General features: G+C 43.8%; 2 protein-coding genes across 2 annotated transcripts; both read left to right on the top strand.

Annotated features, from left to right (window-relative positions):
• Positions 1-23,111: 23,111 nt before the first annotated feature.
• Positions 23,112-25,128, top strand: BCL2A1 (BCL2 related protein A1; the record flags this gene model as incomplete). The annotated part of the gene is made up of 2 exons (XM_082005114.1): positions 23,112-23,531; positions 25,024-25,128. 2 exons carry the CDS (start codon positions 23,112-23,114, stop codon positions 25,126-25,128), a joined length of 525 nt encoding a protein of 174 aa, XP_081861240.1.
• A 3,134-nt stretch (positions 25,129-28,262) lies between these two features.
• On the top strand, positions 28,263-51,197 carry LOC309408972 (5-formyltetrahydrofolate cyclo-ligase-like; the record flags this gene model as incomplete). Its single annotated transcript, XM_082005006.1, has 3 exons — positions 28,263-28,403; positions 31,695-31,959; positions 50,974-51,197. 3 exons carry the CDS (start codon positions 28,263-28,265, stop codon positions 51,195-51,197), a joined length of 630 nt encoding a protein of 209 aa, XP_081861132.1.
• Positions 51,198-72,089: the final 20,892 nt, after the last annotated feature.

Below are 72,089 nucleotides of genomic sequence, written 5' to 3'. Positions count from 1 at the left end.
GTACAAAAAGTTCAATACCCTGCTTTTATTTTCTGTGTACTGGTTTCCCAGAGAAATGAGTCCATCCCTAAAATAACTTAATGTTTTTTGGCCTCTCAAGGGGTGGAAAAAGAGAAGATCATCTGGGGAAAGATGAGTGATCACAAAGTACAACAGGTAAAAACACAGGCGGAGGTTGAGAATGAGTGGGTCCAAACTGTAAAAGCAGGTAAGCGGGATGCCAGGCAGAGCGCGTCGGACAATGCCCGCTGCTGCTGCCCGAGAGCATCCGTGTAGCCAGGTCAGTGCTGCCCAGCCCGTGGTCATGGCACCAGCTGCAGAGCCAGCAGCTCATGGATACTCCTGGAGCCACGAAAGGGACCTGGGAACAAACTAGCTGCCCGGTGTCTTTCGTGAGCCGGGAGCCGCGCAGGACGGAGGTCCTCCACAGAGCAGAGCTCCAGCCTGGTTCTGCTCAGCGCTCCTGGGCTGCTCAGCATCTTTCACAAGGAGGCAGATGGTTTTGCCATGCAGTTACAAATCTGGGAGCTTCCGTCTAGATAGCCTTGTTTAGAAATCTGGGCTGGGGTTTTTAAAAGCCCTAACAACTCCCTACTTAAGCTTTTAATATCCATATTAAATAGTTCATTGAGCGTGGCCTGGTATTCAGAACAGTGTGCCATTGTTGACTGATGAGTAACTTCAGGCAAAGAAGTTATTTTGTACCTCTGTGCTTTTTCTTCTCCTGCATCTGCTTCGTCTATATAGATAGTAAAGTCTTTCAGGGAAGGAGCGGCTCACGCTATGCGCGTCTAGTCATTAACACAGCCAACTCCAGCCTGACTGAGAGCCTCTGTGCTCCTCCATCCTGCCCTGACAGCAGCATCTGAACACACGTCGGCCTCTGTGTCTGCCTGCCTTTCACCCTACTGTTAAAACAGGTTTTTATTATTAAATACGATTTAAAACTAAAATCCAGAGTCCTAAATTCCGTAACATTAAGGTATCCCTATACCATGCTTGCGTAAACCCTTGCACAAATAGGTCACTGCACAGAAAGCCCAGAGGCTACCAGCTGCTAAACTGGGAGTGTAAAGGGACCAGAGATGCCCTAGCAGGACAGCAGAATTCCTTCAGCCACTGCAAAGTCTCCAAGAACACAAGAAGGCTGGTCCTATCTGCCTCTGCTCTAGTCCTTGCAATTTAAGGGGAGCAAAGATCCTGTCAGCAGGGCAGCGCTGCGCGGTGATCCCTCAAAAGCAGCGCTCCTCCCAAGGCCTCTGAAAGCCAGCAGAATTTAGTGCATCCCCAAGGCTGCACTGGGCCAATTTTTGCTTTTGCAACTTTCGGTTGCCTCCGGAGAGAGGAGCAGATCTCTCGGCTCACACTGTGCCGCTGGATGCTTGGATTTAGAGACGGAGAAACCGCTGGTCTGTTCTGCATAAAGAGTCTTGGTGCCTGGGCACATCCCGGTGTCTAGAAAGCAAACCGTATGCTCGAAGCGTCTGTCACGGATCTAGATACAAACGTTCCAAATGACAAAAATGTCTGTTCATCCATCTACCTGCCTGCTTAAGAATGCCGAGAGCACCGGACTGCTACGGGTTTGACGCTCTTGTTTGTTCTGTTACTGTCTGTCTGACCTTGCTATTTCGGATGGGCCATTTGTCAATGCCAGAGAAATCTGCTGCAACAGAGGGAATATCTGGTGTCAGTATTCTCCAGCTCCTTGAGGGAACTACCTCATTAGAGAAGCTAAAACATCGCTTTGATTGCTTAGCAGCAAGCCATTCGTTTTGCAAAAATCTCCAAGCAGTTACTCACTTCTTGTAAAATTATAATGCCTGGAGTCTTTTTCTAAAGCAGCCTTGGGTACTGGAATGACTTGAAATTTGCAGCCAGTAAAAAGTTTTACAGCAAAGCAGATCTGATCAGTGTTTCCTTAAGTGAGACAATTAATCTTCTCTGTCAAAATGTCATCAGATTTTGCTGGATTTAAAAATAATAAAATGTTTTACTGGAGAAAGTAATAAAACAGGACATTTCTATAGCTTCACAAATGTTCATAATGCATTTGAGATTTTGTGTTTTCTTTAGGAAATTTGGAGCTGAGACTTTTAATATATCTAGAACACGTATTTTTGTCCCATAACATCCAAGTATTTTGTCACGACCAGCTTTGAGCTTTCTCATAAACTTTGGCAGGGGACATCAAGCTGAAATGGGATGACAGCTGTCTTGGTATTGTACCTTAGGAAATAAGCCTGTTGGAAGATTGATAGCTGTGGCTGCTTTTGGGTAGTACCTTTCATTCAAGGATTCTAAAGCAATCACAGAAATCCTGAAGTCTTTCTAGACATAAATATGACACAGCCATCCTGCTTTTCTGAATTGTACTTAACTTGTCGTATCGCATCAGGAGGGACAGAGTCTATCCATCTCTCACCTTCACGCTGGCAGTTTCCCAGGGAATTGCTAGCGAGCGCAGGTTACAGACCACAGCAGAGAGGTATCGTATTCCCGTTCTGCAACAGAGAAATCCCTTGAGTGCCATCACATGCGAGCAGCTCCAGCCTATGTGAGGACCACAATGACACAGAGATCGGAGAACAGCAGAGGCCTGTCCAGCCTCATTCCCACACTGGGGCTGCTGCGTTTTGTAAAACCAGATCTGGTCCAGCTCACACACAGTTTAGTTTAATTTAATATGAAGAAAGCCTGGTGCCCGATTCCCTATACTATCTTTGACCATCTCGTGCACTATACAGGACGTGACAAAAACATATTCCAGCAACTTAGCAGAGTTACACACAGTAAATGCCCGATGGACTTCCGGAACAAGAGTACATGCAGAACAAGGTTGAGGACTTGCATTGTTGGCGGGTCTATGGTTGAAGAGAAGTTTTGTCTTAACATCACACTCACAGGCACATTTGTGATCCTGCTGTAAATGGCTTAGCTAATGTTTCTTAATGCACATCAGTTGACTTGGAACTTCAGAGGTCTCCGATTCCTCCTTTCTTCCCCACCTTTCCCCTCTTCATCTTTCTCCCTCTCTGCTCTTCACATTCCTCTCTTCTGCTGCCCTATGAAGTACTTGGTACTAAGTGGGGGGATTATGACATAGTTGATAAACTGGGAGATTATGACATCAGAGCAATAAATCAACGTCCCTCCCAGCTTTCTTCTCCCTGCTTCTTTCTTCTTTTTCTACCTCTCCTCACCTGAAAGAACGAGGAAAATCGTGACATTTCATCTCTCTGCTCCCAATGAGTCCTCTTGGAGGGTGTTATTTTATCCCTTTGTTTAAACATCTCTAGAACTTGTGGTAATAAATTTATGCCCCCTCAGTCTTCAATCTTCAAAACGAATGCATGATAGAGTCTTTTATTTTCACAGTAAGAGCCATGTGACAATATTCCGACTTCTTACAGGCTTGCAAAATTTTCCCTCCTTTGGGAAATTGCTAATTATCAGAGTTGCCACAATAAACAACAAGTTCTGCAGAAAGAGAGCAACACACCACAGTACACAGCGCCAGACTGCAGTTGATTTTTTTTTCTTTTGCTTAGCAAAATCTTGATTTCTGAAAGTCACACCTCCTAGAATATAGTGTCCCACATGTGAAGATATAATGGGTTCCTGTGCAATTCAGCCATGAGAAAGTTGGGGTGTGTAAATAATTCAAGTTCTTCGTAAACACTGCCTTATAAAAATCTACTTTACACTGTGCTTTGCTTTTTCATGTAGCGTTCTCCAGAATCTGCTTGGGAATATTCATTTTACCCGATTTCTTGTCCTTACTGGTACAAAACAATATTTACACACCCCACACCAAGCTCACTAGCTCTCGCAAAGAATAGTGCTCAATAATACTGCTGTTAATTTGTTGACATACCTAGTTATATAGTTGACTATGTCAACATTAAGTTATGTCTACATGACAGGCATTGCTGTGGCTGTTATGTAATACAGATGTACTCAAAGCACCTTAAAACGAAGCTCAGACACTGCTACCAGCATAACCATTGCTGAAACACACAGACTGCAAAACCAGTTAGAATGACTCAATAAATATTAGAGTCACTAGCCAGTGCCAAACTCTGGTTTTAACAACTGGAATACCACTGGTAATCAAGCCAGCTCATGAAGACCTTGCCCCGTGTGTCTACTTACACAGCAGTGACCACAGCCTTGAGTCATGGCTCTGGCAGATAAGCACTGGTGGGCTTAGCTGCAGAAGGTTCAGGTTTCATCATCCCCCTCTGTCTCCATCTTTCTTCTCCATGAGAAGTTTCCACCTTCATGGAGGGGATGGGAGAAAGTGATGGTAGACCAGCTTATAATGCACCTGGCCCAGCTCACAGCTGAAAGCGGTGGTGGAGATGCGTTGGTGCTGAGATGCTGGACTATGAACTGTGGTATAGACACACAGCCTTTTGTGCTCCTTTTATGCTGGTGTCAATAATATCCAGCAGAAAATACTGGGAGAAGCACTGATCATTTACAACACTACTGCTAAATGTGCAGGAGCTGATCTGCCAGAGTCCTTGCTCTTGGAAGAGAGGAATTGGGAGAAATATAAACCATCAACCAGACGGTTATCTACTAACAGAACATCCCAGTGTAGTTCAAAATCAATATTAAGTCTTGAGTAAATCAGAGAAAGTAAAGCAAAGACAATCATAAACATTGAAGACCTAGGTATTAGTCTGTATCTAACACAAGAAGTTACTTCTCCAGGGTTTTTTTTTCCTCCAATGCTACAACAGATTTTCGCCATGACCTTAGGCAAGATGCATAATTTCCCTCTGCCATAGTGCTAGATAATACTTCCCTACCTTATAATAGCTTGTGTTGAGAGTTGCTGAGTATCAAAGAGTACTCATTAGATAGGCCTATATCGGGTCCTGAAGAAGGGAGAGGGCCTGCAAAAATGGGATGACTTCAGTTGTCCTTGGAGTCAGTGGGAGCTAAGGGCATGGCCGATGCTCAGGCATTCTCAAGCTCAGCCTCTTCATAAGGAAGCCTTTCCCTAACCCCAGCATATGGGGAGCAGGTTTAGTGTAGGAGCAAGTATTTAAACACTGAATACTCAGCAGACAAATTGATTAATTGTAAAAAAAAAAAGTGTTGTTTGATTTTTCATTGGCATCATCTGTAGAAAATATTTCAGTGGAGACAGGACTGATTCTTCTCCTGAGGAATGAGTTCCTGGTAAGGTCTTGGGAAACAGTTGAGTAAAATTTCTAATGGGTCAGGTCCTGTGAACGATGGGGTGACAGAACAATCCTGCACAAGCCTTGCTTGTTCAGCAGAGTAGTTACTAGATGTGCAGGGGCTGCACCAGCATCGCAGCCCTTGGTGGTGAAGGGTCTAAGTGCATAGTGACGAAGATGGAAGAAGAAAGGGGTGAGCATTGGCAGATGGCCAGGCACGCTACTCCTTACAGTGTTATGTATATTAAATTGAATAAGGCACAATGGGAAACACTGGCGAGTGCCAGCACTTGGGAAGACAGCAGTACTCTGACTTTGTTTGATAGCGAAGTGACTTTTTTAATGAATGGTTTTATACCCTTGAAGATTATTTCCACCCATTAGCAGGGTAATAACTACAGACAGATCAGAACACCACCACTGACCATTTCTGTGCACAGACAAGAATCTTCCACCTGCAGTTCAGTTCTCTTCCCTGACTGTTACCTTTATTGCCTTATGTATACCAGAGAATCAACACTTCAGCCTTGCAGCATTCTTCGTCATGTCCAGGTAATTAAAAGAATGCCACTGCACCTGGCAGAACTATAAAAATGTCCTTATAAAAGCCTCAGCAGCATTTAATATTTTATTCATTGCTATGTTGTTGTGTCTTGTCTGCCATAAAATAGCCTCATGGAAGTGAGGCACTACCACTGAGGGCTAACAAACATTCTCCATTCAACACGTTACTTTAGCTCAGTGGCTTTTTTATCCTCCCTGTTTTGGATCCTTGTTTTTAAACAATCTTTCTGCTTTCAAGAAAGAAGAAAAACAACCCACCTTTCTTTTGCTTGAAGCAGGGAGCCAGAACAGGCAGTGTTTAAGGTTTCATCCCTTTTCCACATGAGGGAAAGACTGTCTGAAAACTTTATTTCCCAGGGAAATATAGTCCATGTTTTAATCTTGTAATGCCTGAACAATTGCCTTGTGTATAATATTATCTCTCCTGTTAGTGATTCAGGACCTAGAAGGAAAAATAAAACAAAGTTTAACATACACAAAATAACATTGGTAGTTTTATTACAGAAAGTGTAGGAAGCCAAACTGCACAAGCAGAGACATAGCTATTAAAGGAAAATTACAAAGTTGCCAACAAAAGCTGTTCAGAAATAAATTTTCAGGTCCCCCAAAGCCACATGATTGTCTTACAGACTTTCAGTTTTCAAAATACAGGTTTGGTGTGTTGTTACATGTCTTTACTTTTTGATATACTGGGGAATCACATGAAACCAGCTTTATTTTACAAATAGAGAGTCTGAAAGTTTAATAGATATTCTTGAGTGATAACATGACTCCGGAATTGAGAGATTTCAGAAAATCACCACCAAGGCCGCATGGCCAGCAGTAACATTGTCATATTTAGCATCATTAGTATATCTAATTCTAGCAAACTAACTGATATTCCCATACATGTAGTCCCCTGTAGGCATGCTATGTTTTTCCATCCAGCAACCTCACCTCAGGGAAAAAGGACTCTGTCTAGGATTTATAGACATCTTGTTGCACAAAGGGAAGCAAAAGCAAGCTGGGACATCATGAAATTCCCATTATGTTCTGTGTATGCTCAGATCACCCATAAGTACATATGCAGTATGTCTGACTCATCCCCAAATCCTGGATGTGAGTGTAGGAGCCCCAGGTGGAGACTGTGCCAACAGCGCACTAAGCAACATGACTAAGGTCTATCATATGTAGTTTGTTTTCTTGTTTGGTTTTTGTTTTTTGGTTTCCCCCCTGCCTCAAGGGAAGGGCCGCATGTCTTGGCAGGTGCTATTAGTGCTTTCTTTGTATCCAAGAACACAAGCTCTAGGAATTTCATCTAGCACAGGAAGCAGAAGGCATTGATGTTTGTGATGGCCATGAATCCCTGAGGGAATTCATTACTTACTCCGGGATGAGGCCTGTCCCCTGCCCAGACAAGCCACACTGTCATTTTGCAGAATCCCATTTATGCGAGGGACACGGCTGCCAGCTAGGTGTTTAGTCTGATGGCCTGGAAGATGGCGTATGCCAAGTCCAGCCATTGAGCATCTTGCTATAACACTCAAAATTTATGTTGAGAAAAGGAAAAAGGAGAGAAGGCTTGGAAGAAGAAAATTCAGGATGATACTCAGTCTAACTGTATCTAGCTGTGTGAAGATGAAGAGATGAAATGAATATGGCAAGCCCAAGCCAAATTGGTGGCAGTCAGTCCTAGGCTGAAGGTGACTTTCACCCAACACTAACCCATTGATACAACTTTTAAAAAGTCTCAGCAAAAAGCAATCTATGCTTTCTCAAGTAGTTTGACATATCCAAACAACAAGTCATTGTGCTGATGTGAAAAGCAAAACCCTCATTCTAGATTGAAAAGCTAAAAAAAGATCACTCATTTAGTTTCACTAAGCACATTCAGTGACAGCACCAGTGTTTCCAGTTATGGCCATTAGGTCTTACAGTATCCCTAATTTTTCTGAAAACAAGAAATTATGTGTAGCTCATGACAAAAAAATGCCCTGAATTTCTAGCCTTAATGGTTGCAAAGAGCTTGAAGACCTGGAATGGGTGTGTCTCAACCTTAGAAAACCCAAAGACAACTTGAAAATATGCATTTTCTTGTTTTTGATCATCCTTGTGATTTTAAGTCATGCATGCCTTTTCTTGGAGGCCTGACTCACAGCTTTTAAATGTTCGTATGGGGCTGCAGTGTCCCACAAAGAATGAAATGCAACTGTAAGAGCTGTACCCAGGTGACAGGTATTGGGCAACCAAGCAAACATGAAGCATTTTGTATTTGCCAGAAACCTTTGTTTCATGTTGGCAAACACAAGGAGTCTGACACTCCTGGTGTTTTATGGGAGCAGAGAAAGCTGATGAAGAGCAAGGTGAGGGGAGGAAGGATTCCTGCCTAACTCAAAAATAGGTGAAAGTTGAGCCTGAGGAAAAAAAATAGCTGAATCTAACTGCTACCGCTGTGTTAATGAACAGTTAGGAAGACAACGAGGGAAGGCATGTGTTTATATCGCAGAGTTGGTAATAAGGGATTTTTGTTCTCAACCTGATTCTGCCACTGACTCATCCAGCGGGGTTAGGCCTACTTCAGTTCTCACTTCAGAGCAGATTAGACTTAACTATAGGCCCAGCTGCTGCCACATTCACTCATGTTGAGTAACACTTTCTTCCCTGGTGACACTATTTGTGAAGGAAGAAACTCCATAGTTGACAGAAGGTAAATGACTGAGCCCCACTGTAGAAACAAAAAAGATAAGAAGCATCTGCAGCAGAGGTGCTGTAAGGCTTAGCTAATTAGGTCTATGCCTAATGCATCTCTCAGTTGAGCCATATGTAGATACCAGGATCAGTTACTGATCTGCTTCTCTCCAGGCTTTCCTTTGGGAACAAGCGAGCAGGAGCTGCGGAAGGTTTTGAAGCAGAGATTTGCTCAGTTGGCAAGCCCACCAACTCGTCCCAAGTAGCTGGCAAGGTGATGCAGGACCATCTAGCCCCTCTTCCATGCTTAACTCTGGGTCAGCAACAGAGAGGGTGAAGAATTCACAATACCTTTATGGAAATGCTTCTAAAAATCCTTGTACTTAAGTCTAAGACGCGCTGCTCCAGAACTGAGCTGAGTTTGGAGCCCAGTATAAAGCCCCTGTTTGTAGGAGTTCTGCCAGCCTTGAGCGCACACAGTGTACCGACACTCAACCTCACCAGCAGTCATGGACAGCACGAGAGCACTTATTCAGTAAACCCTTCCAGGGAGTTTTTTCATGTGTAAGCAAATGTTTGATTGAAAAATGAAGTTTTAAAATTCAATCAGTTGCATAGATCCCTGAACATCATTTATTCAGGCAATTATTTCATACTGATAATTATGAATATTAATTATCAACTTTTTTATATATAAATATATATATTATTTAGAGGTGCCAATTAATAAGCTTTATCTGCTTTTGTCAAGGCCAGCATTGTGCCATGCCTCCATTCTCCCTTTGAAGCATCCTTTGTAGAATGGCTGCAGGTCTGTTAATAGGCACTAGATTAGAAACTGTATCTCATAGAAACTACATCTTTTATAACTTTATATTCAAACAACATAGCCACAATAATAAGTGAGATTTTCTCTTGATACCGCCTCAGATTTCAAATAAACTACATGTGGAATGAATTGAGGCCCATGCCTCAATCGTGCTCTTATGGAAGCCCTTACATTTTTACTTTTGATTAGAAACATTTTGCATTGTCTTCCTTTGCCGAGTGATCTCAGAGAAAATACTGCCTTCCTAGACTTCCCAATTCCTAAACTGTCTAGTTCACATTCACTGTCATTATTCCAGGACACAAAAATCAGGCTGGGCAGCTAAAGATCATCTGCTATTAAACACACACTTCAGAACTTATAGCTGCCATAAACCCCTCACCTTTATGCTTGCTGGCTCAAGAACTTCACGTCCCCCTTTTATTACATATCCATAACTTACAGCAACATAAAAACACATCATTGTTTTTCCTGATAATTTTGCTATCCTGCTATTTTATGAGCCAGTCGGTTGGTCTGCCAGTACATGCACCAGGTACTGTATCTTGACGAAGGGATTGGATTATTGCCAAATAAAACAGTCAGACTATTATTATGGCTAATATGCTAGAAGTGTTTGCAATGGGTTTTTAAATAATCCTCTACATTTATATTGCACCATTCATCCTGAAGGGAACCAAGGTGCTGTGGGGGCTGATAATGGGTCTTTTTGCTCATTGCTAAAATATAACTGCTGCTAAGCTGGAGAAATAGTGACCATCCTGCAGTGTTACACGAGTGTAGTAGGTAATGAAGCAAACAATAATATTGCCACTTGAAATTGCAAGCTAATTACTTGATTTGGAATTTGATGAGGACATAAGAGCTGATAGGCCGCTGCTTGTAAAAATATGCCCCAAAGTATTTTTGGGTCATTTCATCACTTGTGAGTCTTGGCACTTCTACCAGTGTTAGGTTCCCCATCATCATACTTGGCACACTGTTTCCAACTGAGCTCAGGGACAAGACTGTGACCTGAGCAGTGAAAGCTTCATTTCCAGCAGCACACGAGCTTCTCTAAAATATTTCCAAAGCAGTCTGGTGACTTGTGAAGCACAGCTCCTTTTGGCTTAGAAGAACTTGAGCGCACACAGCTTTACTTGCTACAGACCAAACACATGATATGTGTGGGAAGGTGCACGACAGGCACTTTATATGAATGGAACTGTACTGAAAAGGAAGATGACTGATCAGACCTTCCCTTTAGAAATTATTGCCAAAGCAGATGGGAAGTACCAAACCAGCATATACCAAAGCTGAAATCTCACTTTCAGGGAAGAGATGGAAAAAATTCACTATAGAAGTAGTGGTTTGTGTCCAAATTGGATCCAATGCCAAATTCTTTACAAATTAGAGATTACCTAGACCCTACAGTGGAGTGTCATTTTCAAAGCCAGGAGCCCAACTCAGTCAAGAGTTACCCAACTGGACTCTTGATACCTAGGGTAACAAAGGTGCATTCCCAGCAGCAGGATGAAAGCTGGATTCATTATACAGGCTTTGGATCCGTTGCAGTGAGCACTGATGTCCCAGGACATCTTTATCTTAACACCAGTCTCCTCCCCTCACTTACAGTACTGGGAACCGAGGTATTCGCATTGCACTGCTATGTTTTCTCCCTGGCTCCCATGCATCAAGCATAGTATGTCAAACAAAGTTTCAGATGGTGCTTGTTTTCTGTGCTTAACCAAAATCAATAGGCAAATTATTTAGCAGGGTGCACAGGGATTTAGCAGTAGGACTCCCATTAATATGGCCAGACATGCATGTCTAAATCTCTGCACTAAAATTTCCCTGCACAATATTGTCTTAATTTTTTTAACTTCAATAGTTTGTTCTGTCTATATAGAGATGCTATAGACAACCTGAATGTAAAGCTACCCAGACTTTAATCACTCAAAAGTCAATATTCCCTCTCTTCAGGTTCCTCAAGGCAGAAGAAACCCTGTGATGTTGCATGACAAAAGGACAATGTGCCAAATTAAAAGCACTGTAATAGCTGAAACCAATTGCTATTGATTGGTCTTTTGTAGGCTGATAATTCAACTGCTCTCTGGAAATAGATTTCTACAAATTCCTTAGGAGTCCACACTGACTGATGAAATCATTTACCCACAATAACAAGGGATAGCCTATGCTGACTCAGCATTCTTCCTAATTTCCCCAAATCCCAAACTTTATTAAAGGTGGGGTGGGGACTAGAGACATCAACATTAGTTAGTGCAGCATTAAAGATGACCGAATACCTTGTCACCATATCCTAACTCACGTAAGTACAGGCACATGTAGCAACATGGTCAGAAAGATGCCACCAGTGAAGGTATTTAGCGTTAACAGTGAAGATCTTATCTATCATTTTGGTTATTTAACAACTGAACCTGCTGCAAAACATACCGGTGGTACAGAACAAACTTTCACTGAATACCAAACAGGTACCTCAGGGTAGAAAGGTGGCTTACAACATGACCGCACCACCATCCAGATAGCTCCAGTCACATGCAAGAATCATCTACTGAAGGCTCTGATGGACAAGTGGGACCGATGTGCAGCAAGAGAGACTTGCCTCTGGCATGGGGATGGCTCAGCTCTGACAGCACAGCTACGGCACCGCTCCAAACTGAGACCCAGGGTACTCAGGACAACTGAAACTGGTGTTTGTCCACCTTGATCTGCTGAGCTCCAGGCTGCAGCAGTTCAGATTCTGCTCGACGAATAGTCGAGCTGCCTGTGCAGGAGGGACAGAGCCGGGGCGGGGGAATGACTTCTGGGGGAAGGAACCACAGCAGTTGTTGCAAGGCAAGTCATCAGCACGGGTGAATCAGAGCACCCACTCTGGGTTGTTAAATCTCTGCAAAACCATTAAAAGGAATGAAAGGATAAAGCCGTGGGGAATTCGTTTAGCTAGCAGAGCCTGTCTTAGCTCGCAGTTATGAGCTACGCACAAGAAGGTACTAATTGAAATTCTATGGTTTGTGTTAGAGGGCAGACTAGATGATCTGATTCAAACACCCATACATTTCTCAGAAGGAACGAACCTATTTTGACCTTATTCGCATCCAGTTGCGACCCAGCTAGTGTAAATATAAAGCAGAGGTAAAACACTACCAAGTCATGACTGCAAGACCTACCTGGGGAAATGGCTACATGGGCTATAGGACAACCAACCTAGAGCATAACCCCTTTTTATGGCTGGTGGCTGAGAAATAAATATTGTATTTTTGCTTGTAAACTGAGTACATTGGGTCTGGACTCAGTGAGAGTCAAAAATCCTGCAGCTTGCAAGTGACTTTTTTACTGAGTCACTTTTCACAGCAGAACACCACTTTCAGCATTTGCTATCCAGCCCTGCTTCCTCAGAAGATGGTAGCAGTGTCCGTAACTCGTTCTCATTGAGATGGTAGCTTTACAGGCTGGATCCTGCAGCTGCATGCCACATCCCTCCACGCAGGAGGATGCGCCGTCAGTAAGACATGAGCGTGTGAGGCTACGGGGCAGGGCTTGAAACCTGCAGAAAGGAGGGAAGAGGAGGGGACTGCACAGATGTTTTAGGATGAAAACAACGTCTCAAAGAGACACAACAGCTAGAGATCCCCAATGCACCTAAACCGCCTCCCGATTTCACAAGAGGCCATGGTTAATGTAGAGAGCGTTGTTTGGCAAGGAATTACTACAATAAGAGCCCAGTTATTTTCTTTGTTGATTAGCCAGCTGGACACCATGAACAGAAAACCTGACTACATCATGCAAGTGTGTTGTGCTTTTACCTTCTAAGGGACATTAGCTGCCATCAGATTACAAGTTAATTAACTATAAATGTAGTTTATTGCTATTACAATTATTTCCAATTTTCCATTTACAAAACATTACATACTGACAAAACTATTTCTTTATTTTAAAATGAGATTTTTACCCTTTTATGAAATCTATCATTTCAAACTATTTTGGAGAGCTACACAACTAATTAATTTAGTACACTAAACACTACAGAATCTGACCGTGACTGAATAGGAATCCACTCACACATTGACTATCCAGAAAAAGGGATTAGCAAATAACAAAGAATAAACTACAAAAGAAATGCTTTTATACACCAATTTCCAGATTATACAAAATTAGTTTCTAAGTGGTTAAAAAGGAAAAAATGTTTTCAGGAGCAAGTACCTTGGATCAAAGATCAATGCACAAGAAAACAAATTGCCTCAGAGTGTGGCAACACAGTTTAACAGAACAATTTTAAAACTAGCAAGCCTCACTGTGAAAGAAAAGTGATTTGAAAAGATGAACTTGATAGAACTGTCTTCCAGATTGCCTCACACGCACTCAATCTTTGGTGACTTAACCAAAACATTCTCCAAAGAATTATAAGTTCTACATCTTTGGCATCTCTAAGGCAGACCTGCCTGCTAGCTACAGCATCACACAGGAGAAAAATGGGATCCAAGAGATGCACACAAACACACACATATATATAAATGCCAAAACCAGCATCTCATCCTATAGCATGCTACATTAGGCTATGTATTAAAACTAGCACCAAGGCCTGGCTGAGATCAAGGTCACAGCATGCTGGCTGCTGGACAAATAAACAGCTCCACTGCCCTCCAACAAAGGGGAAAAGAAAACAAATATTAGGGCCCTGACTCACACACTGACTGGAGTGATGCACCTTTGAGTCAGCTCTTACCTGCTTCAGCTCTGTTTGGCTTCTGGCCACAGACCTGTTGCCATCAATACCCGAGGCTAAGCCATCCCAGCATGACCTGGACCACACACATAAACCCCACTCCACACACCTCCTCGGAAAGGCTGCTAAATATAGGCAAAAGACACACACCTGAATGTAATTCTCTAATTTCCTCTATTTTAGAAGTGGGGAACTGAGTCACAGAGAGACCAGTAGTTTTCTCAAGGTCTTGCAGGAAAGCTGCGGTGTAAGCAGCCAATTAAGTCATATTTGCTGAATTGGCAAATCTTTTGGAGAGGCCCATCCAACATATGGGGAAACCAGCACGTAGAGAGTTGGAGGGTTCTGCCAGGCCACGGGAACACCAAGTTTTGTACCAAATATAAGGACTCTAGATTTTGTGTTTTGCTACCTTTTGTAGAGAGCCCTGGTCTCTGCCAGTACATCCAGCTAAAGATTGAGTTGTTCTCGAGTGAGACGACAACTCTCAATCCCCTGTAGGCAGCCAGAAAAATGAACTCCCTTGGGAACAGCAGTGGCCATTTATTAGCTCAGGAATATAAAGGAGGGATGTAAAGCAAACTAACTATGTCTGATGGAGGCTTTTTGGATCTGGGTTCTGAGTTGCAAAATAGATTGGGAACGGCTGTTTATTGTCAAACCTCCAAAAGGAGATTAAGGGCAAAGGAGAAACAAGGATGTTGCTATTATTTACGTTGCTTGAGCACTGGCCATTGGAAATGCATTTCTCATTGAGTGATTAACAGTTATCCAGCACAAAGAGCAAATAAAAACCTTGTCTGAATCAGTCAATCCCATTCTCTCTGGTCTTGCTACATTAAATCATGTGAAACTGGCTGGTTTATTTACTGTTGCTCCTTAATATCATTAGCCTGCTGTGATGTCATGTTTCAGAATCAGGAATAATTAAGAAAACATAAGAGATCTTTAGCTAAAGTTCTTTTCTCTTGAAAATCGATAACTTTAGGCTTCATTTAGCTCCCTGTAGATAGATTCACATCCCCGCACAGATGGAGTTACCAAAATCAATAGAGCTTTGCTGAGGCACGGGGGGTCAGTCTGTGCAGAGCTCCTCTGACTTCATGAGCAAAGCACTCGCTGCTGGGTCCGAGCTTCCATCCGCATTTGAGTTTAAAAAGGTTTCTCGGCTCTAGAATACACTATGAAAGCCCTTGATTAAGTCATTATGATGCATAATTCCCTGGCATGCCAAGAATCTAGTCCCAAATTGATACAAAGGGAAGTCTGCTAAGGATGAATGGGTATTCTGGGGTTTTATTGTGAAAACTCAAAATTACATACACGGAACCGCTGGTATGGAGTTTGCTTCCTGTTGCTACCGACAGCCATTAAAATGCCTCACAGATTAAATGCGATCCTCCTCGCTGCGGCCTCATGAAAGACCACCACGGTCCCACTCGGGCCGTTCCGGGAAGCCAGCGGGCCTTGCGTCGGCCCCGCTGTCCCCGCCACGCGCCGCAGCCGGGGCAGGCAGCTCCTGCCGGCCTCAACGGGTGAAGCACCCAGCACCAGGCAAGCCCGAGCCCGGGCTGGGGTCGGTGGGCGTTGCTTTATTGCCTGCAACCGTCAGCACAAATAAGTTAAGCTTTGCATTGAGATTATTTGAAAGGGTCTAAAAGAACTCCGCTTTCGGAAAGACAGGGCGTTTTAGGCCCTGAGCAGGCAGCGGTATTAGCATCATTCCTAACACGCTTACCGGCTTAATTCCCTCGATGAACCGGGGGCTCTATGCACAGCCATGGCAGTGAAGCAACGGGCAAATGTAATTCAAAGGACAGAGCACGGTAAAGTTATGATTAAAAAATGAGCTCAAAGCAAATTTCCTTCTGCTTTGGTTAAAGAGCGGCAGCAAGTCTGGATAACTAGTCATGGTAGCATCAGCTTGCTTCACACTTATTTAATGGGACGTCATTTCACTTAAAAAGATTGAGGGGATAGTATTACATGCTCAGACAGCACTGAATGTGTTATAAATACCTGGGGAGACAGATTAGCTAGCTATTTCTGCTCACAGCTTTCTCCTAGGAGCACAGAAATGCCATCTCAGCATGCTTTTTTGGAGGATCAGAAAATCATAATAAACACAAGGATAAAAATATACCATGGGAGTTACAGCTAATTTCTTGCTATAATTTGCAGCAATTTACACATAATCATTGTGGGTTTGAAAATACTTCACAGTGCCAACAGCAGAACGTCTGCTGAAATGGTGCAAATCAGAAGAATGAGAAATGCAGTTTGGATTAAAAGCCCCTCTAGAAGGGCTGTTCAGGATGTTAGATTCACAAGTTCTTCCTTGCAGGTGACTTATGCAGGAGATTTTATCCTGTCATGTGCAGTCCAGTTTCTTGGGCTACAGGTGGAAGGAACAACTTTCATACCAACTGCTTTTAGACTTCAGAAAAGTCCTACCAAACTGCAATGTAGTCTGTGTCTTCCATCCATGTTAGATGAAGGGGTTTTTTTAAGAAAAAAAAAAAGGCTGTAAACAGTAGGCACTAGCACCTAGCACCACAACATTTTCATGCAAATACACATTTGAGAGGGTAACAAAATTGCAGCAAAATTACTGAATTAGGGTTCAGAAATGTGTGTTAATATAAATATTTATTTCCAGCATATGAAAATTACTGAAATCACATTGCACATTAATTTCCTTAAACATAATTTCTATTCAAAGATATGGATTGATTATAAAAGAGGAAAATATCTGTACACTGTAAATTTGTATTTTTGTCCATTTTTATAACATAAAATAATTCAAAACAATTTGAAAGGGGAATAAAAACAAATGTGCCCCCAGACTGGAACCCTGCATATAAAACAAACTAGAGATGAGTTACGAACCTCCATGAAGAGTGATTTATAGTAGAAATACTAGTGTTGCTACAACCCTCTTTGATAGGGGCATCAACAGAGGGGATATCGTAAAAGGGGAGTTAAATGATTTATTAAAAGAATACATTATTTTCTAAAGGAAAGATATTTAATCTATGAATCACTAACACTTGACCCAGTGCAAAGGTTTATAGTAGTAACAGGAGCAGATGCAGGCTTGACTTAAGTAAGGGAGAAGTGCAGGAGCAGATGCTGGCCTGATTTAAATGAGGGAGAAGCGCAGAAGCAAGCACGCCCTGGGAGGGCTGATGCAGAGCTGCAAACCTCCGAGGCATCCAGGTAAACTGTACCTGATGAAGTGAGCTTGACTTTGAAAGCAATTTATTTTAAAAACGTGAGATACATAAGCGTTCCTTGGAAAGTCAAGTAGCAAAGAATTTAAAAGCATGCCTAACTTCAAACTGTTAGTAGCTTTATTGAATAGCTGCAATTTTTTTCAGAGGCATCTAAATTAACTGGGCACCTATATCCTATTCATGGTCAGTGGAAATTATTTACCTAAAACTTGTTCATATTTTGAAACTCTCATTCAGTGGGACTCTGTATGCTTAGCATGGCTCAGATATGTTACTGAAATGCTGTCTCACCACATTTTGAATATCACCACCATTTAAAGTAGCTTTAAAGCACTGGTGCAGCTGATGTTGAATGCCTGTCTCTCCTGATGGCATTATGTCTTTGGAAGACACAGATCTGAACCAAAGCTGCAGATGAACATATGAATGGACTTTGCATATGTTCATGTTGCACCTCCCATAGCAGAATGAACCAAAAGTCAAGACCAGCCTTGACTTGTGGGTGTGAGGGACCCACAAAGTTTTGGTTAACATATTGGGGCATGAGCTCTTGATTTCTTATTTCATGAATACTCACAAGCAGACCTTTTTATTTTCCTCCCTTCTGGGAGCAAGTATTTTCAGCAATGAAGCTGGCTTCAGCAGACAGCGTTTCTGCTGGCATCTGCAAGATCTTGCTAAGCTTCTACCAAGACTTTACTTCTTCACGCTCCATTGTCTGGGAAGCTTAGGGAGCATTACATTTCTGTGGCTCACTGCTGAGAAGCTATGACTATTTGTTCAAATTATCCTAATCCTAGATAAACATTTGGAAAGGCTTATGAGAACATCGAACAAAATACGTGTCCACACACACGCACATGATGACACACGGCACGTGCATAGGAGAGCAGTGTGCTTGGCTGTCCCCTTGATGACGAGAGAGCCTGGGATCCAGAAGAAGCCAAGTTCTCAGTTGAGATGAGTTACCAGAGGAAGTGAAGGGGCAGCAGCTGAACCCTGAGTAACACAGCTAAACCTAGCCCTTCCTATAGTCCCCTTACATTGCTGGAGTGCTATAGAGGAGTCATAAGGGGAGCAGAATGGCCTCTTGGAGAATCCTTCTCATGTGTGGGCAAGGAAAGCCACGGTGTGCATCTTCCTATGATCCGTCCTGCCAGCCTTTGCTGTGTGCTGTTTTGGGAGCAGGAGAGAGCTTGTGCCATATTGCTCAGCCCCCAGTCATTCCGGACTGCACCACAGCTCAACACTAAGCTGGAGCAGCTACTTGCTTTAGTTTATGTTGGGGACCCACTTTGGCTTTCCAGTTGGCCCAGAATCTCTCAGTTGGCCCAGAAGTTGCAAAAACAGTGACATCCTCCTATCCTTCCTGGAGCTTGTCTTCTGTGCTATGTTTGCATCTCCTGAGATACACAGAATGTAAACTGGCTGTAAGCCTCTCCTTTAATTGCCAAAGAATTTGAGATCCAGGATCCTGCTACAGATATTTCTTATTCTGTCTCCATCCTAGAAACATCAAGAGATGGGTTGAGGTTTTTTAGAATGAACTGCTCTCAAAACTTCTTATGGAGATGAGCTTTCCAAGCTTTGGACAGAGACTTTTGTGCTTCCTGGCTGCCCAAATTCCTCTGGAAACAAAATAACGTTTATTAATTTAGATCATTACCGGGGCTGAGTCCCAGTGCAATTGTATTTTAGTTCTTTGATGCATACAGAACCTCAAAGCCCGGAAGACTTGAATGTGTAGGCAGTTGTAGTGAGGTGGGTGTTGGTCTCGTCTCCCGAGTAACTAGATAAATAAATATCTAGACTAGATATTAAGAAAAATTTCTTTACTGAGAGAGTGGTCAAGCATTGGAACAGGCTGCCCAGGGAGGTGGTGGAATCACCATCACTGGAAGTGTTCAAAAAACGTGTGGACGTGGCATTTCAGGACATGGTTTAGGGGGCATGGTGGTGTTGGGTTGATGGTTGGACTCGATGATCTTAAAGGTCTTTTCCAACCTTAATGATTCTGTGTATTCCAGACGCGGGGGGTAGCGGGTTTCTCCTGTGCTGGGCTCCCGCCGCTGCCTGCAGCCAGCCCGGCTGCGACTAGGTGGCAGCACTCCACTGGGCAACCTGCCTCTGCGGAGGCACCAACGAGCCACTCCAGCTCACAGGAAAGCCAGCATATTCCGATTTGTAGGAAAATAGAGGGTAAATAGAAGTCACCGAAGCCTGCTGAAGTCTTATATCAGGGCTGTGCAGGACAGCTGGAAAGCTACAAGTGAACTGAGCCGTTCTTTTGCAATGAAATCCAATACCACACAAAAAATCACCCTGGTTTGGACATCAAAAAGGGAAGAAAAACAGAAAAAACTCTGTAATAATTTTCTCAAGGCCTCAGACTGTGCCTCTAAACAAAGTCCCAGTTCCCACATTCACCTGGAACTGGAACAACTCTGGCAAGGCAGATGCAGCACGAATAGCTCAACAAAGCTTTTGTCATTTTGGCTTAGTTTTGTCTCGAACACAATGAGATAACATCGTCTCTCACAAGTCAATTTTATGAGTAGCTGTCAACTCAGTTCCCATCTGTTCTGGAAAACAAGCCTTTTCACGTTAGGGTACGATGTGGAGTCAAATATACAGAGCACAGATTAAAATTAAAGTATTTGAAGCCCCTTGCTATGCCAGGTAGCGAGGGGAGATTTTGCATTTGAGCTTCCACATCAAGCTGGTTTCTCTTTCAAACCTTTTATTAACACTTATCATTTATAAAAGACAAAGTATATACAGCAAAGAGGAAAAGAAGAAAGAAGCAATGTACTGTATGAGAATACACTCTTTGCAGCACTCGGGAGATAGAGCAGGTAGGAAAAAAAGCAGAGATTCATTAAAGTAAAAGTATTAACACAACTACAAAATGTGAATAAAATCTAGCAGGAGAAAGGAAGGCACCACCTAACATAGAAAGTGAGAATTAGAGCATTGGAGTGGCACGATACAGGCAAGAGATCCCAAAGCTGTTTTCTTACAGTGCTCAGGGTTGACCATTAGAGCTTGGGAAGATTGGGCTATGCACTCTGCTCTGACTCTTCTTCTGTGTATATAGATACGTAATACTGTCATTGTTACTAAACATCCAACACTTGGAATTGCACCCGCCGCTACTTGCTACTGAAAAGCAAATGTGTCTAACGTGGAAGTCGACACACCTGGGGCAGCTTCAACAGCTGAGCTCTGGTCAGCGGTGTCACAGCTTGCTGTTAGAGGTGTCTGCTCAGAGCTGCCATCCCCTCCTGGGAGCTGAGCCCCGAGCTGCACCTTACAGCCCTTTAAGAGATCAAGAGACTGTAAGTGGCAGCATTTGCACCAGAACTGCCAAGGTGTTAACATTGATTTCTGACATTAACATTGATACGTCACTACAATCATCGTGACATATTCGTAGCCTTATTTTATGACCCTCCTCAGAATCCTAAGTGCCCCACTAATGAAGAAATACCTGCTTCTGCCTGTGCTCTGACGCTGTCGATGGTGAAGAAAACAAAACTTGTCTCCTTAGGTATTGTTCACTGTTCTCATATTCAACTATTACTTACATTCACAAAGAGTACAAAAAGTTCTTCATTAATCAATTATTAAGAGAGTCAGGAGTGTTCTATAACTTCAGACTGTGCTATATAGAAAAAGGATTCCTGTACTTTTTCCTCAAGTACTTCTCTCAGCCCTGTTTGCAGCAAGCATCTGACAGGAGGGAAGCTGTGTGGGTAGAGCAATGCCTTCCCTCTACCCCAGAAATTTCTGCCCAGATTTAGCTGAGTTGGGAACAGTTAAGGACTGTCACATCCTTTTTTTTCTTTTTTTTTCATTTGCATTCCTCATAAAATGTTGGCAGTTTGCTGAAATCACTGAACATAACAAAGGCAAAGCCAGCCTAACAGCTCTGCCAAAGCAGCAGCTGCAGGTACTGGATAGAGGACACCTCTGAACTTTCCAAATGAGCTTTGGTAAGAAGACGCCTGTGTATGGAGGAGGGGACAGCTAGCTTCCCACCTCCAGCCCATTCCCAGTCCAGCATCGCATCCTTCCCTGGAGGTAACATCTAATGTGAGAGTTTTTCCAGCTCACACTGCCCTCCTAAACCAATTGTCTTTCAAAAGCGAACACAGCACCAAGCCACCTCTTTCTTTGCTTCCAAGAGAAAGTGAGGGAAATATTTTCCTGTACCACCGACGTGATTGACGTCTGTGCTACGCTGGTGATAGCTTGAGGTTTCAAACCCTGCTGTGCATGGAAGATTACTGTGTCATTCTGAGCCAGACTCGCCACGTACAGAAGAAAAAAAACTGAGAAGAAACTGGAAACTACCCTGTTCTACTCAATGAGTTTCTGCAAAACTGTGATGTCAGAGCAGCAGCATATACATTCGGGAGGGGGCTAGCTAGGCTTAGCAATATACTGACACCAGAGCTGTATCACAGTCTAGACATGCTTTGCTGCAGTATGATTAGGTGCCAGTGCTATCCTGACACCTGAGACTCAAGTCCTGTGCTGGCCACCAGGCATGCAGCTTTGCCCATTTTCCATAGGTCTGAGCATCAGAGAGTGCCCAGGACTGGAAACAGGCTCACTGCCATCCTTGGAGCAAAGAAGAGCTGTTGGTGTGTGGGGCTGGGAATGCCGTTTGCTTTCTGAGAAGGAAGAGGCGTGGATGAGAGGTGGGTCAGAAGTACACGGAGGAAGAAAGGTGGATGGAGAAAGAGAGGGACGGGTCTCCAAACACCAAATTGCTTGCTGCTCCGAAGCCTTTGCAATCGGGTGATGCTCTCTACAGACACATCCTGACCCTCTCACAAGATCAGGTTGCCTCAGGAGGAGAGAAAGAGAGGCTGGGCACCCCTGCCCCTTCTCCCAAAAAATAACTGCTTGACCAAAAATTTGAATCTAAGAGCCATTGTTGTATGTATCATGATACTTCTTTGTTGCCTGTCATGAAAGATTCAGGTGGTATCACACACCACTAGCTTGGACCCATATTCCCCATCCCACGTTCTGACATGCTGACTGCATTAGCATTGTCTTTTACACTAATAATGTCTTTTACAGCAGAACTCCCTGTAGGGGAAAGAAATCTTTGAAGCTACTCATTCAAATCTTCAAAGAAGGACCTTGAAGAGCACTCACAGAGTGTGGGAAAGTCTGGAACAAGGGATAATGCTATAAAGCTGGCTTTCCCCTTTTTCCATCCATACTTGTACCACTATTGTGTTCCCACTTTTTGCAGTTATATAAAGCTCCCTGAGGGCTGAAGAAAGTTTATCCATTCTTCCATCCTGTTGGAATTGTCTACCAGTGTCTTCAAAAAGTTGTGAACCAGAAATATCCCATTAACCTGCAATACAGATTGCAGCCTTAGCCCCTGGCAATGAAGAAATTGGGGGGGGCCTGCATGCTCCTATTAGCATACCCTTTTTAGGCACGTTTTTTCAAGCCAAATGCCTAACCTTTGCTGGCATACACCATTCTCGGCAGTTTGAAAGCCAAATGCCAAATCTTTGCTAGTGTTTCACAGCAAAAGTCCCTAGGAAATGCCAACTTACACTGCTAAAGAATGTGGTAAAAGCTGGTAGATTTTAGTTGTGGAATCATACTATTTAGAGAAATAATAAATCACTCAAGACGACATGTTTTCTCCCCCTGAGCAGACGCTTTTTCTTTCATTTCCGCTGTGACATATTCCACAACCCACACAATCATTAAGTCACTAGGTTTTTACAGGAACTTCTGTGGTAAAAGCAAAAAAAATCCATCAAAACCAAACGATACAAAGCTGTGTGCATGTCCTGTGGCTGCTCATTACTGACCCTGATCAAGAGCGGTGCACTGCTCTCCACGTTTTTTTCTACATGGAAACTGCTGAGTTCTACTACGTTTATTACTTAGCTCAAGACTATCTGCAATATGTGCTTCAGGAATCACATCTTGGACCAGCCCAAACCAGGGTTGCTCATGTCTTGCGAAACATTGCATCTTCGCTGCAAGATCAAACCGAAGAGGCTCTCAGACCATTCTTGGACAGGATTGATATTACCTCTGTAGCTGTTGCCAAGAGAATTTTCAATGGTGTTATGGAAGAAAAATTTGCTGATGGAAATACTAACTGGGGACGAATTATGACCATATTTACTTTTGGAGGTCTTCTCACGAAGAAGCTTCAAGAGCATGGAGTTCAGCTGACTGGAGAGGAGAAGGAGCAGATTTCTTATTTCATCACAGAGTACATAATAAACAACAAAGCCGAATGGATAGATGCGAACGGTGGCTGGGTAAGTTTATCATTTTCCACTGAAGTCTAGATTAGGAGATTTTATTTCATGAAGGAAAACTATTGTTTCAGACATTGTCAAAATAATTTTATCCAGTGTTTTAGTTAGTTGTTTAATATTTGATGTCTAGAATGTCTCCTTGAGATTTACAGTGAAAGTTTTGCTTCTGCTTTAAGTAGAACAATGCTAAAAGACAACTTTCTTTTTCAAAAGGCACTTTCTGTACCTCTAACAGCCAAAGCCCTAGAGTTAGTCTTGAATCATAGGTTTATATGATAATTCAAGTTGAGAGGGACTTTAGGAAATCATCTGGTCCAAGCAGGCTAAATCATGCATGCCATTAAGTTTCCCATTATTAAATCTAAAATTAAGTGGCATCCTAAGGTCAGTGCCGCAATCTTGCTTCCATAGGGGGAGTTGGTCCAAAAATACCAAAGTTCAAAGTAAAGGGAAGAATACACAGGTGTGATCCTCACAGCTGAAGTCAGTGCTTTTGCTGTGGATTTCAACAAAGTCATTATTTAATCCCCCGAATCAGTTTTACTTAAACAAATTTACAGGTAAGTGCAATTGGGGTTAAATCTTTTCTGTTTGTTTGGAGTGAGATAATCCTAGAACTTCCATATATCAATGGTCAATGCTGAGAAAAGCATTTGTCAATGTGTGGATTATTTTGCCAAGCTGCTGCAATTCCCTTCTGCCAGTGGAGGGGGGGGGTCCCTTTTGCTTTGCAGAGTTTCACCATGCCAATACCTTTTTCTTTTTAGTTAGAGGAAGCTGAGAATCAATGACATCAGAGTCAGTTATTTCCCTGGTGCTTTTTTCCCTCACCTATACGTAAATGTTACTTTCTCTTTCCACAGCTCTCTCGACTCGCTTCTCTTATATTTCCTATTTGCTATTACGTTCTTCCCTCACTTGTTTTCTAGTGTCTGTCTTTTCCTTTTTTTATCTTTTTGCTTGTTTCAATCCTTCTCTGTCTGGTAACAGTAAAAAAAGATGGTAATGAGTCATAGACCCTTGATGCATCAGATTTATTGTTAAAGGCTTCTCTCCTCCGCTCTTTCAAATAGAGTCAATTTTATTTAAGAGAAGTATCAACTCCAGGCAACATTCTGTCATAATACGTAGCTCATTGTAGTAGAATAAGGAGGCTTAAAAGAAGGTACTTATACTACTACATCAGAAACATACTACTTGTATCTTCCTTTAAGATGTAGGCTCAGATGATACAGTTCACATTTTCTATTTACACAGGGAGGGCAGAGTCTTGACTTGGAGATAAAACAAACAAACACGCAGCAAGGTGCAGCTATTTTCAGCTACTGTTGATAAAGCCCTATTCATCTTTTGGAGGGAGAGCTCTGAAAATCTGTTCCTCTATGCACAATGGTGTAGCACTCTGTTAATGTGACCCTAGCACAGAGTGGTGCATTTTTCCTACACAAGTTATTTTTAAGCTGTCCCTAACTGTGCATGCTTTCTTACACAGGAAAACGGCTTCCTAACGAAGTTTGAAAGAAGATCACTACTATCTTTCTCCAAAATTACAGCCATGTTCATAGCTGTTTTTTCCTTGTTCAGAGAGTACTACTGAAATAAATGGACCTGCCATTCATGTATAATCTAGATATTGCCACAAGCTTCATTGCTAAGCTTTCCTCCAAGCAATATCAACAAGAAAATAATTTTCTTCCATAATTTGTTTTTAATTTATTTGTATTTATTTTGACTAAATACAATGTTTAACATGCTATCCTAATTGCCAAACCTGAAGATGAGATCCCTCCAAAGAGGAATCAACACAGCATCATGCAGCAATTCAAGTCATCCTTTCCAGGCAGGACTGCTTCCAGAGAGAGATGACTCTCCACATCCAGACAGCTCTTGGAATCTCTGTTGCACCTCAATGAAAGGACATTGTTTTACTGAAATACAATCCAATGGGTTAAGAAAGAAGTTTTAATGTCATTTGTTTTGTAAATGAAATACTACTGTAATGCATTTTATTGCAACCTTTCTATAAGCAAAAGGGGGGGGTGTTCTGTGAAGAAAAAGGAAATGCAAATTCCAGTGTAAAAGTGGGTACAAGTTACTGACATAGACTAAGCAATTTTTATGGGAAGAACAATTTGTGGAAGCTAGCAACTTAAAAATGTGCACTCACTTACTGTTAATGCAATGGTACGTGTTTCTCTGTTGTATTTTTTAATTGCTCATATCTACAGTGAATGTTCTTTCAAATTTGTGTAATGTAGTCATCTGGCTGAACTTTTAAACTAGATGTTTTAAAACAGACAAGTACAAAATACTTTTTAAATGAGAAATTTCTGTAAATACACTAATATTTTTGAAAAATACATTAAAATATGTATTTTAAAGTCTTATGATGGGTCTCATTTCTTTCAAAAAAATTGGAGGATGGGAAAAGGTCTACACAAGTAAGATAACTTAAAAAAAGCTATCATAGGGCTACTGGAGAGTGCAAGTAGTATATGGGTTTGACCTGAACTCCAGGGATGTCAAGACTTCAATTTTCCGTAGTACTTCTTAAGTATTCACTGGTAGGTTGTATAAGAAACAGACAGCTTGTGGCAAAATAAATGAACTGGATCAGCTCTGATGACAGTAATTAGTGTTTTGAGATACACTGCAAACTCAGCAATTCACAAGCAGGACCTAACAGATTTCCAGGCTTTTCTAGTCTGGAGCAACTATTGTTTTGACTGGAATTCCATTTGCTTTCAAACTTTAAACAGTAGTTCTTCAAGAAATCATTCGAGAAGGGTTTTCTTCAGCTGTAGTGACTCTCCTACTTTAGGGAACTAAAGCTGGGTCTAAACACTCTTTTTGTGTAGGCGTTTGTTGGGAAGTGAACCAGACTGAGGCAGCAGTGGGCCTGTGGCACACAACAGCAGTGCTCTCAGAGACAAATCCTCTAGACGATCAAGGCTTAATGATACCAGGAGAATGAACCAGCCTCCTTCTGGTAATGGGTTCTCCATCTTTCATCTCAACATAAGAAATTCTTTGCGGTAAGAACAATGATCTACTGGAACAACCTCCCCAGCGACATGGTAGAGTCCCCTATACCCTATCGCTGGAGGTTTTCAAGATGCGACTGAACAGAGTGCTAAACAGTGTCATCTAGGCTCCCTTTCCCATGAAAGGACCAGATGACCTTTAGAGGTCCCTTCCAACCTGGGTTCTTTTGTGATACTATGCTCCAATTTGGCAGGTTTAACTACAGAACACAAACTGATGTTAACATTTGCTAGAACCTATATTGCTCCCTCTCCATCTTCCTCTCCCTCTTCCTCCCTCCTCTCCCTCTTTATCTCCCTCCCCAATGAACATAAAGATTATTTAGCATGTATAGCAGGACTTCTGAAATAAACTTTGCTGCTGTTGAAGAAGAGATGGCAGCTTCCTGAGGGCAGGGGGCTGCTAAATGGCATATGGCCACCCCCTGAACACCTATGGGAGTTCCTGTCAGAAATTACATTTTAAAACATATTTTGATGTATATTTATTTATTTGCAGTCTAAGTCTTCATGGTAAGAACAGTAATTCTTACTTAGTTCCTATTTGTGCACTATTGCAAGCACATACTTGAGTGGCTAACACCAGTCTATTAATACCACGTTCACTTCCTTCTACACTAATCTAGTAACCTATTTTATACTGGGGAGTACAATTTTTTAATTAAACGTAAGAGGCTGACCTAGTCTTTTCAAAATCTAGGTGATGTAATAATTTTAGAACTGGTCCGGTGGGCTCCAGGTTATCTTCATCAGGAGAAAACCTCCATTTGCTCTGCATTTAAGAGCAAGAAAAGCTGTGATGAGATATACCACCCAGATTCGAAACATTATAAAATGTCTGAAAACAACAGAGCTATTAACTAAGTCTTATAAAATAGTGTACATATGCTTTATTAACTGTGATGAAGTTATCTATACATGACACTGAGCAGTGCCGCAGGTCCTGGGGCACTGCAGTTTGAGAGATCCTTACAGCTGTCAGGCGATACACAGGAGAACACAGCACTGTTTCTAGAGCAAAAGATGAGGTCAAAGAGCTGCAGAATGGGACAGCCGATGACTTTTATCAATGTGCACGGTAGCTAAATTGAGATGTCACCCAATGCCATGTACAACAGATTTATGAAAACACTTATTCTGCTATAGAAACGTCCCTTTCTGCACTTAAAGGTGGGTTGGATCATTAAATGTGCCAAAACGAAGCCTCCAGTGTCTGCCTTTGGACACGGCAACGCAAGCTAGCACACCTTCCCTGCGGGCACGGGGCCTGTGCACTTTCGTTCATGACTCCCCCCTCACGGCCCAGGCCCACCAGCGGATGCTGTAGGGATATGAAACCGTTTGATAAGACAGTGGTAAAATATCCCGCCAAAATGTAATTTCCCTTTCTACAGCAAAATCAGGAACAGGGAAATTCTTCGTAATCTAAAAAAAACCATAAAGATGGGCTTTGCCAGGGGGTTGGAAGGCTCGGGCTGGCCCTCCAGCACCCTCACGCGTGGTGGTGGCCAGAGTCGAGTGGCCATGGCGGCCACCCAGCCCCACAGCAGCGGCCCTGCGGCCGGCTGACGCCCGGCGAGCGGGGCCTGGCGGCGGGCCGTGCCCGGGAGCCCTGCCCGGCGGCACCGCCACCGCCCCCGGGGCCCGCGAGGGCGAGGCCGGCGCTGCGGCCCGGCTCACTCGGCGCATGGAGCCGCCAGGGGAGGGCGGCGACATGGCGGCGGCGCTGCGGGCCGCCAAGCAGACGCTGCGCGGGGAGCTGCGGCAGCGGCTGCGGGCGCTGGGCGCGGCGGAGAAGCAGCGCCAGTCCCGCCTGCTGAGTCGCAAGGTGGGTGCGGGCCGCGGCCCTGCCGCCGCACGGCGGCTTCCAGGAAGCGCGGCCCGGGGGCGGCGGGGGGGACCGGGGAGCCGGGCCTGGCCCCGGCCCTGGCCCTGCGCGGGGAAGCCCGCCGGGGACTTTCCAGGCCGCGCTGGGGACCGAAGCGGTGACTCAGGGGACGCGCCGGCTCCTCGGCCGCTGCCCCGGCCTTCCCGGGCTTGTGCGCCGAGCCGCGGCGGGCGGTGAGCTCCGCCTCGGCCCCTGCCTCCCCATCGCTCCTAATGAACGTCGCGGAGCGGGGCTGCGGGCAGCCGCGGCGGCAGCGGCCGCAGAGAGCGGTGCCAGCCGGCGCCAGGTTAAAGCACGGGCTGTTTGTGGAACTGGAGGCGAACTCTGCCATAAACCCCAGCGCAGCGGGGTTTCTCCTGGGCTCGTGGTGGGTGTTTATCTCGGATGGTTCATGTCGGGCTTGCTCTATGGCCAGCTCCTAGCAATACATACAAAAATTCAGCAACTGTCTCGATTTGGCCTCTTGTTGAACTGGCTGTCGCTGCCCTTCTGTATCTTTCAGTGGTATTTCTTCCATGCAATTTTATTTCTAATATAATTTTCATACTTGAAAAGATACCAAGCAGAGTTTACCTAACTGGCATCCTAGCACACCATGATATCGGCGTGTACTTTTGAAATGTCCTGTTTGCGTTTGGATTACAAAGTTTTTATACAGATGTATTTTATCATTTTAATAAACACAATAAAATTTTATTTTGCAGTCACTGCATGTTATAGAGCAGTCCTCCTTTTTTTGCAGCACCAGCAGGTACTTCCAGTTGATCTACATTAATATTGTTGTTTTCCTGCCAGAGGATCTCAAATCATTGTATAGACTTCACTTAATATTAATGTGTAGCCACTTCATGGATGAGATGTGGGAGCACAGAAACTTTAGATCATAGCAAGCTTTACTGGAACTCATGTAAGCTTTTTTTTAATTGGGAATGCTTTTTTTAAAAAAACATATGTAATGTCCTACTACCAGGATAATGCATTTTAGTAATTGCACAACCTAGACTTAAATCTAAATTTTTAGAAAATACTGGCACGGATTTGTTTTCTTTAAGAGAGGGCATCAGGAAACACGAGACAAAAGTTGATGTTATCTTGCCATTTTAATAATCTGACACAAATTGAAAATTCTGAGCTTGCTTGAGACAGCGTGGCATTGCACAAGTGGCAGAAAGTAGAGTCGGCTTCCTTACGGGAGGGTAATACAGCAGACATGAAGAAATTTTTGAAAATGCTGAGAAAATATTTGGAACAGTATAAGGCCTAAAATGTAGCTTTATAACATATATCAGTGCTTGCAGCTAATAAAAGTGAGTATTTTTAGTTGTAAAATCTCATCTCAAAAAGATCTTTAAATTCAAAGTGAAATTGCTTCACAGGCTGACCTAGCCACTAGTACTTAATTAGCTTCTGGGTAATTCTTTTTTAATGTGTATGTTCATGATTAAAGTCATGATGTTTGCACGCTCTGATTCTGCAAAAATACACATCAGCTGGTGAACAAAGGGCAGATAATATTTTTAATGTGTGGAAATTTTTTCACTCTTCTCAGAAACTGCTCCGAGTCATAGCAGCTTCATCTTCACAGTTATGAAAACATCTGAAATCTTCCTGCTAACATGTGGTTTTGCATCTTCAACCTCATTTTTTTTCTATACAGCATAATCAATGTGTTACTGGACACGTCAGAGCAGATTGGACCTGTGTGGCGCCCACAGCACACGGCACCACTTTGAAAGAGGAGAGTTTTGTGTCTCAGTTTCTCTCTTCTCCAAACCCATGAGAAGGTTCAGCTCTGGAGGCCCTCAACAGCATGAATCACAGGCATTGTCTGAAGTCTGCAATTTGACTCAATAGTCCGTTCTTTCAAACAAAAGCTGCCATGGAAATTCTGTTGTTTAAGAGCTTAATCAGTTAGTTGGAAAAATCCATGTGTAAGATTGGGCAAATTACAAAAGGAAGTAAAATATGGGTTTGAACTGTTAAGACGTTTCTATGGCCAAGCAACACATTATCATAATTTCATCAAGAATGTTTTGGGGTTTTTTTCCCCTTACAAAAATATATCCATCTTCTGAATATTTCACCTAGGCTCTTAACTGCTGTGCTGGAAAGAAAGGAAAAAAAAAGGAGTAAGAACCATACCCCAAATCGGACAGGGGCATATCTCTCAAAACAGGGCCAGGGCAAAGGCTAAAGCTCAGAGGAGCAAGTTACCCTGCAGTTATGCAAACATAGAGCAGAGGATCTGGTGCTTTCTGTTCCGTAGATAAGCACAGTTTCTCAATTGTCTGATATTTTTGACAGATTTTTGCAAAAGTGTAGAATAAGAATACATCACATTTAAATGAGAACGTACACATTTGTGTTTGTTTTGTCCAGATGTAAGTAACAAAGTCTGCAAGGTACTAGAGAATAAGAAGACAAGCTTTTAAAAACCTCCTCTCAAATTTTATGTGGAATTCAGTCTGGGCTGGGGCAGAGGCATAGTGAGGTATGAATCTGTTAACACTTTTTCACCATATAAGCGTTTCTTATTTTCCTTCCTATATTCAGTCTTTTCTAAGCCCAGCACAGAGAACCTTATGAAAATCAAAAAATGGCAAAGCCATCTTTCCTTCAAGCTCTGAAAATTGTGCAGCAATAAGATCACTTATTAGAAGGAGGTGATATTTGACGTCATATATCTAAACTTGTGTAGGGAAGGCGTTTTGGGTTAAAAAAAAGAAAGAGGGACCTGGTCTCGGAGGACTTTGTGCTCTGCAGTCATCTGCTCTGATGCTAATTTTCTTTTGAGTTATTATCATTGATTTACTTCTAATTCTGCCTAGGCCCAGACGAGAGATACAGCATGTAAAAAGAATAGAAGAAAAGGAATACAAAAACCTCATGTCTTGCATAAGATGGCAGTTTTGACCTGCAGTGTCTTTCTCCAAGTGACGGCACAGATACTTAAAGGGAGGGAGATTGTCTCCAAAATTGTTTTTTGCTGGCCGAAACTTGTGTTACAATGTTTTGTTCACTGGGTGCAAAAATTTGCCTGTTTTGATTTTGTTGATGATAAAATGTTAGAGTAGGAAACAAAGTCAGTTTATTCTCTTTATGATGTGTGGTAGTTTGTATCTCAACCCTTTTCAGTTGATATTTTGCTCCAGTTGTGCATTTAATTAAAATAAAGTAAGTCAATCTTTTTGTAAACTTTTCATCAATTGTTTACATCGATTTCCCATGTAGGTGATTTGCCATCCCAAGTACCAAGGATCGAAAAGAATTGCAATCTTTCTGAGCATGCCAGATGAAATCCAGACAGAAGAAATCATTAAGGACATTTTTAAGCAAGGCAAAGAGTGTTTCATCCCACGTTACAAGCCTCACAGCAATCACATGGACATGCTGAAGTTGTCGTCAGCTGAAGACATTTCTTCACTTAGTTTGACATCCTGGAATATTCTTCAGCCTAGTGATGATGACAGTGCAAGAGAGGAGGCTCTTGCTGGTGGTGAGTGTTTTCTTCCTGTATTATGGGGTTGGCGAGCAGGAATAGCCTAGAGACCCCTAAGAACTAACCTGATAGCAGAGGGAGATGAAATGTTACACTTTGGTTTTATGTGTTGTAGAGGTGCTTAAGTCCGTTGTAAGCAGATGCTACTTTCTCTTGCCTGTTTGTCTCTACCCTGTGCCACCCCTGTCATACGCCAGTGGGGCAGGAACAAGACTGCATGCTTGATCCAGCTGAAGGAAATCCACCCCTCCAGATAAATCAGTTTGTTGGTCCGGTTCATGGACATCCTCAACGCAGTCTTGGCAAGCATAACAAAGAGGCTCATGAAGGAGACGAGGGCTTGCAATGAGTGGCTTGGCCTACCATTGAAAGTCATGGAGGATTCACAGTTTTAGGATACACTCTGAGAACTTTAGTTTCCACTGCCTGAAGGGTAGGGAATTTTTCAGGTGATGGCTGTAGGCTGACACAAGAATTTTCTGAAATCTTTGATCCTGCAAACTGTATTGCATGGATGAATCACACTGCTGATATGGAGCCTGCCCATGCAGAACAGCTCTCCAGACTGAGACCTTAGGATGAAAATGAAAGGGATTTCTTGTAGACTTGGATGAATATTGCAAAGTCTTTTCCATCATTATTCTCTCACAATTTTATTTTGATCTTATAATGCCATCTCAGACACTGGATTCTTCATAGGGCTGAAAAGTTAAAAGTTCTTTTAGATCTAGCTAGTGGCCTGCGTGTTTTGGTCTAAAGTAACCTCTCTCTTTCTTAACTTAAAATTCCTCAACTTGTACAAAATTGTAAACAAACTTACTTTTTCTGTGTCTGCATTCATTATTTTAATTCATTTTGTAAACACATTAATATCTTCCTGAAACTTCTGCAGAAATGTTTAATCTTACTAATGGAAAATTCATGTTGAACTCATGCTTGAAGCCTCAGTCTGGGAGACGTTTCTCTAGGTGGAAATTCACCATGCAGACAGCTTCCACACCTCACAGGCTGACCAACTTTTTCATGTTTGATAAAGGAACATAACATTTATAAGGCTCTGGTTGAACTTGGGTTTGTATTTATTTTGGGATGCCAATGTACTTTTCCAGAACACTTCACTGTGTGTGTTTCACTCTTACTCACTCTTATTTTCAATCTCGCTTTCCTAATTCAGAATCCTTTCTGTGTCCACATTTTAGCTAGCAAGGGATTTCACTACTTCATACAATCATCTTCTTTACATTTAATATTTAGTGCTGTTACTTACTTTGCTAATTTTTTTTCAAAAATTTGTGTATATTGGTGGGATTTAGAGGCTTTTGAAGTTAAAAAAATGTCCAGGGTTCTGTTGACTGAGCTTAGGGCACTCAGGACAAGCTTTTGTACTACTGATGAGCTGCTGTAAATTGAATTTAACAAGTCCATTGCAGAGATCACAGAGTAAACACACAATTTTGGGAGCAAGGACAGCCTGGTGTAGAGTGGGATGTATCGGTTCGGGATGGCCCAGGTGCCAGATGGTGAAGATGGGGAAGGCAGAAGTGGTCTTTGGTACCTGGCTAGTTCTGGAGCTGCTGTTTTGCTCTCTGCACCAGGGTATGGTTATACCTGCAGCAGGCAATGCCAAGAGAGCCACAGCAGTCTACAGGGAGATGCCAAGAGACCTACAACTGGTGGTTGTAACAATTGGTGTATGTCCATGTCAGACTTGCTCTGCCTGAAGCTTGATTTTAGTCTGTATGTACTGAATAACTCAGAAATAATTCAGTTTGGATTGGAAATGAGACCTTGGTCCTTTATCCTTGGACAGTTTTGTAGATTAGAGTACGTTTAGGGTTTTTTGCATAATCAGACCCCCTCCCAATTTGTCCCCACAGAAACACACACTGCATCCCAGTGTGTCTTTAAATTACGTTTGCTATATTTTTTGTGTCAGTTATAATTTTCAAACTTCGGTGTATTTGCAGAAATGCAAATAGCCTTGCTCCTACATCCATCCTCCATTGTCAGAATTATGCATGGATGAAACATTTATCTCTATGATGTTATCAAATACTGTGGTGATCTGAGGCATTTACATTGTTATAAGGAGATAACATGGTGTTATATTAGTAATGTTCCCATTGCTGGCATGAGTTGCTATGTAATTTCCAGGAAATACCCTGCAGGTACATAAATAAGTCATGTCACTTCTGAGTGTATTCATTTTGCATGACAAAAAGCTTAAATTCGTACTGTCCTTAAAACTTCAGGCATGGCTATTGTGAAGAATAGCTCAAATTTAAGATTAGGTATAATTTTTGCATGGAGTTTCCCAGTATTTGGTAGTACTCACAAGCTATGTTGAATAGACATGAACCCTTTCTTTTGGAGACGGTCCTTTTTCTGTTGGGCCAGGGTTTACCCATTTTCATCTTGGCAGTACACCACATTACACCTTGCTGGCATAAACAAAGATCCCTGCAGTTTTGGTAGTAGAAAGTCTGTCATCTTCTCTACCCTGCATGGGTGACAGGAATTGTCATATGAAGAGTTGATTTCTTTAGGCTAAGTGGACACAGTCACAGAAAGAACAAAGGTGGAAGAAGTTCAGATATTTTGTTTGGAGTAGGGGTATATGTGGGTGCATGACTTAGTTCATTTCCAGCTGAAAGATATAGACAAATTTTGGAGCAAGCCAGTGGTACGTTTTTGTAATAGGTTCCAATTCCCGTTGGTATCCTTGCCCATCAGAAGTATAAAGGTGCACCGGTATCAGGTTTTGCCCAAAGTAATAGAATCATTAAGGTTGGAAAAGACCTTTATGATCATCAAGTCCAATACTTTTGGTGAAATTTCAAGTGAGTTGCAGTAATTGTTTACAGGACTGTAGATACCTTGCATAACTTCGGAAGGAGTAAATCAGATAAAGCCATGCTCCCTGTTTGCTTTTTATCACGACTCCTACAGAAATTAAAAGGACAGTTCCCCAGCAGCTGTAATTTCAATGTGGTTTAGGGAGGCGGTGTGATTCAGCGGGCTGGACATGGGTTTCCTAATTTGTAATGTTATTTATTATTACTTAAACCTGCTCTGAGAACTATGGGTAAAAAAGCTAAGTTATTCCTCTGAAAAATAGATTATTCATACTGGGACTTGAAAAAATTGGCGTATCTCCATATGGTAAAATTCTTGGAGGTGGCTTCTTTGAAGGGAGGCAGGTAGCCAACTTTGGACGGAGGGAGCTCAGCTGGAAGTCTTTGACCTGAGCAAATATGCTTAAATGTTCACAACTGAACTGAACTACTGCCTGGCCATTGAAAGTGTACAATAAATCTGCTTACTCTAATGGATTGTGAGGTGCTTTCCTAAGAAATGCAAAAAACGGAATTATGTGTACAAACTTAATGCAGCCTCGTTATCTGTGTAAATTCTGCCTCGGTCTTCAAGTACTTTATCACATTGTCCTTGCCTGTTGGATCAGGGCTCATTCAAAGATGCAAAAGTTGAACACTGCTTGCTGTTGATGAATGCTGCTAAAATTATGTGCTCAGTCATTTGCTTTCTCTCTGTTCAAGTTAGAGCTGAGGGCCTTTTGTACCGTGCATTACTCAAACCTTGGAATGGAGACGGAGGTCTTCATTTCTGTATGGGTTTTTCATCACTACAGTGTTCAATGACTTAAAGATATTAACTGGTATTTGCTGATGGAGAAGCAGCAGAGGCTCAGGCTCCTGGTTCCAGCCTGGGCTGTGCAGAGCAGCAGCCCCCAGTGAACACAGACTCTTTTGCTTGTTTTTCCAAACATGATAGCATCTTCTCTGTTCCCTCCAAAATGGTAATTTCCCAAGCTTGTCTTGTCGTTGGGCTAGACCCCCTTTCCAAGCTTTAATTTTTCTGCCACCATAGTGCCCCTCTCCAGCCTTCTGCTCTTTGCCCAACCTATCTGAATCTCCCTCTCCAAGTGTCCTTCTCCTGCCTTTCTGACCACATTCTCTGCTTCCTCCTGCTCTCAGTTCTAGACTGTCATTTCAGGGGCAGCTGGGCCAAAATAAATATCTTGCCCCTGCCAAAAGGGAGGAGATCATGTGCTTTGTCTTCTTTCACTTGTCCGTTTCCAGACATACAAGATTCCCTGTCCCAATTTACTCATTTCCTTCCCCACTGTGCTGGCTTCTTTCTCTTTTTCATTGGCTTAGAAAAACTCCTTCTCTGTTAAATAGTGCCTTTTGTACTAAACAGTAGAAAAGACATAGTTTCATGGTTGTTTCTTTTGCGTAGTGCCTGATTAAAGAAGCTGCTGCCCTCTCTCATAGAATCATAGAATATTTTGGGTTGGAAGGGACCTTTTAAGGTCATCTAGTGCAACCCCCCTGGCAGTGAGCAGGGACAGCTTCAACTAGATCAGGTTGCTCAGAGCCCCGTCCAACCTGGCCATGGATGTTTCCAGGGATGGGGCATCTACCACCTCTCTGGGCAACGTGGGCCAGTGTCTCACCCCTCTCATTGTGAAAAATTTCTTCCTTTTATCTAGTCTGTGCCACCACAGATGCCCCTGCAGCCACGTTGGGAGCTACACTGGTAAACCAGACTGGGCCACCACACAGATTTGGACTGATGCAACTGAAGGGCTGGTAGGAAGCTGATGATGAGGTGTTGCGTAAACCAGTGGCATGCCAAAAAAAGTCTTAGTGAAACTTCAGTCCTCATTTCCTTCCATGTTTCAGTTCCCAGTCTTGCCCCAGTCAGCGGGACTAGGAGCAGCCACCGAAATGAAAGTCCTTCCGAGTCCTCGCAGCTGGGAGCGGGGCTGGCAGTGGAAGCTGAGCCTGCAGCTCCATGTGCTCTGTCTTTGCAGCAATACTGGCTTAAGGAGCTTTCCCTCCTAGTGTTTTCAGCGTATCCCTGCCTCTCTGTGGTAAGATGGATCCGCTTGGTGCTCTGGATGAAGGATGTTTTCCTCCTCTCTCCACCTTGTTTAGGTTGGGATTTTTTTAACCCAGATGAGTGGATCCAGTGTGGCCGTATCTGTGCAATGTACATGCAGTGGGAATGGCCCCAAGGGCGGAGGGAACATTCCCTGTAAACTGGCACTGGCTCCTGGGGAGAGTCGTGGGGCCACCCACGCCGCTGTGATTCCAGCAGCGGTATAGAGAGGGTGGCATCTTCAGGGAGGCCAGTGTTCACCCTGTCTCGTCTTCCCTCAGCCTGTGCAAACGGCAGGTTTTCAAACGTTTACAACGTTGTGTAAGCCCAGCTCAAATGGATTTGAACGGGACTAAAGCCACATCATTGACACAGAGAGTGCTGCGAGCATGGTTCTGAGTTCTTGCCTCAAAGTGTGGAGCAACAGAGCTTTCCCCATGATTGTTTTTTGCTAGCTTTGTTCTTAGAAACCAGTGAACCATTTTGCCTGAAATAAAAGAAACATAACCTCCCCCTCAGTTTGGCATAAACACGCAAGCTGAAAAATGTCAACATTTGAAAGTACAACATCTTATATGTAATGGGGAATGCTGAATAATCTGCTACTACTGTACTAAAGCATAATGTATTTTTGCTCCCAGAAATGCATGTATTAAGAACTGGACCTGTATTTTGTAACTTAGTTTGGAGACTTCTGGCATTTTTGGTGCTGGAAACTTTGGTGGCCTGCCAATCACAGTATTTGTGTTGTACCTTCAAGATAATTAAGGAAATGTTAACTAGATAATCCACACTTTAAATAAGAGTATATTTATTATTAATAATAAGATCCAAATTTCAAACAAAATGAGGAAATACTAACATATGTCTAGCAGCAACTTCTTGCAGCTTCATTTTTAGATAACCCTTTGGATGTGGGCTTTTGAAGTTAGGGTAGTTATATCTTTCTGCCCTTATAATGTCCAGAACACTTTGAGACTTACTGTAGCATAAATTACAACAACATGCTGGTAACAAGCAGACAGGGACGGCTTACCTGTGTGGGTTGTATTTCGTTTATAAGGGCTTCTTATGCTGGGAAGTGTGACCCTCTTGCAAGGAAAATACTGGCTACCTCTAGGCTACGGTTCCAAGCAACCTCAAGTAGTTTGAAATTATTCCTGAGTGACCCATAGCCCTATTTTAAACTTTGGGATCTGCCCTGCACAAGCATTTTAGTCTGCAGAAGCTCTTTTTCATGTCTTTAAACCCCTGCTATTTATTCATACATTCAAAGAGGCTGCATTTGCTGCCAGGACTGATGGCCTTGTGATGCCATCAGTATTCTTACTTACTACAAATTTTATCACAGTTCTTTAGAAGTGTGACTGAAGTGGTGGCAATACAGTCTTAAGAGGAATTGGTTTAACTTACAGCTGCGAAATAAAATGGGATTAAAAAAAAAGATAATGCATTGGACACCACCCCCCCCCCCCCAAAAGAGATGCACCAGAAATGGGAGGGTTTTGAAATATGAGGCACATTAGAGTTTAGAAATAAAAAACAGTAAGAGGAGAAAGTGCTGTCCTGAAGCACAAGGAAGGTCTAATATGCTACTTCAGCTCCATTAGATGTTGTATAGCTGTACATAAAGGCATAATGGGACCATACAAAATGATGCTAATCGTTCTTAAAAAAGAAGTGTAGTAAATAATCCTCAGGGGTAACGGAATATTTAAATGAGATAGATGCAGATTGGAATGTATCTGGAATAAATGAAATATGGGTATGTGAAAAGCAGAGATGTTAAACATTACTGCTCAGGGAAAAAAAAACAAAAAAATACCCCAAACAAGATTGTAAAGTGATTGAGGGTACTATTAGATTTTCTGTTCTTCTGGGAGACTTGATTAAAACTTACAGTACAATGTACATCAAGGGATAGATTATAATTTAAATTCTTCTTACACTGGTCGTAAAAAAGAAAACCTGAGCGCATGACACGAAACAAAATTGAAAGTCGAGGCTTAGCTCTTATATGTAATTTATTTTTTAATTAAATGATTTAAAGTTTGGAAGAACTTCTGCTTGGAGACAAATGAGACATAGTATTGTGATAGGCATAAGGAGAACAAATGCAGTGCAAGTGAGGCATTAACGTTCTGGTGATGCATTGTCTTGTGGAGAGAGGATGGTTCCCCTCATGCGGTGTGGGATCAGAGCACTGGACGTACAATCCAGCATCACATGTTTTACAAGAGTCAGGAAATCTCACAACTTGTAGTTATGTAGCAATAAGTGAAATTTCTTCCTACCTCTGCAGCTGCAGTCCCCAGCTTATGCCCTTACAAACAGGGTCTGTTTTTTCTTTACCTGTGGGCATTTGGAGCGTTCCTCTAAGCATCTAATATAATTGTATTAAGCCCTTGGCTCCGCTGCCTTCTGACAGCTGTGAGTTGTACTGGTTAGTTAGCCGTAATGTGAAATATTATGTTCCTTATTATGTTAATATTACATTACATTCCTACACTATGTGAAATATTATGTTCCTTGTATTAATTTTAAATTTGCTGCTTTCAGTTCAAGTGATTCCTCATTCTTCTATGATAAGTAAATAAGAATGTTTGATTTACTTTATTTTTATTATCCATTGTTTTGTTAAAACTGTATTATATCAACTGTATTTTTTTCTGTCAGACTTTGTCCATTTTCTTATTCTTATAGAGAAGCTTTTCTAGATCAGTAAAGAGTTCCGGCCATTACTCGTTCAACCGTTGCAATCTCTCTGATGTTGTTTTGGAGAAAAGATGCCTGAGAGAGCATTTTATGCCTAGGTAAGGAAATACCATGAGATATATGTAATGGCACTGTAAAAGTTAATTTTTTCTGTCTATACTATCACACTGCTTTTCAAATCATCTCTCTGGGTGTATCTTTTTTACTGGTTTCCACATAGGCATCCCACCGTGATGTGTCATGACAAAAATGCCTGGTCCAGTATGAGACACCCATAAAATAATTTTACATTATTCTGTGTAGCATGTTCTCTAACAAGTAGAGCTAGGAAAATGCTTGCTTGGAAATAAAATATTTCAGGTGTTGGACCCAGCTGTGATAGCAACTGTTTCCCTCAGGGTTTTTCTGCACCCCAGCCTTCCCCAGCGCTGGGATCGCTCTCCCCTGCAGCGGGTGTCTGTCCTTCCCCTGGATGCCTGCACCAGCTTCCACAGCTCTCTGAAATGGCTTAATAACCATCAGCACCCGGTTTGTTAGGTGAATACAGACATTTTCAGCTGAGCTTCTCGCAGTACTTCTGTTCAGAAACAGGTATGGCATGGTTACAAAGAGTCTCTTTCTTTGAAAGGCTTTTGAAAAAATGCTCTGAAATGCAAAAGCTAATGTGTTTCTGTGGCATCACTTTGTAATGCCCTTTGGAGTCCTTATGTCCTGATTTTCCTTGGTGCAGACTAAACCATGAACACTGTGTGGTTTATTTTTAATACTGCCTGTGCCAGGGTATCCTGCAGTGAACCTGGAGGGCTGAGAGCTCTGCAACACTACAGCTTTTTGCTTTCATAAAGTTCATTAAGGCTTTAAAAGAGCGCTATTCCTTGTAATCATCTTAAGTGTCACATCCGTGTTTGCCTTCTGCAGAAAACATTCTCCTTGCACTCGGCAAAACAACTAAAAAGATTACTTTTTCTGTAATCAATTAAAGTTTAAAGAGAGGTGAAAGCAAGGTAGGCAAGGGCTTTAAATTCACTGCAAGTGGCAAGTGTTTTGTTTCAGAGGGCTCATTTTGCTACAGTGAGTGTGAACAGTAGCATTGTCATTTTCTTCACACTGTTTCCTAGAGACAGTAGGCTCTCAAAACCAAATAAGAGGTTAGGTTCTTTTCTGGAGTGTGGCAAGAGTCTGTACAGCAAACTCGTACAGGGGAAATGCAAACCTGCAAATATCTCTGGCTGCAGTAACTAATCCAAGCGGACGTTTTTGTCTCCCTTTTCAATTTTGGAAAGGAAGAGCCGGCAACAAAGTCATCTCAGTGCCTTTGTGCACATGATCTGGACAGTCTGGAGGAGAGGAAGCTTTTTCCTGCGGCGCACCCGTGTAGGGCCGCGCGGATTGAGGGTGCAGGCTGGTGAGACAGCTGAGCCCCGCTCACGTCTGCCCAGTGCCAGAAGGGACAGTCCTGCTGCCTTTTTCTTGCTTCCAGCTCTGCCCTCCCCTCGTCCTGCCAGCCCCGGTGCCATCTCCCATACTCACCGCTGCGTAGATTCAGCGCATGAATCTGGCAGAAAATAACTACTTTTTCGCCTTTCTTTTTCCTAGGACTGGTTTTCTGCCAGCTTAGTGGGCTATTAAATCAGGTCAGCACTTTTCAAGCTACAAAAGAATTGTCTTCCTGGCACAGTTAATCCCCACTGTCTTTGCTGAGATTCAAAATACACTGTCATTTCCCCTGTACAGTGGGAAATTCCTTGGACCTGGCGGAGAGCCACGGGCTTTCAGGGAGCAGGAGACTCACGCTGCTGTTTCACAGTGTAAGGATAGCTCTTGGTCTTTATTTTGGCATCGTAACTGGACTCCGTTCCTGCTTGTGCTGGCTTTTGTGCATGTGAGATGGGAATCAAGATTTTGGGGTGCAGATGGAGGACAAATTCCTGTCAGGAATGACATCAAGCCCTTTGCCGGCAGGTGTCAGTATTCCGCAGATTTACTATGGAGCATTGGTGTCATTTAGGGTGCATTCCTATAATTAAAATCTCATCCAGGCATTGTAGTCACACACACCAGTGAGCAAATACTCCAGCCTGATGACTCAAAAAAATCAGGGGCTGAAGTGAGGGAGGTGGAGGATTCCAGGGACAGCCAACTTTTTTTAAGCTGTGCAAGCTTAAAAAGAGAAAAGAAAACCTTGTGATGGAAGAAGCAGGATTTCTCAGCTGTTGTGATGGTAACACGTTTGACGCTAACAGTGGAGTTGCCATCACCTCCAAACCAGCTGACTCTACATATTCGATAAGCTCTGCCTGTAAGCATGCCTAATGTTCCCATCAGGTGGTGTAACTTCTCACAGGAGTCAGGTTTATGCACTGACGAAGAACTTTATGTCTAAACCGTTTGTATTTCACAAGCGATTCGGCGTATTTTACGAGAGGCTATCTGCTGAGTGAGTCAAAGGGCGTTGGAAATATTGATAGTGATGTATGATGTATTGAAAAAGTCCCCAAATGAGTCACGTCTGTCATACTTTGATTTAATAAATAAATAGTGGAAGTATTTAAATAAGTTCTCAGATAAGCACTATGGGGAGTGTAGCTGATAAGATCTTAAAGAATTTCACGTAAAAACACATGAAGATGCACAAAGATCCTTGTATTTTAGGCTGCAGCAGTGTTACAACGGTCCCGACATAAACAGTTCAAGCAACAATGCGTGGCGAGTTTATCTAAAGGAGCAGATTTGCAGTCAGCATTTACTGATTTAACAAGATGTGTTGATGTGCTGTAAAGTGACTCTAATGCTGTTTGTCCCCTCTTTGGAATTGCTCCTTGGTACATCTTGTTTCAGGGTATTTTGATGGTTTAAAATCACAGGAGAGCCCAGGGGCAAGCCTTTGAACCAATCATTCTTCGTTGCCTGTGTTTTCCCAATCAAGCTGTTCTAACTCTGCTCACATATCTGAATATCAGGAGTAGATAAGTCATTTTTCACAGACTGATAACTAAAGCATTTCTAAGCAATTATTTCCTTTACTCTGAATTTGCAAAACCAGACATTTTTGTAGGTGGCATTGAGTGAATATGGTTTATTTATGGGGCTTACGCAGACATGATGAATAATAGTGAAATAGAAAAGTTCTTGTTCAAATTTTCTTTTAGGTATACATTTGGCAAATTCTGAAAATGAGACACTAGACCTCAGCTGGCTGTAAGTTAAACCTCAGGGGAAATTAGTGTGATAGTTACAGCCTTGCAGAGTCTTCCCACATTGTGAAACCAGCTAGAATTTGAACACAAGTCTTAGCCTCATACAAGTAGCTTCCCTGATGACACATGAAAGGATATTTATTTGTGGAGCAGGGTAGGTTTGTTTGGGCAGGGCTGATGTATTACAGCTGATGCTGTGCGGTGCACTTTACCTTTTACATGCATTGGCACTAAATTGATAAGATTTTGTTTTAAGTAAATTCAAAATAGGAGGGTATTTGCTTGATTGCAGCTTTGTGGCACAGGAACTGATCAAATGGCTTTATTAGTGTATTTTGCAGGTTTAATAACAGGAGAGTGGCTGCCATTCCATTGTTTTAAACCTGTATGAGTGATGGCTATCATGTAGCTTCTCAGGGAGAAGTATAAATATTTTATTATGCTGTAGTTCAGAAGGGCAAATGTGAACTGTGGAGGCCAATGTTTCATGCTGACACAAAGCACTGACATGGATGAGTAGACAGATAAACGCTGAGTTGCTCAGTGCTTGTTTGTAGATTCTGCTGATGGTTCTATTTTCTGCAAAATATTTTACTGAAGTAATAATAGAAGCTGTGTCGGTCATGCTAGTGGACCAATTACCTGGGGCACGTGGATTGCAGAGGAGATCGTCTGCTTGGCATCTATATGTAAGTAGAAGGCAGATCGGTGGGTTGTGGATGTGCGTGATTGTGGGTAAAAAGTCCTTTAGAAGACAAAAGGACACAAAACGTTCCTGGTGCCTGCAATTCCCATACACAAATAGGAGTGAAAATAAAGGAAGTGATTGCCCCTGGTCTTAGTTCTCCCTTGATGAGGTGAGCATTAGCCTTGAGGACCTCACCGTGTGCCCCATAGCTGGAGACCATGGATGGAGCCTGTGGGATTTGGATGCGATACTCTGATTTTTGATTCCTGTACCTCATTAGCGCGTGCTGGGTAAAAAGCAAGTGTCCCTCTGGCTTTCCCGCTAAAGCAACAGTTGTCTATGAATAGTTAGAAAACAGTGAGTCTTGCTGAAGTGCTGTGGTGCTGCACAATTAAAGGTGTTCACACAGGGGAAACACCTGGAAGAAAAACTACTGACTGCGGTTTAAAATGTGCTGGGTTTTCAATCTAGTATGAAACACAACTTTTAGTCCCGTTAGGTAACGGTTTGGGGTCGTAGGGAGACGACAGAGTGAGCCCTAGAGGAGAGCTGTTTGTGAACAACCAACAAGTATCTTCAAGAGAAAGTAATTTATTTCTCTCAAACTCATGACTAACTTGGGATATTTTGCATGTAGTTCCCCAGGTTGGTGCAGAGGGGAGTCTGGGAGGCAATGCTGATTTACAGTAACTGAGGATCTGATCCTTTGAGTTACAGCGTTGGTTTACAAGGAAATGAGGATTCATGCTGAGCTTCTGATACTGATTTTCAAAGACTGTATCATGTGAGCAAATGGGAATTACCAGATAAGAGTTTCCTTAGTGTTTAAGGGATTGTGTTTATGTTTTAGCAGACTGGCTGGGGCAAAGTTAAGCAATGCGACTTTACTTCTGTGATCACCCGTGTTACTGGAAGAAGTCAGCATCATTGGTTTTGGATGAATGACTTTTTTTTCAAATGCTTATCAATTGCAGCAAAGTTTTTGCCTCCTTGCTCATTTGGTTGTGGCTATGAGAGTATCTGGCTTCTCCGGGGCTTAGTCGGGATAACGAGCTGGTTTCCCCCGGAAGCAACGCCAGCCCTTCCAGAAACGACATGCCTTGGTAGGGTCTGGATTAGGCCTGTAGTGAACGGATCTGGCATTTCCCTTTTTGACCTTATACCAAGGTAGAGAAACCAAGGGCGGGTGTTTTCCAAAGGGCAGAAAACTTTTATCTGGAAGGAAATACCAAGCTGTTAGCAACCTCAGAAGCAGTGCGAGGGGCACCCAGGGCAGTGTAGGGAGAAGGCTTAGCACTAGTCATAAAGGGGAAGGGATTTGTTTTGCTGCAGCATAAATGAAATATTTACTTCTGTGGAGTTGTTTTCCCCAAGGTCTGGTGATTAACCCAGACCACAGCATTAGGTGCTGTGTAAATATAGAACAAGATGATGATCTGTGCCCTATAGAGTGTATGTTGAGAAGCTAACACCTACCCAAGAGTTCTAACTATGCTGATGCTGACAGTGAAGTTATAGTAATGACTGTCATCAATTAGAACTTTCTGAGTTATTCCAACTCATTGGCTCATACCCTGCATGTCACCGACTGATACTTTCAATGATAGGATCAAGTGATTAATTTTTTCCTCTGTTCTGGGGTAGCAGATGCAGAGGCAGCAAGATGGTTACTGCACCCATTTCATTCTGAAAAGTAAGGTTTTCCTGCAAAAGGGTTTGTTTTTTTTCCCCGCTGTGGTCCTTGCTAGATCAGAAAAGGATCAAAGTAAGCTTTCACTCCCTGTAAATGAACAGCTTTCAAATACTTGTCAGCTCCACAGACATTGTGTGTAGACTGATCTGACATTGTTTGTGGCGTGCGTAAAACCATAAACACTCCTTTCCTTTGAACAGAAAGCTGTCCTTGTCCTGGTTCTTCTGGTCCTGCACCTTATGTAATCATTTACATCCGAGCAAAGCAGATGCGGTCCCTAGCTACCACCACGGAGCAAGCTGTGCGTGGAAAAAACCCAACAACTGAAAAGCTCATTCTTGCCCAAGGTACCACGATCAAGCCATCCTTGTGGGGACATCGTAAACAATGCACGAACTCCTGTGCTTGAGGGAGAAGCTCAGGCTGCACAGTTGCTGCCGTGGGGAGCAGCGGTGATGGCATACAGAGCTGATTGCTGTCGACCTCTTGTAGGCTTGAGCTCAGAAGGCATCTGCTGCAAGCATGATTTTCTTGAGCACATTGCCATTCTTTACAGGGACACAGGAGGTGCTGTAGCTTGCCCTCTGCCTCGTCCTCTTGTAAGTGCTTTGGAGGTGAGGATCAAGAGTCCTGGCTCCCACTTTGGTGGGTCCCAGGCACTTTGCTGTGTCCACAAAGCAAGTGGCAGTGAGCAGTGCGGAGGTGGGATGACAGAGTATTTCAGTTTCATCTTCTGTTAGGGCCATCTAGCTGGGGGGGGGGGCATGAATGACCCCACATGGTGGGTGGCAGTGGGCTGGTGGGGCCTTTTCAAACCTGGGAGGAGAGGGGCCATGCTGGCTGCTCCTTCTGAGGGCAAGACGAGTCCCCAGCAGACTTCACATGACCTGTATCTGTGCAGTTTGATGGACTCTTCTATAATTAACCATTGTCAAGAACACTTCTGAAAATGCCGGCTGGCATTTCAGATAGGAACACCAGATTAAGGAGAAGAGAGGTAATGAGATGCAAGGAGAAAATCCTTCCCTGGGGAATGAATCAAACCTGATACTATCATGAAGGATAATAAGAAATGCACTGCCGAACTGAGGAGACTCACCGCAGCTGCCTAGAAGAAGCGAAACTGTGTATTCCTATTTAAAACACCAGAGAGGGGATGCTAATGTTTTGGTCTGCTGGTTAAGTCAGGGGACACGCAGCTTGCACACCTGCCTTTTGCATGTAGTTTTGACACACGTTTCCTGAGTCTTTGGGCAAGTCATTTCACTTCTCTGTGACATAAGATATATCTACGTAGATGTATGCAAGTCAGTGACAGCAGAGTATGCCTGTACACCCACAGAGCAGGTTCTGAAGCTATGACTGTATCTACACTGCTAAATAACACAGGGCTAAGTGGCACAGACTAATTCTGTCCACACTACATAGAACTTGGCCTGTCTCTTCTTTTTTGGTCTTACTTGGTGCCTCTGCGGCCCTGAGGCAATACTGGTTTTCTCGATCTTTTCCACAGTTCGTAGTATCTTTAATAATATGAGGCCTTATGGCAGACCATCACAGCAGTATTTGTGTAGCATCAATCTGAGGATTTGTGATGCATATGTTGGCATGTGGTAGGAAAGCCTGTGTCTGTATCTGGAGGAGCAAAACCAGTTTTGTTGGTGTAGGAGGGCTGCCCGGGGTGGAAGGAGCCAGACCTGCACTCTCTTGTCTTTACTGCCCATGGGAATCCTGTCCCCTGGAGCAGGCATGGGTGTCACTTGGATCAGCAGTGCCAGGCGGTGTGCTGACAATTAAACAGTATTGACCACCTGTGATCCTGTAAATCAATTTGTTTTCTGGCCCTGCTGTGTTTAGCAGTATAAATGAAACCTTTGTGGCCATGTCAGCATGGATGTATGCTCACGTTGATAGATAAGTCAGGGTATATTATTTCACGCACGGTGCTACACAGCTGAAGGAGCTGTGGCCACAAAAGCTCATGTCATAGATACAGAGAGTATTAGGTGACTGTCATCATAATTGCCAACCTTACTGGGCTACCCAGTAGCTTAATTAAAGTGTGTAAGAAGCATTGATATTCTCTACATAGAAGCTGGAGCAATACATTGTTGCTTGAGACAGTGTTTTGCAGCCTTTAGGAATTTGCAGACCACATGCAAGTATTCCAGGAGAAGCGTGGATTACGTACAGCAAAAGCCTCTCGACTGTGGGTGTGCTTTCCTGGGCTCCTGGTATGCGGTCACGGGACCCTCAGGGACCCAAGAACCAGCAGTTAATAACTACGGACACATGGGGGATAGTGGGCGTTACAAGGAGAGGCATGGAAGTAGGTGGCAAACATGAGACCTCTCTTAGCGTGTTTTACAAGGCACTGAAAACTGATGTAGCGTTTGATGCACAAGTACCTGCTCAGTCTTCTCAGGGACAAGGATGCATTTCACAGAGCTCTGTGGGAGCAAGGGGAGTAGGATGTGAGAATGGAGCAAGGCTGCAGGGCATCCTGAGAGGCAACGAGTGGTCCTGCAGGGCTGGAAGGCTCTGGGAGCATGAGGGCCCTGTGCCAAGAGGGGTAAGATGTTCTTACCCTCACCTGCCATCCTGTTGATGTACACTCACTACTGATAGTAATCTTAGGTGTCTGCAATCTTGGTCTCATCTGTGTCACCTCTCATCCTGTAACAGCTCTTCCCCCGCACTGCCGCAGGCACCACAAGAGGTTTTGTTGCTCCCCAAGTTATGTGGTGGGGAAGTGCTATCTCCATACAGCCCTCTGCCACTGGTCCTACCTCCTGGGGAGGCTTCTGCGGCTAATGCTGCTTGAACTGCCCTTGGGCTCTTTGCAGGGTAGCTGTGCCATTTTTCTACTGCAAGTCTTTCTTGGCATTTTACTTAAGTCTTGTGCCATGTGAGTTGCCTGGATATCAGGCAGCGTGTTGCAAGTCAGAGCAAAGGCATTTGGTATCCCAGTGCTCCAGTGGAAGAAAAATATAAGGGTAACTACTACAGTATTTACAGCATCATTTTTCATATTGAGATTTGCACAAGCTTGTTATTCAGCATAAAAAATCCATGATTATAGAGGAGCTGACTCATTAAAACAGACTCTATTTCTCCAGGGTACCCAGAAGAAAACACAGTGCTTTAATACATCTAAATTCACTCAAGTGTGCCCTGTGCTATCAGTTAAACTACACAGAAAATATCTTCCCTGCACTGTTCCTGCCGATTCCCTCTTTCCTTAGCACTTCCCCTGACTTGTCGTCTTCCTTTCTGTAATACAGATGTAAAGAGAAATGGCACCTTTTACTCTGCAGATTTGCCCCTTGTGTGTGTTCTTACCTGCCAACAGTAGCGACTGCTAATGTTTCCTGCTTTTTGCCATGAGAGTTGCGTGACATGAAAACAGTTAAAAGAAAGCGTAAGGCACGGCGTGTCTTTTCGGTGCATCGTTTGTGTTTGGTACATATTGTTTTCTGGGCCACCTGAATATCTACACAAAGCCAATGTGAGGCAAATCATGGAGAGGATAAGTAGCGAGCACAAAGAGCAACCTGGGGAAGATTTGACCTGCAGAGTCTACTGCTGACCATGCTAATGGGGAGAAGATCAACCATTCTCTAGGTCCTAGTCCATAGGCCTGACAATTGGCAAATACCAAGTATTTTTACTTGGAGATGTGAAATTGTACGTCCAACGTAATGCACATGGTGATACCATAAAAATGACATCTCTTTTCAGGTGAGACTGTACTTCTGCTCTCGTGCCTCTTTTCCTCTTTGTTTGCCATTTGCCATTTGTCTGTCCTATGAGTCAAAAGTTGACTGCAGCGTGGTAAAACACTCAGACTCCTTTTGATTTCAACCATTAGTATTCTGTGGTCTGCCCTTTGGCTAATTCCCTCCTCATACTCCCCTGACCTCTTTAGAAAAACATGCTGCTTAACTGTATGATGCCGGATTTACAAGATTGATCTTCTCTAAGCATTTCACACTGCGTTGCCTTGCATATTTTATATTAATGTTCTAATTAAGTCATTAGGTCATGATGGATGAGTGTTCACATCAGTGACTCTTCTCTGAACAACGAACAGTGGCAGGAAACCTCCAGGAGCTTGGGAAGTGTGTGCAAATGAGCTGGTCTTACATGAACTTTTAATATGCTCTTCCAGGCTGAGTTCGGAGTTGGTACGTGAGCTCAGATAGGATTCCCTGGAAACTGAAAAACTCTGCTTAGCTCTGGCTCTGCCAGTACATGCTGCCACACATCTCCTTGAATTTTGGGCATCATTCTTCAGCTAGATGGAATGAGAGCAGCTCAGTTCAAAATGGCAGGAGGGAGTAGGTTTGGACATAGGAGAAGCAGAAAAATACCTGACACATGTGAGCTCTGGTGAAGAAGCAGAAGCAACTTATAGAAAAGCTGCTGAAGGCTAAGTACCCTTCCTACAAGAAGGAAGCAGCAGTGGACTGAGACGCAGTATTTGCTTTCTTTCCAGACTCGTGTCAGCTGTGCTTTAGTCTGTGCCGGCTTTCCACTACTGTACCTGCCCTTCTCTCCTGTGTCTGTCTGCTACAGCAGCAAGTAATGAAAGACTTTCTTTGCGTTGTGAAAACCAGTAAGTGGGATGTTCCTGGGTTCAGCGGTCAGTTCCGGGTCAGACAAGCTCATTTGTTTAGAGGCTGTCCTTGCAAGGCTTCTCACACTAAACGAACAAGCCTTGTATAAGTAATGGGAATCTGCACACTGGCTGCCTCCATGCTTGGCAGTCACACAGCGTGGCAGCCGGTTTCCTTTGCCTACCTGGCAGTGATGTGAATCAACTCCTGAAACAAGTGGGCAGCCGAGTGTAAATTGTAGCTGGCTACCTGGCACGGTGCCGATCCGCATCTGTTCACAGAGTATGAACAAAGCAAGAAAACGGGGCTTAGCTGATCTTGCCTTTTTATCTGGAGTTGGTTGGTGGGGTCTTTTGTCAGAGTTTCACCAGCTGGTCGGGTCTGTTTTGTCCAGGTGATTAGCAGCTTGTGCAGCTTGTTTCAGTTTTTTAACTGATTTTGAGTTCCAGTCTAGTGCAATCTCAGAAGAGTCTTGGGGAGCCCATACGTCTCTCCATAAGGAGGGATATTCAGGGCAGGCAAGCAGAATGTCTGTATGTGCTGCTGGAGCAACAGTGAAAATTGCTGGAGGCTCAGGAAGAAAGTCCTTTGGGAGAAGAGGAACCTGACATCACAAAGAGACAAGCCTTCAAGCCTTGATCTTGATGTAAGATGCGGCAAATACCTACTTTCAGAATATATTGTATTGAAGGCTCTTTGGTTTTGGGAGGTTGAGTGAAGGTTCATGACATCTTACAGTTGTGTCAAGAAGATGCTCTCTCTCACGTGTTGTCTTTTCATTCTTTTTTTCTCTTCTATTTTTGTGTCTGATGTTGAAGTTCATTTGATTTTCTGATTCTTCCTGCATTTAATTTCCCTGAGTTCAATCGCTGCCTGGATTTAGAGTCATAATCATTAGTATTTGGAAGTGTGGGGTTAAAATAATAAAATAGATTTGTTGGAAGGTAGGGGTTTTTTCCTTCTAGCTTTTCAAGGTCTAATTATTTTGTGGCTGTTCTAGTATGCAATTGATAAGATGAAAATGTAAATTTTCAGGTTTAGTATTCAAAGTATTTTTCATCTGATCAAAGAGAGGGAAGCATTTTGCAAAACACAAAGCTTGGGTTTTCACAAATGTCTCAAGTTGTGTAGATGTAGTCAAGCCATCAGGAAATCCACAGTGTATCCACTAATGTTTATTTCCTTTTTCTGCAGGGGGTCTTGACCTTATGTTCATGCCAGGACTTGGGTTTGACAAAAAAGGCAACAGATTGGGAAGAGGGAAAGGATATTATGATACCTATCTTGAAAGATGTATGAAACATCCCAGTGGAAAGCCTTACACGATTGCCTTGGCTTTTAGGGAACAGATTTGTCAATCAGTGCCTGTGGCAGAAAATGATGTCCAAGTAGATGAAATTCTTTATGAAGACTGCTGAAAGTATCTTGATACCAACCCATCTTCAGAGTGACCAACCAAAGACATCAGATCCATCAGTCATGACTTTTTAATAGTCATATATGACTTTGGGAGCAATAAAATACAGTATTTGTGTTTGAACAACAACAAAAAAAGTGTAAATGTGGTAACAGTAGTGAAGATTGCATTGATTTGCTTCTAATTAGGAAATATCTGGTGTGAATTCTCATTCTAGAATCAATAGAAACATAAATCTGTGACTGATTATTACACTAAGGACCATTTCTTCTCATCATACTTTTGAGGAGCAAGCTACTTGATACCTAACAGTTTTATTATTCCAGTTTAAATGTGAAATGTCTACTGATGACAGTTCTTGATCCATTCTGGAATTAGATATTTGTTATGGTAAAAGTTCTTAGTACTTAAATGTTATGTTTATCCATGAGCAAATCAAGAAACTGCCAGATAAGTCCTATAGTAAGCTGGGCAAAAAATGGTGATTGGAAGAAAGCCTGAATTCATTTTAATGTATGCAATAATTTTGACTGTTTACTTGGCTCCTTGAAGTTGTCTTATAATAAAAGAAGTATCTGTTAATAAAAAAAGTTCATGTCCATAGCTTTGGTATATGTTTCTTTCTTTTATCTGAATACAAGATTGTAAAGTAGTCTAAAATGTGTTCAGTGAGTTCTCAATCTGGAGAAAAACAACTCTTTTTTTATAAAATAATATTAAAAAATTACTTCAAGTTCTATAATTTTGTACATGGGCCATTTATAATGTCCCAGAACATTGTGTGAAGTATGGTACTATTTTAAAGGATAAAGAGATGCTGAGAATTGCAGAGAACAGGTTTTATGAATTGAGTAAGTTTTTGGGTGGGAGGAAGAAGACTGTGAGTTTTTCTCTGCACGCTGACCTCATGGTAATCGAACACGGTATTTATGATCAAGATAAATCAGCCAAAATTTTGTCTTCCCTCTTCAACACAACTTCACTTTTTCTAGACATGTTTACCTCTTCTCTCGGTCAAGAGATCAGTGCATTTATTTTGACCAAACTACTCTGTCATCATTAAAAATTCCGTGAATTCCCAAGCACCAGCTGTGGAGCAGAATGCCCTTAAGACTTCCTCAACAATAACTGGTTTTGTGAACAAAACCGTGCCTACAGTGCGTATGGACCTTTTAGTCTCAAAATGCTTGTATTTAGTTTTATTTCCATTTTGCTGATACAGTAACTAATGAAACCCTCTTCCTTGGGAGTTAACATAAACTTAGCAGCTCAGGTCTCTCTGGCCCGTGCTCCCTGGTGCTTCTCCATCCAGTGTTAACATGGACGGGGTGATGATACCTTCAGTGTTGGCCTGCTGGGCTTCCCACCAGTGTGTACAGAAAAGCTGCAACCTGAACAAGACGGCTGGCAGCAGTTTGCAGTATGGGCTGTTTAGTAAAATGACGGTGATCAGACTTGGCCTTGCATCAGCTCTTTATCAAACTAGCTCACCCCCAAAATGAAGGACGCAGAGTAAGATGTGTTCGTGTATCACACGGTGTTGTGCAAGGAGAAGTTGAGATGACAGCGTTGGTGCTGGCGCACGCGGTGGAGCATCCTCCAGCTCCTCTCAGCTCTGCGGGGCTGCCAGCTGTACTGCCTCACAGGAGGGAGACAGGCTTTTACTATTCAAGACCTTTAGGGAATAAATGTGATGAGAAAATTGGACTTTTTTTTAACAGTCAGTCCTGGTGGTATTTTAATCCCTTCTTCATTTCTGAACTTCTGTCGGCATACTCAGAGGAAAAACAAGAAGGTGGAGCAGGCTTTGCCTGTGGCAGACCTGTTCTAGGTTTGTCTGCAAGGCTGTCAGAGCCCACCGATCAGCACTGTGCCATATGGCACGGCCTGCCATGGACATCAGCAAAGCTATGCTGAAGCCAGTATTCACAGCGGACACCTGGATCCCAAATCTACTGGATGTTTTAAATGCATATGTTAAATCCAGCCCCATTCGACAAGCTGCCTGCTTCTACCCCACCAAAACCAGAGGGTGCCCTTCAGTGGTGTCCTGCCTCAAGGTTTAGCCATGGCGCTTTATCTGGGATCCTGAGACATGTTTACATGGTTTTGGTTTGTGTGACACTAAGCCTGACGCATGAGTGTTGCTCCATTCTACTTTGGGGACAAAATTAAGAGGCCGTGTCAGCATAACAGAACGTTATCAGAGGCTAATGACCTCTTGCTGCTACATTCAAGCTGAGGAGAAGCCATGGTGTTTCATTTTAAAGCTGAATACTATTTTTTTCAGCTGTGTTTTATCAGGATGCATTGTGCCACATAAATCAAATGGATACTGTGAGAGCGAACTTTTTATCCAAAACCTCTGTGCCTTGTGGTTTTGCTTTTCTGAGACATTCTGTGTATAAGAGGTTTTATTAGTATTAGTATTAGTATTAGTATTAGTGTTATTGGCCCAGTTAGATACAAAATTTTATGGCCGTTTCGGATTAGCTTTTGATCTTGCTGTCTGAGCTTTGATTTATTCACTAGAATAAGGGCTGGGTTGACGCGTACGTATTTCACTACGGGTGATACCAGGTGAACAACTGTGTACAAAAAGGCCAGCATATGTGAAGAGACTTCAGGGCCAGCACTAACAGCTGTACAGAAACAAAGTGCTTAGAGAGAGCCAAGGACTTGATCATACGTTTTGTTGTGTGGGAGTTCAAAATGGGCCAAAAAAGTAAGATGCAAGTGTTGGGATGCAAAATACAGCCCCCATCCAGCACAGCCACAGCCAAGCTTTGTCCTCATGGGCTCTCGGGAGTTGCTGAAGCTAACTGGTATAGGAAAAGCAAGCGAGCTTTGGAGGCTTTTGGACTTGAGGCAGTGAGTGTCCCCAAGCTTCATATCTCATAGGTCACATTTCAATACACTGTGGAGCCGTTCTCTGCCGCTTTCACTCCAAGCCGCCCTTTTGGCTACAGCGGGGAAGGATGGGGCAACTATTGAAGGTGCTGTGTCATTGTGACCAAGAGGAGCTGGCGCTTTGTGCCTTGACAGCCTCTCCCGGGCCAGGAGGAGACCATCACAGGCTCCTTGGCCGGGCTGGGGGACCCGCAGGATGCTGGCTGATGCAGATCGCTCTTAGCGTTTGGCTGGTGCGGACAGTGCAACAGTATTTATCTGTATTGTCTTGAGAATCACGGAGCTAAATAAACGTGACCACTTTCATTTGACGTCCCCAACCTTGCTGCTGTCACTCAGGGTTTTTCTGTTCGCCACATAACACGCAATCACTGTCAGTCTGATTGCGTGTAGCAGTATTTCTGAAGCATAAAGGTTAGGGGGTTGGTAGGTGTGTCAGAATTATTTACGTTTGCTATGCATAAAATGGCACTTGGGGAGCAAGGCAGGCTGCCAAGAAGGAGAGGAATCGGGTCTATCTGGTTGCTCTCTTGTATCTGTCCATGCTGGATTGTCAGGGTAGGATTTATAAAAATTGCTTCAGAACAGTATCATCTTTCCTCAAATGGACGTGCCGCCGTCTGTTGCAGCGAACACCATTATTGCTCTTCTCACGACAAAGCATCTATCAATCTCTACTCTGTTTATAAACAAATCTGCCTGCCCTGCATAAGAAATGGATAGGCTAAGGAAAAATGCCATTACCAAAGGAATACGTTAATTATATTTCAAGATCTCAGCAGGGAATGCTATCTCAGAGTATTCAGTAAGATCTGACCAGTGGAGTTATAATTAAAAAATGTCCCCAGGGAGGAACTTGTAAATTATTTACTGTAAGGGGCTTTTCCAGGCTCTTTTAGTTTAATTACACACTCTGAAAGAGAAAAGCCTCAGAAACAAATTAACTAAGAGGTTGAAATGGCTTTGTTAAAACCACGATCACGACTAAGCAAGTGGAAGACTGTGAGCAAGGTCCAAATGTACAACAAACCTTTGGAAACCGGCATCACTCATGGTTTAAAAATCATATGGAAAGCACCAAAAAGTCCATGCATAGAAACTGCAATCACTGGTTTTGCCCAGTATTCCCACGGGCCTCAGAAGACGTCGTATGTAGTCCAGATCTGGCAGCGCCTCATGTCCTCATGGCCATTTGCTTTGTCGGGGGAGGAACCGACTTTTGTGGGCTTTTTGGTAGGGTACGGATGGAGTCCTAGCAGAGGGAGACGAAAGATGAGAGGCGATGGAGAGGCGGAATAAGGGGATGCTGGGACGGTATGACTTTTCCATCGCCCTCACACCACCTACGGCATTTTAGCTCAAAACAGCCTGGCTAAGCCTCGGTGGAAGGTGGGCTGAATGTGGCCGTTGGTGCTGAGAGGCAGGCACCCGTGCTATCAGCGGCTGTGCCCTTCTGAAGCGCATGGGTGAAACCGGCCTCGCCCTCCCACCTGAAACGCGGCTGAGCGCTTGCTGCCGAAGCCGGCCGCTGGAGCAGGCCGCTGCCACGGGGCGGCTGGCGTGGCGTCCGGCCGGGCGTGGCGAACGCAGTTGAGAGGCCAGAGCTCTCCCCTCCGCTCAGCCCCTGACTCGGTGCGCGGCGCAGAGGGAAGCGTTACCGCGTGCCTGTGTGCTAAGGAACAAGGCAGCCAGTAGCGCTCCATCTGCCTGCCTGCTGACGCCAGACTGGGGGTGCGTAACGGCCTCCAGCTGCCGCCGCCCTCGCGCCTCCGCCTGAAGGAGCCAGGCCTGCTGGGGCACCCTTCGCGAGGCGCCGGCCGGCTGAGCAGGGCGCCGGGACGGCCGCTGGTGCCGAAGCGCTTCTTCACCCCTATGCCTGCGCAGGGCATTTCTCTTTTCCGCGAGCCTCCTTCTTCTTTCTCATTTATTGCCCTCACATGTCTTGCTTCAATGGAAACTGCCCCAGAGTTAACCGCCTCTCTACCCCCTGCGTGTGTACAGTCTTCGACACACACCCTTTGATCACAGCCTGGGGCTACCGGTACCACCTCCTGAACAGTAAGTTCTCTACCTTCAGGCAAACTAGCTGAAAATCCACAGATGAAAGCTGCTTTTGTCATCCATCAGGCAGATGAGATCTCTGCTTTTATTTTGTTATAGTGTAAATCTGCCGCTTAGTTTTCTAGTCGCTCTGAAACTACTGACTCATAAAAATGCTTGTAGCAAACGCCAGCTTGTCTGTCACCAGACTAATACATTAAGTGGCTTATCAACTCTAAGAGAAGACTACAATACCTTTGAGATGATTTGGATGTATAGTTAGGGAACAAAATATGTTGACAGCTTTAGAATTGTCTTGATCAGGAGATTTTATTTTGTATTTTACTATAGCGTACCCAGTAGTACCTGGGGAGGAAGGAGAAGACGTCCCGAAATTTCTGCAAATGTAGCTTATTGGGGGGGAAAACCACAGAGGAAGAGTGGAGTAGAACATAAACGTAAAACAAAGGACTGTTCTTGAAAGGGCAGAGCTATAAGGTTTGAATAGTCTCAGCAGAAGTATTGCTATTTAATTATTAGGAGTGGTAAGTCCATATTAACCTTTATGGAAAAGTACTATAGACTATAATAAAGCTGAATACTTTTCTATAGCCTTTTGTTATCACCCTCTCAAATTTAATAAAAAATTAATAATTTTTAAAAAAATTACTGGAAAAGATCATTTACTATTAAATAGTTTTGATCCACAGAGTGATTGTTATTAGACCATATTAAAATGTCTTTCTCATTCTGGATACAGCTGGAAAATGTAATTACAGATAAACTATGAAGGGCCTTCGCTATTGTTGGCTTGCCCATGAGTGAGCTCCCCTGGCTGGTTTCCCATCGCTGCCGTCCCGCACGCCCGGCGCAAGTCGGAGTGGAGCTGGGGACTGCCTGAGCGGGACAAGGCAGGGGTGAGATGGTCCCACGTATGCGCTTCGGTTGGAGTGAGGTGACACGGGCTGTAACAAGGGTGGGGGAGGCAGGTAGCATCTCTGACCACGCCAGTTGAGGGGATCGGTCCAGAAGTCCCATCTGACAGAGCAAATTACCTTCAAGTCGTGCTAGCTGATTGCGAGCCCCTGCTTCGGGAGCGCTGATGGTGAAGAACAAGGCTGCCAGCCCTACCAGCTGCGAGGGCTTTGCTCCCCGGGCCTGGCCTCGGAAAGTTGCTCGTTCCCTCCAGCCCTTCCGGAGAGCGGTGGGAATCTCCTCGCTGGGAGGCCCCTGCAGCTCCGTGTCCGAGGTGGCATGTCAGGCAGGGATGCCGAGAGAGAAGGAAACCGCTCCATTTTATCTCTTTAAGGTCTGCAGTAGCATCAGGCTGTGCAGAGGCTCTGACAGCTGCAGAAGCCAGATGTTGCTCTTCAATCTTAGAGGTTTTGCATCATTTCTGGTGCGGGGAAGGTCCATGGTCCCCTGGGACCATCACTCTTGGAGCCCACCAGCCCTTTAAAACAGTTTGGGACAATTGTAAATCAATCGGGAGAAAGCAGGTAAATTTAACAGGAAGCAGGAGCTGAGGAGGAAGTTTGGGGAAGTTTAGATACAATCAAATCACACTGGAGAAAGGGAAGAAGAGATTACCCTCCATGAGCTGAACTGCAGTGATTTCGGAGGAGGTGGAAGGGCTTAGCTCAGACTTCAGCAGTTTTGCAGCCACCCTCCTGGGGACACCTTGTTCAGTGACCACATGCGAACTACTCTTTTACCAACGTGAGAAACACTTTGCAAGGGCTAAAAAAGCAACTTCACAGCTTGTTAGCTGGGGGACACTCGCTTCCCTGAGACTTTGGCTGCCTGAGCTGGTAGGACTTTAATAGACTTCATCTGCTGTAATGCTACCGTATGCGCTGCTGCCTAACACGAAACGCTCATGTATGAACACGGTTGTTATAATAAATTAAGAGTAGTGGGAAAGGCCCTGGAAGTAAGCCATAAATCTGGTGGTAAGTGCCAGCGAGCAGCAGGGGCTCGGCTGTACATCGTTAATAAAGACGTTGAAGAGGTGCAAGGCAGGGTGTTACGGTAGATATTCTTACCCGGTTCTCCACCACAGCAGAGCTGAGGTTTGATACACACAGGACAATCAGTCAAAAACTCTCTGCTGTTGTAAAAATGATGCAGGTTACTGTTGGTAAAAGGTGTCGTTAGTGGTGAGGTTATTGTTTTGCTTTTATTTAAAAAAAAAAAAAAAAGAGTCCAACTCCATTTTTCAACATAATACAAATTCCTGAAGAAATTCCCCAGCTTGTTGAACCGTGCTGCGAACACTTTGTTTCACATAATTTGCACCAAAATTAACGTGAGGTTTAAAGCTCTTTAGGGCGCTGGTCTTGGCTTTGTATGCAGAGTCTCCAGCACAACAGGCCGCTGGCTGGGATTATGCAGCACAATGCAGATTATTAAAGAGGGAGCATAAAGAGGCAAGAGGAGGGTATTTTAGTGCAAGAGGCTTAAATCTGGTTTTGAGTAAGGGCTGTGGAGCAGCAGCAGGACCAGTCAGGCTATTTTCTCCCCACTTAAATAGTTCAAAACACAGCCTGGATATATAATTTTATGTCTTTGCTTCATTTTTCCCTGATGGATACCCACATTTTTGGAATAACAGTGTCCTCCTCCAGCGTTTGTAGGATACTGTGTGGTGCGTGGACAGAAGCCATGAGGGGCACAGCGGGTGTCTTGCCTCAGCGTGGCACCCAGAGGTGAAATGGTTGTCTCTTGGGGCAGCAGGGAGAGGACTGCAGCTGCCTGGGCATCGCGGCGGGGGCACGAGGACCGAAAGGGCGAATGGCTGGGGCGGAGGGAAGGGACCAGCCCTGCAGCGGGGACTGTTGCAGACTCATCCCCGGTCAGTTGGGAGGCTTTATGTACAGAGCCATGGGGAACACAAGCATTTGTGGATTTTTTGGGGGGAAGACAGAATGTAAATTAGTTTTTAAAGCAAGCGCTTGGCTAAAATTAGAAGCCACGGGCTTGATGTGCTGTAGGCTGTGACAGGAGACGTGGCTAATTGCAAGCGAGTTTCCACCCCACTTGATTATTGTTGTGACACACGGATCATTAAGATGGTGGTCTAAACATGAAACAAATTGTTTAAATATTAAACTGTCAAGTCCTTCCTCTGATCTCTAAATCACTACCTAAAGTAGGGGGGATGTATGTGTAAAAATGAGGTTTGGGCTCTGCCACTGTCTGATTCTGCGTTGCGCTCTGACAGCATGGCGACTGCTGCCGGGCGGATGCAAAATGGCATTTTCACTCATCTGCTTTGCTTGTGGATGTATTTAATAACGGCCCACACACGCTTTTCTGCAAGCTCTCACGCGGGCACGGAGGCTGCTGCCTCCTGTGTGCCTCCCTCTCCAGCGGGTCTGCAGCACGACTGCCTCTGCCCAGAGATCTGGGGCCTTCGGAGCAAGGGAGATGGGGAAATTCTGCTGCAGATCCCAGTGGGAGCCGTCCAGCGGTGGACACCGGCAGTGTCCGACTGTCATACCGGCACAGCGGGGCAGCCAGCGAGGAGCAACTTGTGTTGCAGCAGGTCATGCAGGAGCTGGTTGGCCTGGAAAAAGAGCCTTTGGAGCAGCTATAGACAACTTCTGTGCTTCCAGGTAAAATTCCTCCTTTCCTCCATGGGTTTGGGAAGATGCCCTAACTGCCAGTTCATGCACTTTCAAACATCTGCCTTCAGGTAGAGGAGGAGGCGGCCACCACAGACAGCCCTCCCTCTAAGGCAGGAGGAGCGTTGGAAGGGTGAGCAAGATCTACATTATTTTCCCATTTTCTTAGTCCTTAGCCCATGGAACAACACAAACAACCCTTCAGTGCTCAAACGAGTAATGTTAAATTACAGTAATGCATTTAATGCGCTTCCCAGAGAGGAAGAATTCGGTTGTCTCTGAGCAGCCCGCTTCTTTGCAAGGTCTCCGCAATGCTGTTGCTCCATGAGATGACTTTTGTTCAGTGTCACCTTAAAGATGGGACAAGAGAGGTGTAAGTACACAAAACTCCCATCATTTACAGTTCTGCCCTGTTGAATTTTATTTCTCAAATAGCTGGTGTGCCATGTGAAAGGCAGCATGCATAAAAGACCCGGTATAGAAACTGTTTAACAAGAGAACAAAGCTGGTGGGAGAAAAATACACGCGTATTAATGACATTCAACCAAGGGATTATTAAAGGCAACGACCCTGGCGCACTTATGTAGGAAACTATTTGTTCAAGGAGGAGACTCTAGCAGCTTTGGCTTCATGGTTTCCTTCCTGTGTAATACATATGAGTGCAGGAAGGCAGCTCTTGAATTCATGGGTCATAACCTTATCTGCTGAAGAGCTTGAGTAGGATCGATTTAAAATGAGTCCTAGCACTGTTCTGCCTTTCCTCAAGAGCACAGCAAAATTAATCCACCACTAAAGTTTCTCTCTGTCTGGAGCTAGAAAAAACAAATAGAAAGTGAAATTTGTGCTGATAATTACTTTGACAGCCATCACATGTGCGTGTTGTAAAGGATCAGCACAGACACAGCTTCCAATATGACGATAGCCCATGGTAATAGCTATGATTAAGAGGAAGCTAATTAGAATGCATTACACATTCAGTCCCCACAGTTCACTGTTCTTTAAGCAAATTTGCATTTGGGAAGAGAGCCTTATTTTTAATATACACGGATAATGTTGCCTGCAGACTTCCATTGGTTTACACTATAGCCATTTGTGCCAAAGCATTTTCCTCAGTAGCACACCGAGTATAGCAGCTCTCTTTAACACAGCAACAAAACTCAGAAAAAGATTTGTCCTAGTTCTCCTTACAGACAAGCACGTACAAAAATACCAAGCAATACTTAGCAGGAACAGAGATTCTAAAGGTTACCTAAGGAATTTTGTCCAATGCTACTTCCTTAGAGTTGCCTCAGACACTACCTGCTGTCAGCGTAATACGTAGAATAATGGAGTGAGGATAAGTAGATCTGTTTCTTACACACACTTCCAAAAACCAGACTGAGAATGAGTTAGAGGCTTTTGAATAGTACTTTGATTTCTGAGTCACGTAAGTATTTGCAATTTTACCCGGTATCGAGTTGCACATGCAAACAGACTAGTTTCAAGCAGCACAAACATATTCAAATTCTTTCGTGCTGGAGGTATTAATCCACATATGGGTATTCAATTACTATCAGAACAAACTGTGCGACTGCACTAGAATCAGATAAAAATATGCAAAGCAGGTAGCTTGAGGCTCATTTACACTAAAATTCCTCTAGCTGTTTGAAGAGACTTTATAATGTCAGTATACTCCCACCTGAGTATATTCTTTGTTGTGAGCATTGTAAAGTGGCCTTCTTGGATGCAAAAGTTGGATCTGAATATACTCACTTCAAGGATGCAGGGTTTTTTTTTCTCTTAGTGAGAAGAGAATGACCAAAAAGGGAAAGTAACCTAGTAATTTTTCTTTCTTTCAAGAAATTACATAATTTATGGAATGAGATTTTGTGAAAAATAAATTAAAGCCTGGATTATCCCTTTCTTATTTTCCTCTGCTCATCTTTTATCCTTTCTTGTCCTTGTTGTCGTTCCCCCCTCTCCCCCCACAACATTACCATCCTTGCTATCCTTATCAGCAGTATTACTTTTGTTGGCATCCGATTCAAAAGCCTGCCATCCCATCATGGGTTTATATTTTCAGATGCAGGGTGGAGGTTTTGGATAGAATCCCACCTTTTGGGGGCCCATAGAGATGCATGGGGAAAAAAAGAGCTGATAAGAACAGTAAGTCCATAAATCTCCAGGTCTATAAATCTTAAAATGGATTACCGATGGCAGTGACTCTTTAATGGAAAGAGTGACAGTCCATGTAGACGAAAGGCAGTGTAATTCATGGAGGCTATTAAATTTGAGAGGCCTTTTCATTCTCATTTGTCTTTCAATGTTATGTGTCGATTCCTGGGAGATTATTCTCTGGGGAGAGATGTGCCCTACTCATCAGGGCCTGAAAAGCGCCTGTGTTTATTTGTCTGGCATTTGCCGTGGTGGGTAATATATTCGCTCCTCCTGCGCCGGGGAAGAAAACCCGCAGCACTGGTGGGGGCTGGAGAAGAGGGCACTCACCTGGCTGCCCTGCCCGGGTTGCACCCATTGCGTTTTCAGGGTTAAAAGTGTCCAGAAACCCATCACAGGGCAGTAGGACACCCATAGCCAAGTTCTCCACATCTGTTGGTCAGCTGGGATGTGGCTGTGCCCAGAGCATGGCATGGCTGCCGCAGGGCGGGGGTGACCTTCACTGCACGGGACACCGTGGTGGGAGCTCCTCTGCCGCAGCCTTGCGACGAGACTGAGGTCTTGGCTGAGAGGTCAAGTCACTACAGAAATACAGACCCAGCAAAAGCAGTTTGTGGTTTATAAATACTAATGCATCAGAGTAAGAGTGCAGAACAGCGAGCCGGCACCGGGGGAATTTACATCTAAGAGCACTCGCTTTGCCAAGGTTGCATTCCTTCATTTTGATCACGGATTACGAAGTTACTGTGCAACATGTTCCCATGGGAAGCTGAAGGCCAGCTGAGTTTCATCAAGAAATGAGTTGCTGCTTTGACTCCAAAAAGGCGGGGAACAGGATGGTTTCACTCCACGGAGCGGGAGGATTTACTGTAACACAGTCACTTCACGCAGGTGATTGACTGTTGCTGCTACCTGCGACAGCCCAAAATCTGTTGCCTTTGCGTCCTTGCTGTTAGTACAATTGTTCATTCGGGGACTGAGACACTCGCGGCGCATCCAATTCCTCCCTGTGCAAGTGGATGCGGTCCCCATCAAAATCAATTGACTGAAGTCAGACCCCGCATCTTCAGTTGCTAAGGAAAGAAAAATCAGTGTTGCTCATGAGAAGAGCACTGGTGCAGAAAGCCACTTAGCACTAGCAGCTGCTTCGTGGCAGCAGAGCCTGCCAGAGGAGATTCAGAGATGCAAGCAGAGGCTGGAGCGGGATCCTATATTATGTGGGAGACCTGGAGACGTGGCTGGGAGGAAACCTTGAGTACCTTGACCCTGTGTGGAAAATTCCCATTCATTTCTGAAGGAAAGCCTGTGTGTAATTTATTTGTTTACTCATACAGCCAAAAAGATCAAGGATATTGCTGTCAACCCACAGAGACCTGGATCCATACCCTCTCACTGCAGCCAGGGAGCTGACAGGGGCTCCAGTGCTCTAAATTAGTCAATTACTATTACTTATTACTGTGAGCTAATTAGCCCCTGGCTGCCCATTGCAGCAGCCCCATCTTGCCCGTGCCCCGCAGAGGTGACGATCTGCTCGCTCCCGGGTCCGTATTCAGCCCAAGTCATTAGGAGCAACCTGAAATTGCTGCCCTTTCCTGTAGGAAGGGGCTGGGTGAGTCTCACCCTGAACGCTGGTGCGTAGTACCTTTGTCACAAGGCCCCGCTCGCGTTTTGGCAGTCTTGCTGTTGTTCTGGGGATGAGTCACAGGAGACTGCGCTATCTGCTCGGGTCTAGGAGGGACTCGGTTTCGGTGCTGAGTCACTGCCAAGGCGGTGTGGGCAGCCCGGGGCTGCGTTCGCATTGTGCCTCCTGCTTTGCAAAGGACTTTTGCTTGTTTTTGCCCGTCGAAAAGGTCACGTATCCATACGCATCCCTTTACTGATGCTCCTCTGGCACATCCAGCCAAGGATGGGTTTGCTGGTTCGTGGCCCTCACTGTGTAACACGAGGGTTTTGTCGCGGTGCATAACCCTTATCCACATTGTGGCTGCCTCCAGCTTGGCTCTGACACCAAGACATTCCACTTTTTCAAAATAAACCCAATATTGTTACTGCTATGTATTATTTATACAGTGGAAAAATATTGAAGGGAAGAAGTGGGAAGAATTAGTTCATTCTTTCTAGAATCTGCGAGCAGCTGAAAGACAAAGAATATACAATTAAAAAAACCCCCGTCAGCTAATTTTAGAGCATGTTTCATCTTCACAAGAGCCACTCATCTTGTAGCTAATTCTTTGTAAACCTTTATTCTTTGTGTTGCAAGTTTGGTACAATTTTACATTATACCAAGTTCAATGGAAGAAAAAAAGGGAGCGATGGTTTGAATTATTCCTCACCCCACAAGAAAAACTTAGGTTTGAAGATCACTTTTTAATATGCAAGGATCCAGCCAAGGATGCCCTTGCTAATCTTTCAAAATGCAGCATTGTGCTCCTTCAGAGTATTAAAAGCTGCTTGGATTTTGGCTGAACATGTAACCCTGTATTAAACTTCTAATGGCTAACGAGACAGAACTTGGTTATGAGGACTAAAATATAGAAAATATAAATCAGCAGCCTGGAATGAACACTCATCCTCTTTTACTTTCATTAAATCCATTTTAAACTAACTTTACCATTTATCTTTCATGAGATTTTCATTACTTTCCCATCCATTGAAGACAAGATGGAACAGTCAGTTTTATTGTTCATTTGTCTAATCTCCTCTTCACTGTGGGTTATTCAGGCATTTGAGCACGATATTTCACTGCCAACTCGAGCTAGTGTTTTAGTCTATGCTGTCCCTTCTCCTCTTCTGTACTCTGCCTTTCTTGCAGTTGGAAGGACAAAATATGCAACTTAAAAAAAATTTTAAAAATCCCTTGCAGTGGTGTTCTAAGCTGGAGTAAATCACTGAAATTATAAAAATGGCTTTTGTCGGCCCTATGTCCCTCTAGACATTTTCATCCTTAGTCCACATGGATTTTTCCTAGCTTAGAGTGATCTGCTGGTTCTCCTGTCCAAAGATGCAAAGCTACTGCTGTGGATGTCCCTTCGGTGACCAATCGTGCACAGTTTGTTAGGAAAGCTGGAGCTGTGCACATCCAGCGGTGTTTCACTGGCTAAATCCTTCTTACCTCATTTGGGCAAAAAGTTGTATGAGTTACGTGGGATCATCTTGCATGAATAAAGCAGCAAGGTCAGTATGATTCTGAATCAAATCAAAAATTCAGTAATGTCAATGAGATTTGTGACTGTGGCTAAACTACAAATCTTTAATTTTGTTAATGCATACCTATGAAAACCCTCACAATGACGGCTCCTGTTATCTAGAAAACATTTGAAGGACAATAACAGGGTTTATAGAAGTCAGTTGTACAGTTATTTGTGGGGACTGCACTGTAGCTCTGCTGGAAATAATGGTAATTCTGCAGTTATTCATGTCAACGGAGCGATGTTATTCCCCAGTCGCTCTGCAATTAGCTTGTGCCGCTGCCATAGCCCAGGAATGGAGTAGGTAGAATACGTTGTTAAAGGAAACTATGCATTTTTAAGAGTTTCCTTTACGGCCACCAGCCCCCAAATAGTTGTTCTGTTTGAGCAAGAGCTGGCTAAGCGTTAGCAGTGAGGATCCATGGTGATTTTTTTGAAACAAAGGTTTGCATTCGGCTCGGCATTATTGATGGGGTCGTGTGTGAGGGAGTCTTACACCGAAGGGAAGAGTAATGGCATGAGGAGAGAGAATGGCAAATTGGCTGGGTGAGAAATTACCTGCATTCAGCCCCGCTGTGTGGAGCGCTGACGGCTGGGTAACCCCTTCGTGCTCGGTGCTGGCTGGAAGGGTAAGGCATGGCACGCAGCCCTTCTGGAAAAGTACTGGAAAAGCCATTTTTAGTGAAAATATGAATACCGATATTAGCGAAAAAGGACAAGTCAGAGGGCATAGGCTCTTCCCTATGAGGCGGGGTTGGATCGAGGGTAAAGTTTTGTTATTTGCGTCTTTAAGGGGCTTTACGGAGGCAAATCCCACGGCCGTGAGAACGGCACGCAGGTCTCGGCAGCCACTCTTAAACCTGAGCACCGGGGAGGAGCTACGGGTGATCGATCCCTTCGTACAGGGCAAGTTTGGTTAACACAAAGTGTGGCAAGAAGGCAGAGGCTGGATTTGCTGCGGACGTTACTACCAGCAATAACTGTCTCACCTCCAATCCTGTCAGCTCCCTCTGCAATAACCGGCTGCTGGAGCAGTGCGGAGGAGAAGGTGCTGAGCGGTGACATGTGGCAGGGACAGCACCTCGAGTCGGGGGCCTGGGGGACAGAAGCTGGGACAGGCAGCTCTTGGCGGGAGTCTCGATGGCTTCTTAAAGCCGTTTCTGGGAGCCGGAGTAGGCAGAAATAGGGTGACACAGCTGCAAGGAAAACAGATGATGCTGTTTTATGAAAACAGATGTGCGTTCCTGATGCATGCTTCTGTTTCTGTCTCAACAGCTGGATTGCATCCTCCTGCCTATTGCTCGCTATTGCACATTTAATATGAGGCTTTTAATTCTTTTTATGGAAAGTCTTACCCAGTAACACATTTGCACGTGTTGGTATTGGGCTGGTTTCCGTGCAGAGACGGAGCGCTGGATGCCGATGAAGAAACCCAAGATGAAAGGCTCGGTCCCCTCAGGGACACCGCACGGGTAGATGGGGTGCAGGCTCTTCAGTCCAGTGGATAAGGAATAAATCACTGTATTTTCAAGCTTGGCAGCTTGTTTCTATAATTCCTTGAGAGATGTAATTAAATATCATTGCATTAGAACCAATATGTCCCAAGTAGAGAACTAACTCATACTCATAATTATGTAGCCATCACATTAAACAAATGAGCTGCTCATTAAAAATAGATGCAGAAGATTCAATTAGATCTAATGCTGTATTGAGGATTTGGTGACATGCTGGCTTTATTTCCATTGGTTCTAGGCAATAATGATACAGCTTCTCATAGTGACCCAAGAGGAATATGTTTCTTTTTTAAATACCCATTTCCTTCTTAATCTTAAAACTACTATTAAGCACCTTTTCCTTTAAGTAAAGAGGGAAAAGAAAAAAAAAAAAAAAAAGGGAGCTTTATGTTTGCCAGCATTCCAGATGGGTTTAGAGGCATAAAAAAATGAGGGAGCCCAATCTTTATTCTGTCTGCTGACTCTAATATAATTCAGAATGATGTAATAGGGAATCAAATCTCTGTAAGGATGATTATTGAATGTACAGAAAAGGATGATTATTGAACGTACAGAATTTCTTCTAACCATTATCTGCCTCTCCTATATGTGCACATCACAGCACCAGAAGAACTGTGTGATGGTTGCTTCAATCCAATTCTCCTGATGAAACCATTGCCTTTGGTCCATCCTCCCACCCAGCTGGGCATTGGCTGCAGCTTCCACTTAAACTTAGCGATAGATCTTTCACAAACTGGTTTTATTTAAACCCTTGTCTGTGGCCCTGCCCTTGTGTTTTGGGAGCACGTTACATTTTGCCGAGCAATCAGGATTACGCTTGTTCCATCACTGCTCTCCTTCCCCGGAAAGGCTGCCCAGGGGACAGAGCTGTAAATTGCATCCCAGCTCCGTCTTAATCCATCACCTGGACCAAGCAGCAGAGTGCTAGCAAACACCGAAACAAAATTAACTTTGCTTTTTCCTTGGATCTCTCGCCTAGCTCGCAACACAGACGCTGTCAACTTTTAATTATGTGTGGGCAGATGATCCGGTTGCGAATGAACCGTGTTACACCAAAAATAAAACACTTTCATTCCCATCGTTGACCTTTTGCTACATCATCGCTCTAGTTTTCGCTAAGATTAATATAGAAAACAAAACACACATTTTCACAATCTGATTTACACCGGTTTTGTTTGATTTGGGTTAGTTCAGCTCCCTCCCCGAGTCTGGATAATCACAAGTTGACTGACTATAGTCAGGAAAGACATATTAAAATTTATAGTTATAAAATAGCCTGATGCAGCGTCTGCTGTAGATGGCAAAATAGATCGGATTGATTGGGCATTTGTCTCTGAAACAGAGGGTGGTTTTGATGTATGTGCATAATTTGTAAGCGAATTTGCTTCTCCCTAGTACTGCTGTGGTTGGTGCTGCATAATTAAGAATTTCATCACCAATCTGAAAAGTGCCCTTCAATTTAGATTGTGGTTTGATTTCACAGAGAATTCACCTTCTGGGCACAAAGTATTTGGAAACCCCAAGAATCACAGTTGCTCTGGGACATTTGGTGTGATGGAAATTTAAGGGCTTGTGTGCTTATGAGTGTATTATTGTAACGAGCACTTTTTTGACTCCACCTTGTAAATCAGTATATTCTAGCAAAGAGCACAACCCTGAAAAGCTCTCCACATAGGATGTTAATCTGCAAGAGATATGAAAAGGAATATTTTAGGTTGCTTTGCAGTCCAATTTCAGCTCTTGCTACTGTGTCCAGTCTACAGAAAGCTGTGAAATCTCCCTTGCTTTGCAAGGTGCACTGTAATGTGGGAAATAGCTTGGCAATGCCGCTAGCGCAGCACAGGAGATGGTGGTGGTGAGGCGGGATCGCTTTGCCAGCCTGGTGCCTGCTGTGTTTTTACATTCTCAGGCTGATGCAGACTCCTTCAGAAGGGTAACAGATGCTGATTTGGTCTGTAGTGCATATAAAATTGTGTTTTCAGGTGGAGAACTGCAGACTGGAAAGAAGCAGGCTGTCAGTCTCTGCTGAAACTTGAAGAATGTATTTTTTTCCACTTTTGCCCACATACTTTTCCCTAGCCAGCTCATTTCCCTTTTAAAAGCTTTTTTTTTTTTTACTTTTTTTTTTTTTTTCCAATGAGTAACAATTCCTTATGTGCCATTTTACTGTCATCTCCAGGAAGGAGTTGCCATGAAAGGAGTGGAAGAAATCTGTCTGAGCATTTCTTCTGATAAGGGGAAAATTGTGACCGTCCTTAGCCGAGCCACTGTTGGCGTTTCCCTTCGCACCACTCTGTTCCGAAAGCTCTTGACTGGAGAAAAAAACACGCGACAGGTTAGGTTTTCTTTATACTTACAGAGCCTTTCAGCCCCCGATGTCTGAATTTATTTCACCCATAAAGCAAGAGTCCCAAAGAATCCCACCCCCCTGAACATGGGGTGTGTGCATTTGTATTCTGCTGCTGTTTTCTGTAAGATAACAAATACAGGAAGAGAACATCAATCCTGATTTCTTTTCTTTCTTTACTTTTCTTTTCTTTACTTCCCCTCCCATTCTCTGTTGTGCCACGACTGCTAATAGCATTCTGGTTTAGTGGTGGATGTAATAAGATACGGGTGCTGGATGTTGTCTTTTTATACCTGTTGCACCTGTACGAATGCGGATGGTGAGCTTCCCTCCTCCTCTCCTGCTTCTCTCTGGATTGAATTCATTTACCTCAGAATTACAGAGCTGTAGTCACAAATTCATCTGGTCAGAGAGATACTTCCATGATGTGGTCCGCTCACCCCTCCTGCGTGCTCTTACATTGCTATCACTCCCTTGCCTCTCGTTTTTCTTTTTTCTGAAAAAGAGGGACAAATACTCCATTTTTTCACTTAAATTTCAGATCATTCACTAAAGTCATTGTGTGTAACCAACGTTAATTATTTATAAAGGTGAGACTTTCTGTACTTGTAATAAATTTCTATACTCATAAAAAGCCAGAGATTCGTAACACCCAGAACTAAATTATTTATCAGTCAGAAAGATGGTTGGATCCACAGTACGGGGTGTTCTAAGGGCCTCAGCTGACCAGAAGGGTCATCTCCTTCGGGTTGAGAAGGGATTTGGCCTTGCTCTTTCTGTTCCCTAGAGCTTTCCTGACAGAGGAAAGCGGTGGGTATTATTCAAGCACAGATGAAGCTTTGAAAATTATGCACTTACTCGGAAAAATATAACATGGAGGCATGATAGGAAGGTTTCAAACCAGATGTCTGTCCCTCATCCATCAAAGGGAAGAGTGAAGGCGACCATCAGAGCCACTCAAGGCTGCTGATGAAGAGCAGCACCTTCTGCTGTGGCTCATGGTTTGCCCAAAAACTCAGACCTTACTGGTGCTGAGTCACCTGAGCTCATGGCATGCAATCTGTCCGGCCTCTTGGTACGGCGTGGCAGGGTGCGTGGCGCAAGGCCAGCCCCGGGCTGCTGGATACGGGCTTGAAAGTGTGGTTTGGGAGAGCGAGGTGGTACAGATTGGTCCCCACAGCCAACAAACTGGTGTCCCCGGGGGGCCAGGCTCCTCGCCCACCCCCAGTCTCACCCGGCGGTTCCACAGAGACCTATCCCCGATAATGCTTCATCACCCCACGTGGTTTTCCACCCATCGTGTACCCCCACCCAGAGCGCATCTGCCTTCACAGCAGTGACGTTACCCTGAGCTCCAGAGCAGAGCCTTTACCCAGTCAAAACCTGTTTTTTTTCATTCTATTGATGAAATTGCAGAATAAGATTTTCCACCTGTGCCCAGGAAAGCAGAATTGAGAAAAAAACAAGAGAGAAAAACAGAGAGAAGAAGAATAGGAAGAAAAAAAATTTCCACTTACCAGAGCTGTTAGATGAACCTCATCACACATTCATAACTCTGCCTCTCACCAGCAGCAGGGCTTCAGGAAAAAAATCTCCACAGCAGACAGCAGCACAGGTGATCTAGTGCAGAGGATCAAGGGCAGGAAATTTTCCCCAGATTTGTATTTTTGTAAGTAACTGAGAGTTTCAGTTTATTGTCATGATGAAAGAAGCGAGCGGGGGAAAAAAAAAAAAAATCCCAGCTCCTTCCATCATGAAATACATATTGTGGCAGAATGCTGCATGCCTTGTGTCAAAGGATCCATAGTATTGATTTCTTGAAATGAAAAATAAGTTTAAGGTGGAGTGCTTGGGGGAAAAAAAAATTCAATAAAATTTCAAGTGACTGAATAGAACTATCAATTGTAATGACAGCAGTCAAAAAGCCTTATCCAGTTCCATAACATTTTGGTGTCTGGACCTTTATTTTCATTAAATTTGTCATTGACAGAATGCTCACCTTACCTTACCAACCTGCCTGAAATTAGATTAAAATTAGTGCAGCTCAAAAATGCCTGCTTTCGTTCCACAAAATGTTTGTAAGCAAAAAAGGAAAAAAACGGAGCAGAAGTGTAAACGTCTGCAATGCAAATTGGGATGCTACTACCCAGCAAACTGGGAAAAATATTTGAAAATATCTCCTGAGATTTAAGAAACAGCCTCAGCCTTCAGCAGCTATCACCAAAACCATCTCCCAGGCTGTCAGCAGGAAGGCCAGCACCTGAGAAGCCGTGTCTCTTCCAAAGCCCTCCTTTTTTGGTTGCTTTTCCCCTTGGTGCCCACAAGAATTGAGTTATCAACAGTCAATAAATAATGACCCCAGGTGGGACCGAGGGCTGCAGCTCCTCGGGGAGGTTTCTCCCTGTCCGCCCGACTCGTGGTGTGGGACTTGCATCTGAGCCGTGCCCGTCGCCATCACCACTGTCACCGTCATCGTGGGGCTGAGGTGGCTAGCGAGGACTCGAGGCTTGTGCTATCCCCGGCCCCTCAGCATCCCACGGGAAGGATCAAAGGGCAGTTCGCTCTACTTGGTGTTTCCGAGCACCTCCCACTGGCCTTGGCCCATCCAGCCGGGCAAACTCCTTTTGACCCCTCTGCAGCACCGAGCACGCTGCCGACATCCAGTAAATAAAAACATCATTAAAACTGCAGCAAAGAGGCTGCTGGGGTGCTTGCCCGCCTTGCGGAACAAGCGCAGAGCACAACGGAGGGGCACGAGGCAGGAGGGAGGGCTGGCGATGTCTTGCGGGCTGCCGCCGCGCGGCGGGCGCAGCGGCCGGTCTCCTGGCTCCCCGTGCTGCATAGACGTTAAAGGTGAACGAAGGTGCTAGCGGGGCAGCGCCGGGGGAGACGGGGTTGACGTTGCTCTGTGCTCTTAGAACGTGTCAGGTTTGCGCTGCAGCTCCAGATAACGTGTAGGAATCCATTATTCATTGTTATAAATCATCTTATCTCGCTATAAATCGCGCAAACAGCACCATCCTTTTCCACAGAGGACGCTCCCCGCACGACGCACCGCTGTAACGCCTGCGCGACCGAGGAGGCGGCTTTTCTGGCTGCCTCGGGGAAGAGCCG

Source organism: Phaethon aethereus, assembly GCF_964289735.1.
Source record: "Phaethon aethereus genome assembly, chromosome: 12".
Classification (NCBI taxonomy): Eukaryota; Metazoa; Chordata; class Aves; order Phaethontiformes; family Phaethontidae; genus Phaethon; species Phaethon aethereus.
The sequence above is the reverse complement of the archived record's forward strand: the minus strand, read 5'-3'. Positions and strand labels throughout refer to the sequence as shown.